The sequence below is a fragment of the Arachis ipaensis genome, chromosome B8, assembly GCF_059453495.1.
Source record: "Arachis ipaensis isolate K30076 ecotype BB chromosome B8, ASM5945349v1, whole genome shotgun sequence".
Taxonomy (NCBI): domain Eukaryota; kingdom Viridiplantae; phylum Streptophyta; class Magnoliopsida; order Fabales; family Fabaceae; genus Arachis; species Arachis ipaensis.
Window position 1 is genome coordinate 132,741,779 of NC_142443.1, and position 61,565 is coordinate 132,803,343.

The 61,565-nt window shown below is 34.8% G+C and overlaps 7 protein-coding genes and 1 pseudogene across 14 annotated transcripts in view; 4 read left to right on the forward strand and 4 right to left on the reverse strand.

Annotated features, from left to right (window-relative positions):
- Positions 1-4,133, reverse strand: part of LOC107611969 (cytochrome P450 71A1-like) — a 6,159-nt gene extending 2,026 nt beyond the window's left edge. Inside the window, exons 1-2 of the mRNA XM_088496332.1 lie at positions 3,593-4,133; positions 909-1,364 (exon numbers count right to left, since the gene is read on the reverse strand). Coding sequence (XP_088352458.1) covers positions 909-1,364; positions 3,593-4,090 — 954 coding nt within the window. The 5' untranslated portion in view covers positions 4,091-4,133. The remainder of the gene's footprint in view (positions 1-908; positions 1,365-3,592) is intronic.
- Positions 4,134-28,729: 24,596 nt separating this feature from the next.
- LOC148549900 (uncharacterized) lies at positions 28,730-31,330 on the forward strand (annotated as a pseudogene).
- A 1,427-nt stretch (positions 31,331-32,757) lies between these two features.
- On the forward strand, positions 32,758-35,123 carry LOC107611495 (uncharacterized). Its single transcript, XM_088495840.1, has 5 exons — positions 32,758-32,826; positions 32,927-32,984; positions 33,294-34,183; positions 34,311-34,902; positions 34,987-35,123. The coding sequence occupies exons 1-5, from the start codon at positions 32,758-32,760 to the stop codon at positions 35,121-35,123; spliced, it is 1,746 nt and encodes a 581-aa protein (XP_088351966.1).
- Positions 35,124-37,371: 2,248 nt separating this feature from the next.
- LOC107611494 (TMV resistance protein N-like) lies at positions 37,372-43,598 on the reverse strand. Of its 2 annotated transcripts, none has more exons than XM_021109905.2 (5): positions 43,134-43,598; positions 40,815-41,913; positions 40,415-40,690; positions 39,450-40,238; positions 37,372-39,334 (listed from the first exon to the last, which is right to left on the reverse strand). In XM_021109905.2, the coding sequence occupies exons 1-5, from the start codon at positions 43,592-43,594 to the stop codon at positions 37,493-37,495; spliced, it is 4,467 nt and encodes a 1,488-aa protein (XP_020965564.1). In that variant the 5' UTR covers positions 43,595-43,598; the 3' UTR covers positions 37,372-37,492. The 2 variants fall into 2 exon arrangements, with proteins under 2 accessions (XP_020965564.1, XP_020965566.1); XM_021109907.2 differs by lacking the exon at positions 43,134-43,598 and adding an exon at positions 42,148-42,652.
- Positions 43,599-44,646: 1,048 nt separating this feature from the next.
- On the forward strand, positions 44,647-49,067 carry LOC107611493 (TMV resistance protein N-like). 7 transcript variants are annotated; one of them, XM_088496326.1, is made up of 8 exons: positions 44,647-44,779; positions 44,878-45,184; positions 45,364-46,152; positions 46,269-46,806; positions 47,198-47,309; positions 47,420-47,990; positions 48,133-48,504; positions 48,664-49,067. In XM_088496326.1, exons 2-6 carry the CDS (start codon positions 44,933-44,935, stop codon positions 47,448-47,450), a joined length of 1,722 nt encoding a protein of 573 aa, XP_088352452.1. In that variant the 5' UTR covers positions 44,647-44,779; positions 44,878-44,932; the 3' UTR covers positions 47,451-47,990; positions 48,133-48,504; positions 48,664-49,067. The 7 variants fall into 7 exon arrangements, with proteins under 7 accessions (XP_088352452.1, XP_088352453.1, XP_088352454.1 ...); XM_088496327.1 differs by having other exon boundaries at positions 48,144-48,504; XM_088496328.1 differs by having other exon boundaries at positions 47,420-47,714; positions 47,847-48,504.
- Positions 49,068-50,053: 986 nt separating this feature from the next.
- LOC148549901 (uncharacterized) lies at positions 50,054-51,274 on the reverse strand. Its single transcript, XM_088495841.1, has one exon. It carries the CDS (start codon positions 51,272-51,274, stop codon positions 50,054-50,056), a length of 1,221 nt encoding a protein of 406 aa, XP_088351967.1.
- Positions 51,275-55,089: 3,815 nt separating this feature from the next.
- Positions 55,090-57,684, forward strand: LOC148549902 (replication protein A 70 kDa DNA-binding subunit B-like). The gene is made up of 10 exons (XM_088495842.1): positions 55,090-55,266; positions 55,389-55,662; positions 55,773-55,872; positions 55,999-56,208; positions 56,330-56,465; positions 56,557-56,717; positions 56,822-56,936; positions 57,012-57,203; positions 57,291-57,431; positions 57,517-57,684. The coding sequence occupies exons 1-10, from the start codon at positions 55,090-55,092 to the stop codon at positions 57,682-57,684; spliced, it is 1,674 nt and encodes a 557-aa protein (XP_088351968.1).
- Positions 57,685-58,543: 859 nt separating this feature from the next.
- Positions 58,544-60,091, reverse strand: LOC148549903 (uncharacterized). Its single transcript, XM_088496270.1, has 5 exons — positions 60,057-60,091; positions 59,666-59,741; positions 59,111-59,580; positions 58,916-58,979; positions 58,544-58,813 (listed from the first exon to the last, which is right to left on the reverse strand). The coding sequence occupies exons 1-5, from the start codon at positions 60,089-60,091 to the stop codon at positions 58,544-58,546; spliced, it is 915 nt and encodes a 304-aa protein (XP_088352396.1).
- Positions 60,092-61,565: the final 1,474 nt, after the last annotated feature.

The following is a 61,565-nucleotide window of genomic DNA, read 5'->3' on the forward strand; positions in this document are numbered from 1 at the left end:
TTATGGATCTGAGTTCTGGGTTTGATGAGGATGACGATGATGATGTTGATTTTCTGATGGTGATGATGATGATGATCATAATGATGATGATGATGATGATGATGATGATGATGATGATGATGATGATGATGGTGGTGGTAGGTGGTGGGTGGTGGCAGGTGTGGTGGTGGTGGTGGTGGTGGCGGCGGGTGTGGTGGTGGTGGTGGTGGTGGTGGTGGTGGTGCTTATGCTTGTGTTTCTGTTGGTGCTTTGCATGATTTTGGGGAAGAAGGAATAGGGGCATTTTGGTCTGAAGGACGGTTTTAAAACAAACTGAAATTTTGGGGACCATTTTGTAGCAAAAAAAAAGTTAGGGATGATTCCGATTTTCGACCTCTACGTTGGAGACCAAAATCGAACTTAACCCTTATATTTATTATCCTAAAAAATTTTATTAATATTTATTTTTTATTATAAACTAATCTATCAAAAGTATAATTTTTCAGGAATTTATTTGTCATTTTAGTCTATTATGAACTATTAAAATAATAAAAAAAACCTGCATTAGTCTCTTTTCTAATAAATATATTCTTTTTAGAAATTAATGTTTGTTGTACATATTAGCTCTAGAATTACTACTATTATCGTTTTTTAGTGAAACTTACATAGTAGAAAAGCTCATGTAATAATAAAAGGTGGATATTTTAATGAAGATTTTATAATTGTCTTTATGTAAAAAATTTTCTTTTTAACTTTGAGTTATATTTTAATATGTTATAAAAATGTTGTTTTTATATAAAATGTGACCAAATAAATAAATCACATTTTTATACAAAATATTTTTATAAAAAGATATTTTTGACATTTTTTATTTGAATAATTTTCATAATAAAATTATAAAATAAATGGGGAGAGAGAGAAAGAGATACCACTAAGATTGCTTTGAAGTTATCTTGAGAGTCCGCAAACTCAAGCATATTATTCTCTTGAAGTTCAAGAAGTATATCAACAAAGTCTTTCTTCTCAAAATGATCATCACCTTTCTTCTTCTCTTTATTCCTTCTCCTCATGATGTGTTCTTCAATTACATCTTCTAAGAAAGAATCAAATGCTATAGAAGTAGCATTCATTTCTGATATCAAACCTCTAACAGAATCAATCCAACCAAATGAAGGGAAGAAATCTTTCACACTGAAAGACGAAAATTGTCGCATCAATTTTCTTCCAAGCTCTCCAAAATTTTTGTCGTTACAATCTTTTGGAGTATTATACTTTTGTCCAAGAATACATCTTGATACTATGTTGTTTGATGTTGAAATTAGCAACTCACTTAGATTCACACAAGATCCTTTGTTTCTTACACATGATTCACGTATTCCACCCACCTAATATGTTGTATCGAAACATGTAAATGTATTAACTATTAAATTAAATACGGTAAAATACTACACATAAAAATGTTGGATACAAGCTAACTATGGTAATATATATATATATATATATATATATATATATATATATATATATATATATATATATATATATATATATATATATATATTACAGAATTAACATAATTTATTATTTTTTATCAATAATTAACTAATAATATTTAAAAGTATTGACTTAAAGTATAGTATTAGATTGTCCGGTTAAAAGTATTGGACTACTAAAAATATTGACCAATATAATTTAAAATTGTTAGTTCTCAATTTTTTTTTCTAAAAATAAATATATACATATAAAATTTAATTTTTATTTTAATTATTCAAACAACAAAAATTCACTAAAAACAGCCTTTTAGAGGTATATAAATATATAAATATAATCACTGGTGACAGAAATATGTTAATTATATTATAGTTGAATTCAGTGGCGGACCCAGAAAATTTTAGGAGTGGGGGCAAAAAAAAAAAAAAAAAATATATATATATATATATATATATATATATATATATATTAAATAAATTTTATTAAATATTATTAATTATATGGAGATATAAAAATTAAAAAGAGTTAGCGAACACTTTTATTCTTAAAATACTATTTATTATATATAATTTATAAAAAATATTTTTTTATTTCTAAAATTTAAAATTAAAATATTTTAATTAAATTATAGATAACTTATTATCCTAACTAATCTTTTTATACACATTTAATAATAAAAGACTGAATTAACTGGCATATTAGCGCATAATAATACATTAGTATTTATAATTTGAAATTAGAATTATATATAAATACTAAAAAAATTAAATTTTTATATGAAAAGTATGTTTATATAAAATAATAAAAACATAATTTTTATAATTTTTTTATTTTTTAAAATAATTAAATTTGTTATATATTTTTTAATTTAATTTTGATATAATATTAGATAAAATATTTTATGTATCTGTTTAATTATATATTATAATTAAAATATTTTTTATCATTATTTTTAAAAATAAAAAATATATTCTAAATTAGTAAATTAATCAGTTCATTTTAAAATTTTATATGCAACATAGGTACATATAATAGAACAAAAGATAAAAAATAAATAATAAGGATGAATAAATCGAAAATAAAATAAAATATATAAAGTCACGAAAAAAATAAAATATTAGATTGATACCTAAACTATAATTGTTTGAATTAAAAATTACAATTGAAAATATCAAAAAGAAAAATAATGAAATTGAAAGATACATAGAGTCATGGAGAGCTATATAAAAAAATTGGAGAATTTAAAATTTACTTTTTGATGAAGAGAAGATGACCATTAGACAAAGAATAGAAAAAGAAGGTTGAAAATATAAAAATAAGAAGAGGATTTAAGAGAATAAAGAATTGACGGTACAATAATTAAATTTGATTAGGTTAAATAATAGTCAAAATAATAAAAAAAATAAAAAAATAAATTTAAAACTTTAACTAATTGAATTTATTTTATTTGTAGTGGGATCATTTAAAATTTGAAGTGGGGGCATATTATATATAATTATATCTTTTAAAACAAAAATTAAAAAATCATGGGGTAAGTGCCCCCTCATTTGTATGCTTGGGTCCGTCCCTGGTTGAATTTATTAATAGTTTAATTACTCTGTAATTTCGCAAAATTTTTTAAATTAGGTTCTTATACTTTTTTCTTTTTAATTGAGTCCTTGTACCAATTTTTTTTTCTTTTTATTTGAGTCCCTGCACCAATATTTTTTTTAGTTGGGTCCTTATACAATTAAGCAAATTACTACCAAGAGGGACCTAATTGAAAAAAAAAATTTTGGTGCAGGGATCTAATTAAAAGAAAAAAAAAAGTATAAGAACCTAATTAAAAATTTTACAAAACTATAGGGACCAATAGAATAACTAAATCTTTATTAATTTACAAAATAAAAAATTCTACTAATGATGACCAACATGAATATGAGTATAAAATCATAAAATAATAAGCATTTATATAATTTATTTATGATATGGTGTTAAAATTTTTATAATTAAAAAAAATGATCTTTATTAATCTAAACATAAAACAAACTAAAAAAATATCTATGCAAAAATGACGTTTAATGCTAAAATGATAATTTTACACGAAGAAACATGTTAAAAATATGATTATTAGTCTACCAACCAGTTCGACAACTTCTTGTTCGCGAACAGAACCGAAAGAACGAACTCTTTTGATGCTTAAAAGCTCAAGAACACAAATCTTTTTTTTTTGTCTCCACTCTTCACCATACTGTGTAAAAGCCACGTCCTTGCATCCATAGGTAAAGATATTTGCAGCCGTAGTTTGGGGCCTATCGGAGAAAACAACGTCATGATTCTTGATGATTTCTCTGGCCACGTCCGCGGACGAAACCACCAAAGTTGGGACTTGTCCCAACTCCAACAACATTAGAGGGCCATGCTTTTTGGAGAGCTCATGGAAGGAACGGTGTGGAAGTGTTCCTAATTGATGAAGATTTCCAATGAAGGGTAGCTTTGGTGGGCATGGAGGAAGGTTATTGTTTTTTTTTCTTGTGAAATTAAGAAACAAGAAGATGGTGACGATAATGACTAATATTGATACGTAAAGAGTTGAGTTTTCCTCATTTGACAATTGCTTTAGAACTGAGACAAGTTCCATTATTTCTCAACTTCGTGTGGCAATTATTATGGTGCAACGAGGTAATATATATACATAATAAAAATACTATTTATATTTTAAAAGATGGAAACTCAGGTGCAGTCGACTTTACGAAGTTGATAGTTGAGAATCGTTAGATGAAAATTTAGTCAAATCAGTCGGAAAAGTATAGGTTACCAACATATTATCGGCCAACTTCTGCCAATTTTTATTTATAATTGTGTTTTATGGAAGTATATTCGTAGATGTGTCTAATAATTAATATATTTTAAATACATATATAAAGAGACACATCCAAAAAATATATCTATAAAGATACTTCTATTAAACACAGCTATAAAAAAGATATTTTTATTAGACACATCCACGAACACACTTCTATGAAACACAATTATAAATAAGAGTTGGCAGAAGTTGGTAGATATGCTGTTGGTAACGTAGTGGAACCGAATCAGTCAAATCATCTAACGGCTCTCCGCAATCAACTTCACGTGAAGTCGACTGCACCTGAGTTTTCACCATTTTAAAATTAGTCACATTATGTATTTGTATATAAATATATATTTTTTAATTTATTTTTAATATATATTTTATATTTTAATATATATTTTATACTAATAACTAATTTTAGTGACTAATTTTAGTATATGTACACGTAAACATGTGTAACTTCTAGATGTCTTTGTATGATTACGGCGTTTATGGTGTTTATGAATAATTTTACCTACACTTCAAAAGTATAGCTAAATTATAATAAATAATTTTAGAGAAAATTTTACTTCCTTCTCCTGCTAGATGCTAAAATGACGTTCTCCTCTCCTCTATTTTATAAATATACATTTTCATTCCTTCTAACTTTTAAAAAACCTCCTCTTTAATCCATTTTAAATTTTTTATGTTAACTAATGTTAACTTTATCCATTTTTTAAGAAAAAATAAATTATTTTTTGAAAAAATAGCCATTAAAAAAATTTTATTTTTTATCATTAAATTTTGCTTACCAAAATACTCTTTAATAAATTATTCTTTTATTGATTAAATTGTATTTTTATCAAAATATTTTTAAGAAAAATTAATAATTAAATTATTTTTTTCTAAGATACCTACCCTTCAATAATTTTTAAATTATTAAATTATAATTTTACTAAAATTTTTGTTAATAATTATTTTTATATTTATTATTAATTTTTCGATATCAATATATATTATTTTAATATTAAATAAAAAATTTTACCAGTGTTAACATGTATAACAATTAATATATATTGATATTGAAAAATAATCTTACTAAAATTTTTTATTTAATGTTAAAATAATATATATAGATATCGAAAAATTACTAGTAAAATATAAAAAAAAAAATTGTTAACAAAAACTTTGGTAAAATTATAATTTAATAATTAAAAAATTATTGAAGGGTATTTTAGAAAAAAAGTAATATAATTATTAAATTTTTTTTAAAAATACAATTTAATCAATAAAAGAATAATTTATTAAATAATATTTTAATAAGCAAAATTTAATGATAAAAATTAAAATTTTTGTTAATGGATATTTTTTAAAAATTAATTTATTTTTTTTTAAAAATGATAAAGTTAACATTAGTTAACACACAAAATTTAAAATAGATTAAAGAACAGGCTTTTTAAAAGTTAGAAGGGAGAGGAATGTACATTTATAAAATAGAGGAAAAAGAAGTGTTATTTTAGCATTTCGCAGAAGAAGGGAGTAGAATTTTCTCATAATTTTATGAATTTATTGATAAAAAATTATAATTTTAACCAATATCAATTCTAATGATAAATTTTTTTAAAATTATTAATACAAAATAATTTTATTTAATAAATTCAAAATCCTAAGGTATTTTCTCAAAGCACTTTAGAAAATTGTCATCAAGTAGTAATTTCTCACATTTTGATTATGAAAAGGTATAAAAATAATTATAGTGTTATGTTAAGTATGGGACGTGATGCCCATTTCCTCTATGAGGATTACATACTCAAGAGAGAATGATATTAATGAAGGTTGAAAATATTCCTTCTATATGCCTATAAAAGGAGGTTAAGCCTCGTTGATATTACACAACAATAAAAAGCATTCCTCTCCTCTTTTATTATAATATTCTTCTTCTACACTTCTAATACTTCTTTCTCCTTTAATATATAGATACATCAATTATTTCTATTATAGTGAGATTATTATTGGCTAATATTAATACTTGTGTTTTCTACTTTCACTTTTATTTTATATTTATATCTTCTTTATTTATTTTACAACACGTTATCAGCACGAGACTCTGATCAAATTTTAGGAAGACTTCAGGTAACAAATTTTTATTATGTCGAAACTCTTTCATCTTGAATATAATGCTTTTGATATATCTGAAAATAATTATTTATCATGGATATAGATGTTGAAATCCATCTTGATTCAATGGATCTTGAAGATACCATTGAGGCTGAAAATAATGCATCCCAGAAGGATAAAGCTAAAACCATGATTTTTCTTCGTCGTCATCTTGAAGGATTGAAAAATGAATATCTCACATTAAAAGATCCTGCAGATCTTTGGAAAGACCTTGAAGAAAGGTATAATCATAAAAAAACGGTAATACTTCCTCAAGCCCGATATGAATGGACGCACTTGCGTCTGCAGAATTTTAAATCTATAAATGAATATAATTCTGCAATGTTTCGAATCACCTCACGAATGAAATTATGTGGGAAAAAGATAACTAATCATGATATGTTGGAGAAAACTTTCTCAATCTTCCATGCCTCGAATGTGCTCCTGCAGCAGCAGTATCGAGAAAAATGATTTAAAAAATATTCTGAGTTAATTTCTTGCCTTCTTGTTGCTGAACGCAACAATGAGTTGCTCTTAAAAAATCATGAAGTGCACCCAGCTGGCGCCGCCCCATTTTTTGAAGTAAATGCGGCAAATCATTACCCCAGAAGAGGTAAATGGCAAGGTTTTAACAACAAGAAAAATTATGGAAGGAAAAGGAATTATATTCAAAAGAGAGGATCTCACCAGAAGTGGGATAAAGAAAGAAATATCGGGCAAAATAAATCAACAGAGGATAAGTGTTTCCGTTGTGGTGGAAAGGGCCATTGGTCACGTACCTGTCGTACCCAAGGCACCTAGTTGATCTTTACCAGGCATCTTTGAAAAAGGATGACAAAGGAAAAGAAACAAATTTTGTTTCAAATGATGCTGAAAATTCCACCACTCATTATGATGTATCTGATTTCTTTGAGGATTCTGAAGGGAATATTGGTCATCTGATCAATGATGGAATAGTTTAATATGTGGGATTGTGAAGTATCTATGTAAATAAATAATGTAAAGAACTTATTGTTAAGTTTTATTTCCTATGTATTTAAGTTTCAAATATGATGTATATAAATAATAAAATATTAATATTTATGAATTTTGAAATCATTAAATATGTCATGTTTTAAAATAAAATTTTAGTATATGACATTATTTTTATGTACAGTATTTTTTAGAAAAATAATTCCAATCAAGTATTCAATTTAACTATGCATACTACTCATGTTATTATTATTTGTCTTTGAAGAAAATAGTAAGGATATATAATGAAGATGTATGCCTTGTGGATAGTGCAAGTTCGCACACCATTCTCAAAAGTGATATATATTTTACCCATCTTGTGCCAAAAGAGGAATATGTTAATACTATCATTGGCTCAGGCAATGTGATAGAAGGTTCCGAAAGAGCTATAATTTTGTTTCCTGGAGGAACAAAATTTATAATAAATAATGCACTATTATCTACCAAGTCCCTAAGGAACTTGTTAAGTTTCAAAGATATTCGCCGAAATGGATATCATGTTGAGACAATGAATGAGGGAAATCATGAGTATTTATGTATCACAACTCATGATTCAAATAAGAAAGTTATATTAGAAAAATTATCCTAACTTTCATCTAGGTTGTATTATACCAAGATTAGTGCAATTGAATCACATGCCATTGTAAACCAGAAGTTTACTAGTCAAAATGAATTCATAACTTGGCATGATAGATTGGGTCATCCGAGAACAACCATGATGAGGAGAATTATTGAAAACTCTCATGGACATTCACTAAAGAACCAGAAGATTCTTAAAACTAGTGAATTTTGTTGTGCTGCATGTTCTCAAGGGAAGTTAATCTTAAGGCCATCACCAGTAAAGATTGGATTTGAGTCCCTTGAATTCCTAGAAAGGATTCAAGGTGATATATGTGGACCTATTCATCCACCATGTGGATCTTTTAGATATTTTATAGTCCTGATAGACGCATCTTTGAGATGGTCACATGTGTGCTTATTATCTTCACGCAACCTGCCGTTTGCGAGATTACTGGCTCAAATTATTCGATTAAAAGCACAATTTTCAGAAAATCCAATCAAAGCAATTCATCTTGATAATGCTGGTGAATTTACTTCCCAAGCTTTTGATGCTTATTGTATGGCTAATGGAATAAGTGTTGAACATCCAGTAGCTTATGTTCACACACAAAATGGGTTAGCAGAATCACTTATTAAGCGCTGATGAGCGGATAATTTATACGCTTTTTGGCATTGTTTTTAGTATGTTTTTTAGTATATTTTAGTTAGTTTTTATTATGTTTTTATTAGTTTTTAAATAAAAATCATATTTCTAGACTTTACTATGAGTTTGTGTGTTTTTCTGTGATTTCAGGTATTTTCTGGCTGAAATTGAGGGACCTGAGCAAAAATCTGATTTAGAGGCTGAAAAAGGACTGCAGATGCTGTTGGATTCTGACCTCCCTGCACTTGAAGTGGATTTCTGGAGCTACAGAAGCCCAATTGGCATGCTCTCAATTACGTTGGAAATTAGACATCCTGAGCTTTCCAACAATATATAATAGTCCATACTTTGCCCAAGATTTGATGGTCCAAAATGGCGTTCCAAGTCAGCTTAAGAATTCTGGCGTCAAAACGTCAGAACTGGCACAAAAGCTGGAGTTAAACGCCTAAACTGGCACAAAAGCTGGCGTTTAACTCCAAGAAAAGTCTCTACACATGGAAGCTTCAATGCTCAGCCCAAGCACACACCAAGTGGGCCCGGAAGAAGATTTCTGCATTAATTACTTATTTATGTAAACCCTAGGCTATTAGTTCTCTATAAATAGGACATTTTACTATTGTATTTTCATCTTTGATAAGTCTTATGCTATCTTAGACGCTTTTGGAGGCTGGCCTCACGGCCATGCCTAGACCTTGTTGTTATGTATTTTCAACGGTGGAGTTTCTACACACCATAGATTAAGGTGTGGAGCTCTGCTGTTCTTCATGAATTAATGCAAAGTACTGTTGTTTTTCTATTCAACTCAAGTCTATTTCTTCTCCAAGATATTCATTCGCACCCAAGAACATGATGAATGTGATGATTATGTGACACTCATCACCATTCTCACCTATGAACGCGTGCCTGACAACCACTTTCGTTCTACATGCAAACAAGCTTGAATATGTATCTCTTGGGTTTCTAATCTAAGATTAGAACCTTCGTGGTATAGGCTAGAATTATTGGCGGCCATTCCTGAGATTCGGAACATCTAAACCTTGTCTGTGGTATTCTGAGTAGGATCTGGGAAGAGATGACTGTGACGAGCTTCAAACTCGCGAGTGTTGGGCGTGTGACAGACGCAAAAGGATCAATGGATCCTATTCCAACATGATCGAGAACCGACAGATGATTAGTCGTGCGGTGACAGCGTGCGTAGAACATTTTCACTGAGAGGACGACAAGTAGCCATTGGCAACGGTGATGCCCAACATAAAGCTTGCCATGGAAGGGAGTATGAATGATTGGAAGAAGGCAATGGGAAAGCAGAGGTTCAGGAGGAACAAAGCATCTTCATACGCTTATCTGAAATTCTCACCAATGAATTACATAAGTATCTCTATCTTTATTTTATGTTTTATTTATCTTTTAATTATCAATCCTCCATAACCATTTGAATCCGCCTGACTAACATTTACAAGATGACCATAGCTTGCTTCAAGCCGACAATCTCCGTGGGATCGACCCTTACTCGCGTAAGGTTTATTACTTGGACGACCCAATGCACTTGCTGGTTAGTTGTGCGGAATTGTGACAAAGTGTGATTCACGTTTGAGAGCTCCAAGTCTTTGGCACCATTGTTGATGATCACAATTTCGTGCACCAAGTTTTTGGCGCCGTTGCCGGGGATTGTTCGAGTTTGGACAACTGACGGTTCATCTTGTTGCTTAGATTAGGTAATTTTACTTTTTATTTTCAAAAATTTTTTTAATACAAAATTTTTTTTTTCTATTTTGTTCTTCAGAGTTTTTAAGAATGAATTCTAGAGTTTCTTGATGATCTGTTGAAGTCTGCTGGCTGTGAAGCCATGTCTAATCTTATTGGACCGAGGTTTCAACTTATCATCACAAGAGCTTGTTGATTTCTATCAATTTTGCTGTTGTTAGCAATGATCTGCTAAAGCTTGGCTGGCCATTGGCCATGTCTAGTGTTTTGGACCGGAGCTTTCATTGAAAGCTTGGCTGGCTAGTAAGCCATGTCTAATTCCTGGACCGGAGTCTTAGACTAGCATTGCAATGATTCCTGGAACTCTTATTAAAAATTCTGAACCCCTTTATTTTCTTTTCCACTCAATTTTCGAAAAATCAAAAAAAAAATTTATAAAACCATAAAAATAAAAAATATTTTATGTTTCTTGTTTGAGTCTAATATCAATTTTTAAGTTTGGTGTCAATTGCATGTCTTTATTCTTCTTGCATTTTTTGAATATATGCATTATGTTCTTCATTGATCTTCAAGTTGTTCTTGATGATTTCAGTGCTCTTATCTTTAATTTCTCTTATTCTGTGTCTTTTGTTGTTTCTTACATGCATTTTCAAATTGTTATAGTCCTTAGTATACAAACTTCTAAGTTTGGTGTCTTGCATGCATTGTTTATTTGATCTTAGTTGTATTTCTATTATTTCTCATCATTAAAAATTCAAAAAAAAATTCAAAATTGTGTCTTTTCAAGTCAATAACCCAGAAAATTGAAGATTCAGAACATTTAGCAGAGGAATTACACAGAAAAAGCTGGGCGTTCAAAACGCCCAGTGAAGAAGGAAAACTGGCGTTCAAACGCCAGTCAGGGTACCTGGCTGGGCGTTTAACGCCCAAAAAGGTAGGATTTTGGGCGTTAAACGCCATAATGGATACCATTCTGGGCGTTTAACGCCAGGATGACACTAGAGGGAAGATTTTGTTTTTAATTCAAATCTTTTTCAAATTTTCATAATTTTTCAAAATCAAATCTTTTTCAAATCATATCTTTTCAATCATATCTTTTCAAAATCAATTTCTTTTCAATTTTATTTATTTATTACTATTTTCGAAAATCCTTGCTACAATTAATAATTTAATTCAAAATTTTCTAGTTGTTACTTGCCTATTAAGAAAGGATCAAAAGTTTTAATTCTAGAAACATATCTTCTAATTTCTTGTTAGTCAAGTAATCAACTTTAATTTTAAAACTTTCTCTTTTTAATTTGATTTTCAATCATATCTTCTCAATCATATCTTTTCAATCACATCTTTTTCAAAATTAATTTTCAATCATATCTTTTTTATTTCTAATTTCAAAATTTTTTTCAAAATCACTTAATTTCTTTCCGAATCTTAATTTTAGAAAATCTCAATCAAATTTTCAAAATTTCTTGTAATTATTTCAAAATCTTTTACTTTAATTTCGAAAATTCTTCCCCTCTTCTCACATCCTTCTATTTAAGGACTAACACTCTTCCACTATCAATAATTCGAACTCTATCCTTCTTGATAAGTTCGAATTCTCTTCTATCTACCTTCTCCTTCTATTCTTCTTTTCCTCTGACACCTCAAGGAATTTCTATACTGTAACATAGAGGATTCCATACTTTCTTGTTCTCTTCTCTTTCATATGAGCAAGAGCAAAGACAAAGGCATCCTTGTTAAAGCTGATCCTGAACCTGAAAGGACCTTGAAGAGAAAGCTAAGAGAAGCTAAAGCACAACTCTCTCTAGAGGGCCTAACAGAGCTCTTCAAGGAGGAAGAAGTCATGGCAGCCGAAAACAACAATGCCAACAATGCAAGGAAGGTGCTTGGTGACTTTACTGCACCTACTCCCAACTTCTATGGGAGAAGCATCTCAATCCCTGCCATTGGAACAAACAACTTTGAGCTTAAACCTCAATTAGTTTCTCTAATGCAACAGAATTGCAAGTTTCATGGACTTCCATTGGAAGATCCTCATCAGTTCTTAGCTGAATTCTTGCAAATCTGTGACACTGTCAAGACCAATGGGGTTGATTCTGAAGTCTACAGACTTATGCTCTTTCCTTTTGCTGTAAGAGACAGAGCTAGGACATGGTTGGACTCACAACCTAAAGAAAGCCTGAACTCTTGGGAAAAGCTAGTTAATGCCTTCTTGGCAAAGTTCTTTCCACTTCAAAAATTGAGTAAGCTTAGAGTGGAAGTCCAAACCTTCAGGCAGAAGGAAGGTGAATCCCTCTATGAAGCTTGGGAAAGATACAAGCAATTGATCAGAAGGTGTCCCTCTGACATGCTTTTAGAATGGAGCATCATAGGTATCTTCTATGATGGTATGTCTGAACTGTCCAAGATGTCATTGGACAGCTCTGCTGGAGGATCTCTTCATCTAAAGAAGACGCCTGCAGAAGCTCAGGAACTCATTGAAATGGTTGCAAATAACCAATTCATGTACACCTCTGAAAGGAATCCTGTGAATAATGGGACAAATCAGAAGAAAGAAATTCTTGAGATTGATACTCTGAATGCCATACTGGCTCAGAACAAAATATTGACTCAACAAGTTAATATGATTTCTCAGAGTCTGTCTGGAATGCAAGCAGCAACAGGCAGTACCAAAGAAGCTTCATTTGAAGAAGAAGCTTATGATTCTGAGAACCCAGCAATGGAAGAGGTGAATTACATAGGAGATTCCTATGGAAACACTTACAATCCTTCATGGAGAAATTATCCAAATCTCTCATGGAAGGACCAACAGAGGCCTCAACAAGGCTTCAATAACAATAATGGTGGAAGAAACAGGTTTAGCAATAGCAAGCCTTTTTCATCATCTTCTCAGCAACAGACAGAGAATTCTAAGTAGAGTCACTCTGACTTAGCAACTGTAGTCTCTGATCTAATTAAAACCACTCAAAGTTTTATGACTGAAACAAGGTCCTCCATTAGAAATTTGGAGGCACAAGTAGGTCAGCTGAGTAAGAAAGTTACTGAACTCCCTCCTAGTACTCTTTCAAGCAATACAGAAGAGAATCCAAAAGGAGAGTGCAAGGCCATCAACATGACCCACACGGCCGAACCTGGAGAGGAGGAAGAGGCAGTGATCTCCACTGAGAAAGACCTCATTGGACGTCCACTGGCCTCCAAGGAGTTCCCTCATGAGGAACCATGGGAATTTGAGGCTCACACTGAAACCATAGAGATTTCATTGAATTTACTCCTGCCATTCATGAGCTCTGATGAGTACTCTTCCTCTGAAAATGATGAAGATGTTACTGAAGAGCAAGTTGCTAAGTACCTTGGAGCAATCATGAAGCTAAACGCCAAGTTATTTGGTAATGAGACTTGGGAGAATGAACCTCCATTGCTCACTAAAGAACTGGATGACTTGACTAGGCAGAAATTACCTCTGAAGAGACAAGATCCTGGGAAATTCTCAATACCTTGTACCATAGGCACCATGACCTTTGAGAAGGCTCTGTGTGACCTAGGGTCAAGTATAAACCTCATGCCTCTCTCTATAATGGAGAAGCTAGGGATCATTGAGGTACAAGTTGCAAGAATCTCACTAGAGATGGCAGATAATTCAAGGAAACAAGCTTATGGACTTATAGAGGATGTCTTGGAAAAGGTTGAAGACCACTACATCCCTGCTGATTTCATAATCCTAGACACTGGAAAGTGTATAGATGAATCCATCATCCTTGATAGACCCTTCCTAGTCACAGCAAAAGCTGTGATTGATGTAGACAGAGGAGAATTAGTCCTTCAAGTGAATGAGGACTTCCTTGTGTTTAAGACTCAAGGATCTCCCTCTGTAACCATGGAGAGAAAGTATGAAAAGCTTCTCTCAATACAGAGTCAAACAAAATCCCCACATTCAAACTCTAAGTTTGGTGTTGGGAGGCCACAACCAAACTCTAAGTTTGGTGTTGAGAGGCCATCATCATGCTCTGAGTATCTGTGAGGCTCCATGAGAGCCCACTGTCAAGCTACTGACATTAAAGAAGCGCTTGTTGGGAGGCAACCCAATTTTATTTATTCTCCATTGTTATTTTATGTTTTCTGTAGGTTGATGATCATGTGAAGTCACAAAAACAATTGAAAAAGCAAAAACAGAAGGAAAAATAGTATTAAAAATAGAACATCCTGGAGGAGAAACTTACTGGCGTTTAAACGCCAGTAAGGGTAGCAGAATGGGCGTTAAACGCCCAGTCTGGCACCATTCTGGGCGTTTAATGCCAGAAATGGGCACCAAACTGGTGTTTAACGCTAGGAATGGGCAAGAAGCTGGCGTTAAATGCCAGAAATGGGCAGCAGCCTGGCGTTTAACGCCAGGATTGGCAGAAAGGGGCATTTTTGCACGCCACTTGGTGCAGGGATGAGATATCCTTGACACCTCAGGATCTGTGGACCCCACAGGATCCCCACCTATCTCATCTCTCTCTCTCTCTTCTTCATCCATTCACCAATCACCTCAATACCTCTTCCCCAAAAAAACCCATCACCTATCAAATCCCACCATTCTCTTCACCACTCACATCCATCCTTCATAAAATTCCACCTACCTCGCCATTCAAATTCAAACCACTTTCCCACCCAAACCTACCCATAATGGCCGAATCACTCCCACTTCTCCAACTCTTCCATTTTTCTCTTCTTCTCCGTCCTTCTTTCTTCTTTTGCTCGAGGACGAGCAAACCTTCTAAGTTTGGTGTGGTAAAAGCGTTGTTTTTTATTTTTCCATAACCATTTATGGCACCTAAGGCCGGAGAAACCTCTAGAAAGAGGAAAGGGAAGGCAAAAGTTTCCACCTCCGAGTCATGGGAGATGGAGAGATTCATCTCAAGGGTGCACCAAGACCACTTCTATGAAGTTGTGGCCAAGAAGAAGGTGATCCCCGAGGTCCCTTTCAAACTCAAAAAGGGTGAATATCCGGAGATCCGACATGAGATTCGAAGAAGAGGTTGGGAAGTTCTCACCAACCCCATTCAACAAGTCAGAATCTTAATGGTTCAAGAGTTCTATGCCAATGCATGGATCACCAAGAACCATGATCAAAGTGTGAACCCGGACCCAAAGAATTGGCTTACAATGGTTCGAGGGAAATGCTTAGATTTTAGTCTGGAGAATGTAAGGTTGGCATTCAACTTGCCCATGATGCAAGGAGATACACACCCCTACACTAGAAGAGTCAACTTTGATCAAAGGTTGGACCAAGTCCTCATAGACATTTGTGAAGAGGGTGCTCAATGGAAGAGAGATTCAAGAGGGAAGCCGATTCAACTAAGAAGGCATAACCTCAAGCCCGTGGCTAGGGGATGGTTGGAGTTTATCCAACTCTCAATCATTCCCACTAGCAACCGGTCTGAAGTTACTATAGATCGAGCCATCATGATTCATAGCATCATGACTAGAGAGGAAGTAGAAGTTCATGAAGTTATCTCCCAAGAACTCTACAAGGTGGCGGACAAGCCCTCTACCTTGGCAAGGTTAGCCTTCCCTCACCTCATTTGTCACCTCTGCAATTCAGCTGGAATTGACATAGAGGAAGACATCCTCATTGATGAGGATAAGCCCATCACTAAGAAAAGGATGGAGCAAATAAGAGAACATCACCATGAGCATGAGGAAATTCCTCATCATGAAATCCCTGAGATGCCTCAAGGGATGTATTTTTCTCCACAAAACTATTGGGAGCAAATCAACACCTCCCTAGGAGAATTAAGTTCCAACATGGGACAACTAAGGGTGGAGCACCAAGAGCATTCCATCCTCCTCCATGAAATTAGAGAAGAACAAAGAGTCATGAGAGAGGAGCAACAAAGGCAAGGAAGAGACATTGAGGAGCTCAAGCACTCCATTAGATCTTCAAGAGGAAGAACAAGCCGCCATTACTAAGGTGGACCCGTTCTTTAATCTCCTTGTTCTTTATTTTCTGTTTTCGAATTTTTATGCTTTATGTTTATTTATGTTTGTGTCTTTATTACATGATCACTAGTGTCTAAGTGTCTATGCCTCAAAGATATGAAAATGAATCCATCACCTTTCTTAAAATGAAAAATGTTTTAATTGAAAAAGAATAAGAAATACATGAATTTCGAATTTTAAAGCAGTTTAATTATTTTGATGTGGTGGTAATACTTTTTGTTATCTGAATGAATGCTTGAACAGTGCATATGTCTTTTGAATTTGATTGTTTATAAATGTCAAAAATGTTGGCTCTTGAAAGAATGATGGAAAAGGAGAAATGTTATTTGATAATCTGAAAAATCATAAAATTGATTCTTGAAGCAAGAAAAAGCAGTGAATACAAAAAAAAAAAAAAAAGAGAGAGAAAAAGAAAAAGCAAGCAGAAAAAGCCAATAACTCTTTAAACCAAAAGGCAAGGGTAAAATAAAAAGGATCCAAGGCTTTGAGCATCAGTGGATAGGAGGGCCCACAGGAATAAAATCCTGGCCTAAGCGGCTAAACCAAGCTGTCCCTAACCATGTGTTTGTGGCGTGAAGGTGTCAAGTGAAAACTTGAGACTGAGCGGTTAAAGTCGTGGTCCAAAGCAAAAAGAGTGTGCTTAAGAGCGCTGGACACCTCTCACTGGAGACTTTAGCAAAGCTGAGTCACAATCTAAAAAGGTTCACCCAGTCATGTGTCTGTGGCATTTATGTATCCGGTGGTAATACTGGAAAACAAAATGCTTAGGGTCACGGCCAAGACTCATAAAGTAGCTGTGTTCAAGAATCAACATACTTAACTAGGAGAATCAATAACACTATCTCGATTCTGAGTTCCTATAGATGCCAATCATTCTGAACTTCAAGGGATAAAGTGAGATGCCAAAACTGTTCAGAAGCAAAAAGCTAAAAGCCCCATTCATCTAATTAATACTGATCTTCATAGATGTTTTTGGAATTCATTGTACATTCTATTCTTTTTATCCTATATGATTTTCAGTTTCTTGGGGACAAGTAACAATTTAAGTTTGGTGTTGTGATGAGCGGATAATTTATACGCTTTTTGGCATTATTTTTAGTATGTTTTAGTTAGTTTTTATTATGTTTTTATTAGTTTTTATTTAAAAATTACATTTTTGGACTTTACTATGAGTTTGTGTGTTTTTCTGTGATTTCAGATATTTTCTGGCTGAAATTGAGGGACCTGAGCAAAAATCTGATTCAGAGGCTGAAAAAGGACTGCAGATGCTGTTGGATTCTGACCTTCCTGCATTCGAAGTAGATTTTCTGGAGCTACAGAAGCCCAATTGGCACGCTCTTAATTGTGTTGGAAAGTAGACATCTTGGGCTTTCCAGCAATATATAATAGTCCATACTTTGCCCAAGATTTGATGGCCCAAACCGGCGTTCCAAGTCAGCTTAAGAATTCTGGCGTCAAAACGCCAGAACTGGCACAAAAGCTGGAGTTAAACGCCCAAACTGGCACAAAAGCTAGCGTTTAACTCCAAGAAAAGTCTCTACATATGAAAGCTTCAATGCTCAGTCCAAGCACACATCAAGTGGGCCCAGAAGAAGATTTCTGCATTAATTACTTATTTCTGTAAACCCTAGGCTACTAGTTCTCTATAAATAGGACCTTTTACTATTGTATTTTCATCTTGGTTCTTCGGGTTCCCTCTCTGGGGCCGAAGCCAATGACCACCATTATCACTTTTGTAATTTCAACGATGGAATTTCTACACACCATAGATTAAGGTGTGGAGCTCTGCTGTTCTTCATGAAATAATGCAAAGTACTACTGTTTTTCTATTCAATTCACGCCTACTTCTTCTCTAAGATATTCATTCGCACACAAGAACATGATGAATGTGATGATTATGTGACACTCATCACCATTCTCACCTATGAACGTGTGCCTGACAACCACTGCTGTTCTACATGCAAACAAGCTTGAATGTGTATCTCTTGGGTTTCTAATCTAAGATTAGAACCTTCGTGGTATAGGTTAGAATTATTGGCGGCCATTCCTAAGATCCGGAACGTCTAAACCTTGTCTGTGGTATTCTGAGTAAGATCTGGAAAGGGATGACTGTGACGAGCTTCAAACTCGCGAGTGTTGGGCGTGTGACAGACGCAAAAGGATCAATGGATCCGATTCCAACATGATCGAGAACCGATAGATGATTAGCCGTGCGGTGACAGCGTGCGTAGAACATTTTCACTGAGAGGACGGGAAGTAGCCATTGACAACGGTGATGCCCAACATAAATCTTGCCATAGAAGCGAGTATGAATGATTGGAAGAAGGCAATGGGAAAGCAGAGGTTCAGGAGGAACAAAGCATCTTCATACGCTTATCTGAAATTCTCACCAATGAATTACATAAGTATCTCTGTCTTTATCTTATGTTTTATTCATCTTTTAATTATCAATCCTCCATAACCATTTGAATCCGCCTGACTGAGATTTACAAGATGACCATAGCTTGCTTCAAGCCAACAATCTCCGTGGGATCGACCCTTACTCGCGTAAGGTTTATTACTTGGACGACCCAGTGCACTTGCTGGTTAGTTGTGCGGAATTGTGACAAAGTGTGATTCACATTTGAGAGCTCCAAGTCTTTGGCGCCATTGTTGATGATCACAATTTCGTGCACCAAGCGCCTCCAATTAATTGCTAGACCCTTGCTTATGAGAACAAATCTCCCAACCTCGGTTTGGGGGCATGCTATTTTACATGCCGCAGCACTTATTCGTTTGAGGCCAACAAGTTACCATCAGTTCTCTCCTATGCAATTAGCTTTTGGCCAGCAGCCAAATGTTTCCCATTTAAGAATATTTAGGTGTGCGATATATGTTCCCATTGCACCATCTAATCGCACCAAAATGGGACCCCAAAGAAAATTGGGGATATATGTTGGATATGATTCTCCCTCTATAGTGAGGTATCTTGAGATACAAACTGGAGATGTATTTAAAGCCCGGTTTGCGGATTGTCATTTTGATGAATCAAAATTTCCAATATTAGGGGGAGAGAATAAGCCTCCTAAAAAGGAACTTAATTGGAATGCATTATCGTTGATGCATTTAGATCCTCGATCAGGGCAATGTGAACTAGAAGCTCAAAAGATTATACATTTGCAAAGAATAGCAAATGAATTGTCTGATGCATTTTCCGATACAAAGAGGATAACCAAATCTTATATACCAGCGGAAAATGTCCCAATCCGAATTGATGTCCCAGTAGGACAAGTAGCCACCGAAGCAAATACACGCCAGAAGCGTGGCAGGCCTGTCGGTTCCAAAGACAAAAATTCTCGAAAAAGAAAAGAGATAAATACGATTCCTGTTGAAAAAGACATAGTAAAGACACCTGCAGTTGTCCAAAATTCTGATATAACACCAAAAGACGTTCAGGTACCTGAAAATTGTGAAAATAACGAGATCTCGATAAATTATGTCTTTACAGGAGAGAAATGGGACCGAAATAAGACAATTGTCAATGAAGTATTTGCATATAATGTGGCATTAAATATCATGCATGAAAGTAAGGATCTTGAGCCAAGATCAGTCGAAGAATGTTGACAAAGGAATGATTGGCCAAAATGGGAAGAAGCCATGAAGGCTGAATTAGACTCACTTGCAAAGCGTGAAGTCTTTGGACCTGTAGTCCGTACACCTGAAGATGTAAAACCTGTTGGATACCGATGGGTATTTGTGAGAAAACGAAATGAGAAAAATGAAGTTGTGCGCTACAAAGCCCGACTTGTGGCACAAGGTTTTTCACAAAGGCCCGGTATAGATTATGAAGAAACGTATTTCCCTGTAGTGGATGCGATAACATTGCGTTATTTGGTCAGTTTATCTTCATATCATAAACTGCATATGCATTTAATGGATGTGGTAACAGCTATTTATATGGCTCATTAGATCGGGATATCTATATGAAAGTCCCTGAAGGACTAAAGATATCTAAACCATCCAATGAATATTCACAAGGGTTATACTCAGTTAAATTGCAAAGATCTTTATATAGTCTAAAGCAATCTGGACGAATGTGGTATAATCGTCTTACTGAGTATCTGGCCAAAAACGGATTCAAAAATGATGATATATGTCCGTGTGTTTTCATAAAGAAATCTGCATCTGGATTCATTATAATTGCTGTGTACGTTGATGATTTAAATATCATTGGGACTCCTGAAGATATTCCAACAATTATAAAAACTCTAAAAGAAGAGTTTGAGATGAAAGATCTTGGAAGGACTAAATTTTGTCTCGGCCTGCAGATCGAGCATATAAAAAATGGGATCTTTATTCATCAAACAACATACACAGAAAAGATCTTGAAACGATTTTATATGAATAAGTCACATCCTTTGAATACCCCAATGATCGTAAGGTCTTTGGATGTGGAAAAGGATCAATTCCGTCCTAAAGAAGAAAATGAAGATATCATTGGTCCTGAAGTACCATATCTTAGTGCCATTGGAGCGCTAATGTATCTTGCTAATAATACACGACCTGATATATCATTCGCGGTGAATTTACTAGCGAGGTATAGTTCCTCTCCAACCAGAAGACATTGGAGTGGAATCAAGCAAATCTTTCGATATCTTCATGGAACGGTTGATATGGGATTGTTTTATCCCTATGGATCCAAGTCACAACTAGTTGGCTATGCAGATGCTGGCTACTTGTCTGATCCACATAAAGGGAGATCTCAAACAGGATACCTATTTACATATGGTGGAACTGCTATATCATGGAGGTCCACGAAACAGACGATTGCTGCAACATCTTCTAATCATGCCGAAATACTGGCGATTCAAGAGGCTAGTCGCGAATGTTTTTGGCTCAGAAATCTGATCCAATATATTTTATCATCATGTGGACTGATTGATCATAAGATAGCTCCAACTGTCCTGTTTGAAGATAATACAGCATGTATTGCTCAGCTTAAAGGCGGATACATAAAAGGTGACAGAACAAAGCATATTTCTCCCAAATTCTTCTTCACTCATAATCTTCAAAATCAAGGGACAATTGATGTCCAACAGATCCGCTCAAGTGACAATCTGGCAGATTTATTCACAAAGTCACTCCCAAATGATGTTGACAAGAGGGGGAGACTGTACTCTTTTTTCCTTGGTCAGGTTTTTTTCCATTGGGTTTTTCTTGACAAGGTTTTTAATGAGGCAGTTCCCATCACAAAGGATATTGTACTCTTTTTCCTTCACTAAGGTTTTTTTCCACTGGGTTTTTCTTTAGTAAGGTTTTAATGAGGCATAATCCTAAATGGTCATTCAAGGGGGAGTGTTATGATAAGTATGGGACGTGGATGCCCATTTCCTATATGAGGATTACATTCTCAAGAGAGAATAATATTAATGAAGGTTGAAAATATTCCTTCTATATGCCTATAAAAGGAGGTTAAGCCTCGTTGATATTATACAGCAATAAAAAGTATTCCTCTCCTCTTTTATTATAATATTCTTCTTCTACACTGCTAATACTTCTTTCTCCTTTAATATATAGATACATCAATTATTTCTATTATAGTGAGATTATTATTGGCTAATATTAATACTTGTATTTTCTACTTTCACTTTTATTTTATATTTATATCTTCTTTATTTATTTTACAACATATAGTTGGTTTTCTTGAAAATGTATAAAAATTTATTTTAAATTTGGAATGTATCATAAAATTTTTAATAATGTATATTAAGTATGATAACCCCGATACTTTAGTCTTCATAAGTTATTTTCGGACTACGAGTCTAAAATGGCAGTTGGATATGACTGGACTTCAATAATAGATATTATTCGATTATGTTACCTATACAGGGTAAAGTATCGTTTTTGTCCTTAACGTTTGGGGTAAGTTTTAAAGTTGTCTCTAACATTTCAATCATCCTATTTAAGTCCCTAATGTTTTAAAACTGATTCAATGTTGTCCTGCCATTAGGGATCCGTTAAGAGAAATAACGGTAGAACAAAATTGAGATGATTTTGAAACGTTAGGGACTTAAATAGGACGAAAACGTTGGAGACAAAAATGATACATAGAAATAAATTTTAATTTTATCCTTCAATAATATTAATTTTTTACTATACATAATATTCAATTATTTTTTAATCACATCTAAATAAATTACACTTAATCATATTACTTTCATTTTAAATAAATTAATTTTTTTTTAATTTTACTCTTAAAGATTTTTAATTATCATGAAATATTTGTAGAATGACTAGTATATAAACTTACATAAAAGAAAAAAAATAATATATATATACAATAAAATATAAATTATACTTTTTGTCTCTAATATATCAAAATTCTTCAAATTATAAAAAAAATAAATTTATTTAAAATAAAAGTAATGTGATTAAGTGTAATTTATTTAGATGTAATTAAAAAATAATTGAATACTATGTACAGTAAAAAAAATATTATTGAAAGATAAAATTAAATTAAAATTTATTTTATGTGTCATTTTTATCCCTAACGTTTTCGTCTTATTTAAGTCGCTAGCATTTTAAAATTGTCTCAATTTTGTCCCGCTATTAATTCTGTTAACGGATCTTTAACGACAGGATAATATTGAGTCAATTTTAAAACGTTAGAAACTTGAATAAGAAGATTGAAACGTTAGGGACAACTTTGAGACTTATCCAAATATTGAGGATAAAAATAATATTTTACTTTACGTATATATTAAAATCAACTACTGATATACAAATATATTAATAACTAATTTTAATATACAAATAACAATTTTATATTAATTTGGCTACTAGTCTGTTGGAATTATTATTGATAAAGGCCTGCTTGCTTCAGAGATTCACAAAGTCAAACTTGCTTTTACATCTCTTGGAAGGAGCAGGAGATATTAGTGCTTTAATCAAAATCTCTAGGAGTAAATAGTCATTTCTGACCATGAAAGATTCAAACGTTGACAAAACTGATCATGAAAAATTAAAATTAAAGTTATATCCATATAAGATAAGTTTTGTTCGACAAAAATAACCAATTATTAAATTTTTGTTCATAATTCTATAAACACCCCTAACCTTTCATCTTTCATCTTTTTTTTATCTCTAAACCAATCTCTAACCTTATCAATCTAACCACACTCCCTCCTCCTATGTGTTTATTCTCCAACCTCACCATCCCCTTCCACCACCACCATCCCTTCTATCCCTCTTACCTTCCGTTTTCCGTCGACCATCACCAACTCTAACACTACTACCGCTTATTTCCTTCCCCACCTCTCCCCTCTAACCACTTCTTTCACTGCCATTGAAGACCCTCCTCAACTCCTTCAGAAAGAAAAAATTTTTTAAATTAGAAACCCAGTGTCGATGATGCTTCCGGATTCATCGATGTAGTAGTTAGTGAAGTTTTGGTCGTCTTCATAGCCAGTGAAGCTTTGTCTCTTGTCTCGCTTGGAGAGATTGGGCTTGAAGTCCGGGAAGCAAAGAAGGTGCGTGGCGGAACAGAACTCAGAGAAGCGCGTGGTGAGGGCGTTGTGGTAGCGAGTTTTAGCGGCTTGGATGGCTCTTTCTCACTTTTGAATTTCGATCAAATAATGTGTTAGACTGAAAATTAATATAGAAATTTTAATTCTAGCTACTTGTACTTAAAAATTTTGTAACAGGATTCCAATTTGTAGGCGAAATAATTATTGATGATTGATGATGGATAATACATATATAGTAGGTACAACGGAGTTTTCAATTTGAAAAGCTTTTCTTCTCTGAGGAGGATCTTCAATGGCGGTGGAAGAAGTGGTTGGAGGAAAGGGGTGGGGAAGGAAATGAAGCGGTGGTGATGTTGGAGTTAGTGATGGTTAACAGAGAAGGGATGGTGAGGGAATGGTGGCGGTGGGAGGGGATTGTGACCACAGGGAAGGTTGGAGGATAGAGGCAGAGGCAGAGGAAGAGGAAGTGGGATAGGGTTAAGGATTAGACTTAGAGATAAAGAAAGATGAAAGGTTAGGGGTGTTTATGGAATTATAAACAAAAATTTAATAATGGGTTATTTTTGTCGAACAAAACTTATCTTATATGGGTATAAGTTTAATTTTAATTTTTCATGGTCAGTTTTGTTGGCGTCCAAATCTTTCATGGTCAAAAATGGCTATTTACTCAAATCTCTAGTATGTTGTGAAAGGGACAGTGCTTTAATCAAAATATCTGTAGTTTTTTTTTAAAATATGTACTCAACAAAAAAAAGTCTCTTGTTTGCTGGATTATGTATTTACTTGGATTGTGATCAATTTTGATGACAATGTCGAAAAAATTGTTTCACAAATTAAAACTCTTTTTTTTTAAGTTGGGTTGAGTAAATAATAATATTAAAAAAAAAATGAGATTTTATTCTAATAAAAGTTGAAATTTAGATACAGTCAATTTCACATAAAATTGATAGTTGAGAGTTGTTAAATAATTTAATTAATTTGACTAAATTTTTATCCGACGATTTTTAACTATCAATTTCACGTGAAGTCGACTGCACAGCTGTAAGTGAGTTTTCACCCATAATAAAATAAAGGAAAGTGAAATTACTCTTCTTCCCCCTACTAACACATAAAATCTTGTGTTTAATCATTACAATTCACACTTAATCACAACTTTAAGTAATGTCATGTGTCGTCTTTCTATTCACCGGTCAAAATTTAACTATTTTTAGTCACCTAAAATAAAATATAATTATCAGAGATGTAGCCTTATAATAATGCACAAAGAATTCAAGCATGCTTATCGGGATTAAACTATTTAAATAAATATTTTAAATTCAGATAATACTATCTTTGTCTAAACACAATTTTCATTATATTCTATTAGACCCAATTTTACACGTAATATTGCCACCTTAACTTCGATAGTTGCCTTTCCATTCCAACCTAAGAGATCAATATGTCAGGCCAATATATAATGCAATATATTAGGCTGCGTTTGTAAAATTCGCTAAAACCGTGTAATTAAATAATAAATTAAATAAAAGTGAATATAGTTAAAAAATTTAGCAATTAAAATTTGATAATTTAAATATGATATTTGGACTCAGTGAATTTTTTTGAGTCAAAAAATAAACTTTTTTTAAACAAAAATGCGGACTAAAAATTTGACCGGCAGTACTGGCTGAGATCTGTCCGGTACTGTAGTTGAGAAAATTAATTAGAATTAAATAATTTTAAGAAATAAGAATTTATAATTTGAAAAGATAAAAATATTTAAAATATGATTTAAAACTCTAATCTTAGAGGTTTTGGCCCAACTAAACTAAGTGAATCGGGTCCAAATGGATCCAAGACCCAGCATATATAAACATTAGTTATGAGCATTTCAGCTCATTTACCCTAAAGGAAGAGGGTAAGGGCGCTCAAATGGAGAAGAGAGGAAGAAGAGACAAAATTCTAACTTCATCAAACTTCAAATCATTATAACTTTCTCTCCAGAACTCCGGTTGACGAGCCGTTTGCGGCCACGCGTCGCTCTTTTCATCCTCTACAATTCTATCAAAGTTTTGTGGTGAGTATTCTACTGTCCTCTACCCAGTTTTTGTTTTTCTCTCTAAATATGAATTTGGTTTGGGTTTTGAGGAAATCTTGTGATTTTGGTTGTTTAGGAGTGCTCTAGTATGAGCCAGTGGTGAGTTCCATCAACTAATTTCGTGAGTTAAGGTAAGAAACCCTCTAACCCTTGTGATTTATCAATTTCATGAACCCTACGTTGATTATAAGTGTGAAAATTGATCATGTTAGAGTATTGGGTGATTTTAGTGCACAATTGGAAGATTGATATTGCTTGTGGGGCCTTGGTGAAGCTTAGAGCTAAGGATTGGTGGAGACTTCCAAGAAGAAGCTCAATTATTTTTACTACAAGAGGTACGGTTTAAGTTTCATTTAAGTACCGTGTGGTGAGATGAGAATTCCTATGCTAGATGCCCCTAGGATTAAGTTTGGATTGTGTAAATGGTTGGTACTAATATGCATAGTTGATATGTAATGTAAATTAATGATTGGGTTGAGAGTTGTGTGAATTTGTATGTTTGGTGTGTTGAGGATTTGATGAATTGGATAATGAATATTGGTTTGTGGAATATGTATTTAAATTGTGAATTTGGGTCGGAGACCGTGAATCTTGGGCCGGAGGCCAGAAAGAGGTAAGAAGGTAAGTTGATGTGTGTATTGTGTGATAATATAAGAGATTGGATAGATTTTAGATATTGAATGTGTGAATAATTGGTTTGATTATTGAATAATAAGGTTTGAGGAATTGAGGTGTGGAATTTGATAATTTTGGGTGAAATTGTGTAGATGAGGTAGGTTTAGTTTTGGTTGAGTGTAATTATGTGAATGTGGTTGGGTTGTGGCCATTTGGATGAGCAAAAATGAATTTGGCTTGTGAGTATTGGAAAAATTGGTAATTTCTGTCTTTGGGTAAAAACTGATTTTGACCAAATTCGGCGGTTCGTAACTCAGTCCTCGGAGTTAGGAATTCTTCAAAACTGAATTTTTATGAAAGTTCATTCAACGATCTTTCCAACAGTCTAGAAATGGTTGAAAAAGGAATTTTGTAGAACAAGTTATGTGTGTCGGAAGTTTGGGGTTTTAAAATGTAATCCTGCAGCTTTTAACTTAGTAAAATTTTGGTACAAAACGCACCCACGCGTATGCATGACCGACGCGCACGCGTCACTTGATCTCTCTGCTTTCCATGCGTGCGCATAGACGACGCTAACGTGTCACTTCCTTTTTCTGCTTTCCACGCGTGCGCATGGGTGACGTGCACGCGTGACCCTGTTTTCAGCAAAAGTTGATTTTGAGTTTTTAAAGCCGAATTCTAAACTTTTAAGCCTCTATTCTCACCCTTTAAGTCTTAAAGCCCTATAGTAGGCCTAGAAATGAGAAGGGACTAGGAAGGGTGGTAGCTTGAGGGGGAGAGTTAATGATGAATTAGGATTAATGATGATTGTATGAGTTGTTGAGGATGATGATGGAAGTGCAGTGTATGCCATGAGCCGAAGAGCTGTATTTAATAATGATTATTGGCTGGTTATGGGTTATGTTATGAGCCGGATGGCTATGGTAAATATTGATTTATGGCTGGAACTGAAAATATGACTTTGAATGATTGTTTTATCTTGAGCTCTCTTTCTTGAAAGTGCGACCCCAGAGAGATGAAGGAAGGTGAGGATCCCCTTCCTTGTTCCTCCTGGTATTATAAAATCGCCCCCAACGAGATGTGGAAGGTTAGGATCCCCTCCTTAGTTCCTCCTGTGCATATGAGAACGTACCTCCTGGGTAGATGCAAGGGTTGTGGTTGCGCCCCACTTGCTCCAGGTTGGTTAGTATAGAGGCTCTCCGGGTGGACGCAAGGGTTGTGGTTTCGCCCCACTTGCTCCGAGATATGGTGAGATATACCTGCTTGGGTAGATGCAGTGGCATTGATCCACTTGCTCCGGGATGTGGTGAGATATACCTGCCTGGGTAGATGCAGTGGCATTGATCCACTTGCTTCGAGATGTGGTGAGATATACCTGTCTGGGTAGATGCAGTGGCATGGATTCCACTTGCTCCGGGTTTGGTTTGCAACTCTTGCGGTAGATGCAGTGGTTAACCCCCACTTGCTCCCAGTCGAGATTGATTTGAGATTTGTGAAATTATCTGAATTTCAGATTTCCTTGGGTAGATGCAATGGGTCAGCTCCACTTGCTCCAGGTTGAGATCCGAAATTCTGTTGACCCTATGTCGTAAGTGTGGCCGGACACTGTGAAAGTTCCGGATGAGTTTGCCCTCGTGGATAAACACCAGTGTGGGTGTTGTGTGATTATGATTACGATTGTGAATAACTCGAGTTGGGGATGCACGACAGAGGGACAGTCCAATGGTTAGCTACCAGGACTTGTCAGGTTGGCTTTATAACTGACAGATGAGACTCATCAGTCATAGGACAGGTATACATTATCTGCATATGTTTGAATTGTTTGGGTTTGCCTATTTGTTTTGGACTGCTATATCATATATGCTATGTTACCTGATTATGTGCTACTTGTCCTACTTGTACTTTAATTGTGTATTACTTGCCTGTATTGCTTGTGTTTGTACAATTGAGAGGTCCCTCATGCTGCTGTCGGTGGACGTTGAGGGTTGTTCTTGACGAGATGAGTTGATGATGTAATTGAATAATGATGATGATTATTGAATGAGGTAATTGAGCTCCATGGGTAGACGCAGTGAAGTGATTTCACTTGCTCCAAGTAGAGAGTGAGATAATTTGAGCTCCCTGGGTAGATGCAGTGAAGTGATTTCACTTGCTCCAGGTGAGGATATGAGGTAACGATATAGAATTGCTGAGATAGAATGGTTGGGGATGGTTTCGTTTATAATTCTGATTGTGAATCGTCGGAGAGTTAGAAAGTTGGGAAGCATGAGGAATATGAATCAAATTTAGCATTCCCTTATGACAGTTGCCTATTTTTGGATTAGCGAGAATATAAGATGAATATTTGGTGAAAGGAAGTTTAGGATGTTTAGTGAGTTTTTATTACAATGCATTGTATTTATTTGGCACTTTTACCGTACTGGGAACCCATGGGTTGGGGGTTCTCATTCCGTATATATCTCTTATTTTTTTCAGATACAGGTCTAGGTGCTCAGAAGTGAGCTGTGGTTCATCTGAGAGATGGCAAAGATTTTTATATTCTCTACTTTATATTTGCTTAGAATCTCTCCACCTTTATTTTGAAATGCTTTATTATGTATTGAACTCTTCTAAACTTACCTATAGAGGCTCCTATGTTTCTTTTGGGAGAGATTAGGAGATACTGTTATCAACTACTTTCATACTGTACCCCAGCCGGCCTAAACTTCGCGGGTCGCGACTAGTGGCTATTTACTTATGTTATATATATCTCTATGCTGTCCTTCTCTTATTCTCCTTAATGTCTTTATCTGTATATCGCTTTCGACTTCACGCTTGAACTTTTAGTTGTTGATACGTGAGTGATACGGCTTCGCGATTTTGTTTCTACTCTTTTCAGGCTTCTTGATTAATACTCTTTTCAATTTTACTTATAATTATGTAATAAAAATCCACCTTGAGAGTCGTACCACCTTGTTATCATTGACTTATGACTCGAGCATAAGGATTTGGATATTAGGGTGTTACAGCGTTTATTTACAGGATATATTGAGACAGAAAATTATGTTTGATAGATGAGACATAAACAAAAATATTATGTCTAAAATATTAAATTAATATATTTTAAGTCTATTCTAACAGAAAGAATACAGATATAGTAATGAAAAATATAATTTATTTTTTTATTATTTTTTAAATTTTTATAATTATATTTTGAGTAAAGGACATTTTCGTCCCTGACTTTTTTTTCTGCGGACATTTTCGTCCTCAAAGAATGAAAAATACATTAAAGCCCTTGATCCTTGAAAAACGTGGACATTTATGTCCTTCCGTTGAATTCAGCTGTTTGCACTGAATGGAAAAGGATGAGCTGGCAGAGGTGGCGCTAAGGTGGCCGTAACGGAGACCAAGTGGCATGGAGCATTTCGTAACAGGACATATAAGTCCCTGAAGATGAAAACGACGCTGTTTTTGTAACTTCCCCCAATCCTGTTTCGAATTTCTCTGCCTTTTCTTCTTCTTCGTCCTTTTTCCCTTCCATTCTTCTTCTTTAGCCTGCCTCAATCACCGTCGCACAGCGGCGCCTCCGTCAGCCACCATCAACACCGGCAACCTCCTCCTTCCTCTCTTTTCGCGTCTTCTTCCCTTTCTCACTCCCTTACTCCCATTAGTCTCTCTCTCTTCTCACCCTCCTTCCACCCACCGTTCGTCCGCGACAACCTTCTCGACGACCCACTGCTGCCGCGCCGCCGCCCTTCTGCAAAAATTAGTCTCAAATCTCGAGGGGTTAGGCTTTTCCTCCACACCAACAACATTGAACGGTGCCGGATCGAGATCCTCGAACCTCTGCATAAATGACACTCTCACTGACGACGAGCTTCGTTCGATTCTGGCGAAGCTGGAGAGCGAGAAGGACAAGGAGATCTTCGGGTTGGTGTGTAAGAGGTGGCTCCGATTGCAGAGCACTGAAAGGAAGAAGCTTGCGGCGCGTGCAGGTCCACACATGCTTCGCATAATGGCTGATAGGTTCACGCGCTTGCTCGAATTGGACCTTGCCCAGTCCGTTTCGCGGTCGTTCTATCCCGGCATCACCGATTCCGACCTCGACGTCATCGCCAATTTTTTCTTCACGTTTTCTTTTTTCAAATATTGAGCTTTAAATTTCAGTTCCCCCCCCCCTAAGATGCTGGATTTGTTTACTGCTATTGCTTTTTCTTGATTTTTGCTTTTGAAACTGGTTATATGAAGTAGTTTTGAACTCATCACTTGGAATGATTGTGCTTCTGAGTTCTGTTGTTGTTTCTATTATGCAATTTGAAAATGAAAAATTTTGAATGCTGTTATCATGATAGTCAAATTGAGTGATGATTTAAGGTTATCTACCACCTTTGGGATGTTGCTTTTCTTCTGATGGGGAGTGAAACTTTCAATAAGATTGACATGGAATTTTTTGTTTGGTTTAATGTGCACAGGAATTTCAGATGTTGGAATGAAAGCCATTGGCGAAGGTCTTTCCTTGTTGCAGTCATTGGATGTATCCTACTGCAGAAAGCTGACTGACAAGGGACTATCTGCTGTCGCTAAAGGCTGTAGCGACTTACGGGTATTGCATCTCGCTGGTTGCAGATTCGTTATGGATGGTATATTAGAAGCTCTCTCCAAAAACTGTCATAATCTGGAAAAACTGGGATTGCAAAGGTGCACAAATATTACCAACTATGGATCTTGCAAGTGGTTGTCAACAGATCAAGTATTTGGACATCAACAAGTGGTTGTCAAAAGAGAAGAAGGAGGAGGTCGCCGGCGTTGATGGTGGCTGACGGAGGCGCGACTGTGCGGTGGTGATGGAGGCAGGGGCCGAGGAAGAAGAATAGAAGGGAAAAATGACGAAGGAAGAAGAAAAGGGTAGAGAAATTTAAAAGATTGGGGGAGGTTACAAAAACGGCGTCGTTTTTGTCTCCACGGACTTATATGTCCTGTTTCAAAATGCTCCCTGCCATGTGGCCTCCGTAACGGCCATGTCAGTGCTACCTCTATCAGGTCAGACTTTTCCGTCCCATCCAAACGCCTGAATTCGACGGAAGGATTGAAATGTCCACGTTTTTCGGAGGCGAGGGACTTGAATGTATTTTCCGTTTCTTGAGGACGAAAATGTCCACGAAAAAAAGATCAGAAACAAAAATGTCTTTTACTCTTATATTTTTTTCTCAAATTTTTTAAATAAAAAAATAAATTAAATTTTTATAATTTATTTTATTTTATCACTAAATAGAATATAAAACATAAAAATATTAAATTTTGTATTTCTGTCGTTTATAAAACATAAAAATATTAAATGTTGCGTCAAACTGTCAGTCTCAAAAATATCTTCTGTTTTGGGACACAAATATTAAGAAAGAGTCCAAAATTACACAACAAAGCTAGAATAGTCCAAAGGGTCAAGTAAAATATTGATCTTTCATGACAAATTGACATTGGGGTCTTATTGGGCTGATTCCGATTCTATCGAACTTTTCATAAATGGGCTTTTCTTGGGCCGGTTTTGATTCCATCCAAAAATGAGGTTGGATATTTATAGATAATGCGCTTTTAAGTTTTAATTGCCCGTCCAAAAAAAAAGTTTTAATTGTTTCGGAAAACTTTTTTATTTTATTTCAGAATGGTATTCCTATTTTACAAGTAGTGCAAAAACTTTACTTGATTGTTTAGAATAAAATAATAATCTAGATACACTATCAATTGTTTTGAATTAGTGTTTAGATGAGGTGTATAAACTGTAATCTAACTGTATTATTTGTTGCTTTTTGCATTATGTGCGAATTGAACTTTTTCTCTAGAGATCGAGAACCTAACCAATTATGAATTATCAGAAAAAAAGGACTATAAAATCCAAAAATAAGAGAAAGGGGATGGATCTCGCTAGAACCCACTAGCTAACGAATCCACGCTGCAGAATATATTTTAAGTTTCCGTCACGAGTTAATAGTCAATTTCGTCTTTAAAAGTGTCTTCGATCTTCATTTTCGTCTACGAAAGTTAAAATTAATAAAAAACGTTCTCGAAAAATATCTGTGTTGATCACGTTCGTCCTTCCGTCTTCTCGGTTGATGAGATGGCAAACGGCCGCTTACGTGGCCCGTTAACTGCCAAGGTGGCAGTGAAGCAGGATGACGTCGTTTTGGTTGAGTGAGCCAATAGCGTTGAAACGTCGCCGTTTTATCTTTTGAAGAGGTTTTGAAACGTTGCGATGCCTTACCCCTGTCTCATATCAACCATCGCTCTGTCTTTCGCTCCAAAACGTGTCGTCTCCGACAAGGTATGCCCTAAGCGTTTGACCGAAGCTCTGCACCACTGCGACAAGGATCGTTAGTGCTGCTAGACGATTACAATGGAAAGGCTTTGGCCGTTGAATGCAGAGTAGATGTTATACTGGAGCAGCATTGCTAGTAAAAGAAGGCATTGAGACGTTGAGAGGTAAGGATTGAACTCATAATATGATTTCTGACTTATTCTGTGATGTGGTGTATTGTTACTGTGGTGGTATTAATGTTCGTCTGATTTAGGGTTTGGGGTGACGAAGGGTGTATTAGTGTTGTTTTAGCATTTTCATGTATGAGATTGTGTTACTTTGTATGGCTCTATGACAGTAGTCAGTGATGTTTGAATTTAGTGATGGCTCTGTTGCATGTTTTTTTTTGTTAAAGGTTGATTGGTACCAACTGGGTGTACTAGGTGGTGATTGATACAGAGCAGTTGTTGCTGGATTGCTATTATTTTAATCAGAGGATTCTGGCAAGGAGTTAGACTCTGATGAGGAGACACCTACTGTTTATCCCCAATATAATGAAAAAACCAAATTTGAAAACCTGAAGTTTGAGGTTAGTATGACATTCAAATCAAAAGCTGAATTTATACAAGCCACTAGGGATTACACTATCCAGTGGGGCAGAAATATATTATTTACCAAGAATGATAGAGTTAGGGTTAGAGTTGTTTGTAAGTCAGACGATTGTCCATGGGTGGTTTATTGTGCTTGTAACAGTAAAGACTTGTCTTGGCAAATTAAAATGCTAGTTGATAATCACATCTACCCTAGTAAGAGAAAAAATAGGGCTGCAACCCAAACCTGGACACTTAGCAAGGTAGTACCTAAGGTTAGAAAGCACCCAACTATGAAGCATCGAGAGGTTTATGATTGGTTTGTCCGAAAGTGTAATGTGTACCTCAATAGCACATGCATCACCAGGGCACTAAAAGCTGCTAGAAAAATTGTAGAGGGTGATGAGATAGCCCAGTATGGTTTGGTGTGGGATTATGCAAACGAGTTACTCACTAGCAATCCAGGATCCAGAGTGCAAGTTGGTGTGATCCTTATGCCTGAGAGTCCTCCACTATTTGATCGGTTCTATGTGTGTCTTGATGCTTGCGAGCGGGGGTTTAAGGCGGGTTATAGACCTCTAATTGGACTAGATGGAGCGTTTCTGAAGACACTACACGGAGGACAAATTCTTACTGCTTGCGGACAAGATGCTAACAATCACATCTTTGTGATTGTCTATGCAATTGTCAGTGTGGAAAACAAGGATAACTGGCAATGGTTTCTTGAACTGCTTCACAGTGATCTAGGTGACTACAGAGAGCACAAATGGTGCTTCATCTCATATATGCAGAAGGTAATGAATTCTGTAAGGACTAATTTGATTTACTGAATATTCTTTGAAGGACTAGTTTGATTTAATGATTTCAATGTTGAGGACTGAAATGATTTAATATCTTTTCGTGTTTGGTCTTTTGTTGCAGGGTTTAATCCCTGCTGTTCAGGAAGTTTTTCCAAGAGTTCACCATCGCTTCTGCGTGTGGCATTTGTGGCGCAATTTCTCGAAACAGTGGGGTAGTTGTGAGTTAAAAGATCTTGTGTGGAAATGTGCAAGGTCAAGGACAACAGTTGAATTTGATAGAAACATGAAGAGAGTTAAGTTGATCAACGAGAAAGCTTGGCAGTATCTTGATAAATGGCCAAAAGAGGCATGGACGAAGGCGCATTTCAGTGAGGTTCCGAAAGTGGATAACATATGCAACAGTGCCTGTGAGTCATTCAATGCAAAGATCAAACACGAAAGGAGTAAGCCTATCCTGACCCTGGCTGAGAAAGTTAGGAGAATCATCATGAAGAGTATGGTTGATAACAGAAAGAAGTTGCAGAACTACCAAGGAATTCTCCCTCATGTTCAGCAAAGTAGGTTGGAAGCTATGACAGTGCTGTCCCACCATTGGGCTCCTCAGTGGTCTGGTGATGAAAAAGATGAGTTGTACGAAGTGCATGGCTGGCCGACGAATATGGTGGTTGACCTGAGCAAGCACACATGCACCTGTAGGTTTTGGCAACTTACAGGTAACAACTTTCTTCCCTTACTTAATTAACAATGTCTTCATTCATGATAGTATGTTTACTGTATCAATTTGTTTGGCTTGAAAGGAATGCCGTGTATGCATGCAATATCGGCAATACAAGATAAGAATGACAAGAGACCTGAAGAATATTGCCATGAGTGGTTAAAGATGGAAGCGTATAAGCGTACCTACTATTTTAATGTCAATCCGGTTAAGGGGTAGGGTCTATGGAAAAAAACGCCACATCCAGCACCAGTCCCACCCCCAGTGAAGCCTAAACCTGGGAGGCTAACAAAGAAGAAAAGAAGGGACAAAGAAGAACAACCGAGTGGGTCAAAGACAAAAATGAAAAGAAAATACAACCCAATCCAGTGCATGTACTGTGGTGAGGTTGGACACAACAAAAGAAGATGCGCAAAGAAAAAGGTTGTGGATGCTGAGGAACATGCCAAGCAGATGCAGCTACAATTGGCAGTTGTTATCCCAGCTCCAGAAGGTGCTGAACCCGAAGTAAATGCTGCCCCTACTGATACTGATATTGGTACAGAAGCTGAGGCACCTATGCCTTCACTTCCATCACCCACTCAGGCTGACTCAGAGAGTGACAGCAGTGAATCGGAATGCATCCCACCAACCCAAGAGCCCCTACAGGTAGTATCATCACTCCTAACTCCTAAAAAAATTTGAACGTAGCCTAATCATGTAACAAACTCATTTGGTACTGGATCATACAGGATCAATTGATTGGTAGGCCACCTAAGTTGCAAGTGATAAAAAGAAAAGCAAGGTTAACGTCCTCCCCTAAGCATATTGCAACTGGATCTGTGGCTGTTTCTGCTGAGACCATTAAGGGGACAAGTTCTGGAACTGCTAAGCGGCTGGAAAAATTCATGACCTTTGTGCCTACTCCAGGCTTCAAGGCTCCAAGGAAGACTGATGACAAAGTTTGATTTGTTAGGAATGTGTAGTTGTTGATTCATTTTGTGTATGACACAACATTCTGTTTGTTGCTTTTGTGTGTGGTAATTTAGTCTATGGACAATGTATCTGTCAGTTAAGAACCTTATGACTTTGTTCTGCTATTTCTCTATTAAGACAATGTGACAATTAGCCGTCAATGACAAGTTACTATTAAGATTACTTACTGTCTTCATTTTGTTTATGCCTCAACATAATTCATGCAAACACAGAATTAATTGCCAAATTTTATAAAATTATCTACATTTGATAGGGAATTGCTTCCAACTTCAAATAACTACTCCCATTCAAATCAACAATTTCAATACATCATTACATGTTCATAGAGGATAACTGGGTTCATTTAGAAGTACATAAGAAACAACAAAGTATCACAACTACTACAAACAGCAAAATCATTAGCAGTTTCAAAGCTCTAACTTCAGCTTCTAAAGTGCCCAGCTTCCATGCCACCTTCACCCTCCATTCATCATACTCACCTTCAACCTCCATATCAGCTTCTGCATCTTTCTTTGTACCACACACACCCACTGCTTCAAATTCATCATCATCAACCCACTTAAAATAATTGCAGTGACTGCCCTTCTACAATTTCAGATGGGAGTAAACAAAAAAATCAGAGAACACCCAACAGCATATAACAACATGAAAAAGCTTTAACTTCGTTTACCATCACTCACCCGGTACCTTGGACATGCATGGAATAATCTATTCGGATTCTCCGCTGTTCCAGATTTCTTAATCACAGTCTTCAGCCCACAGAAACATGATCTATCATGAGCATTCACCCTCCTCTTTCGCATCAAAACACTGGATCCATGACTGTCCTGCGATGCATTTGACAAACCGCCACCACAACCACCATCTCCTCTCTCCATCCACGCAGCCAGCCAGAGATTACGCCTCCTACTTACTTCTACTGCCACCGAAAGTGATCACCTCGATGTATTTATCGTTCGATTTGGGACTAGGGTTTATAAACTCGAAGGACTAATTTGATGTCTTATACAAAACTTATCTTGTCAGCAACAACATGCTACAACCACGTAAGCGGCCGTTTGCCATCTCATCAACCGAGAAGACGGAAGGACGAACGTGATCAACACAGGTATCTTTCGAGGACGTTTTTGATTAATTTTGACTTTCGAAAACGAAAATGGAGATCGATAAAACTTTCGGAGACGAAATTGACTATTAACTCGATAAATTACACTCACAACGGAGATTTAATTTATCAAAATTATACTGATTACTCCTCTATTTGACCAATATATACTCAAATTTCTCTTATTCTGTCATTAAATTGAAAGGGGATTAAAAAGAAGTTATACAAAGTCAGTTTTAATCTTACAATTTGATCTCTATGTATAGATAACTCATAGATATAGAATAATGATCATAAAGCTCTTTTTCTTTTAATTAACATTGTTATAAATGGCATTTTGTCATTTTAGTTAAATCAAACGAAATAAGAAAAAAAAACATTAATATACAGATGATAAAACATATATATGTATATACAATAATTTGTAAGTTAAATTAACACCAAGATGTCTAAGTGTATTGTGTTAGACAAATGTAATGCAGGGTAAACGAAAAATACACCAACTTACTTAGACCATCCCAAGTACCACAGACCAAATTTCCAAAAAGAGGTACCTTAGACAATAGAAAATAAAATATAAAACAAGACAGAGCAAAATTAAATGAAAATGCATAAAAAAAACCATGATAATAAAAGTAAACAAAAAAACAAAAACAAACATAAAAGACCGTAAAAGAACCAAAAGAACCAAAAGAGTAAAACAAAAAGTGAAAGACAAAGCCCGTACAAAAAACAAAAAACCAGAATAAAGAAACCGTAAAAGAAAATAAAAAAATAAAAAAAAGGACCTTCTAAAGTACCTTGGAATCTGGATCCGCCACAGCTTATTATGCTGCATTCGATTATTATCATGAGTGTCTTGATCTTCGAGTGCCACTCTAATTGTCCCATAAGAGGTCTTCTTAGTACTAGCTCCAGGAATCATGAGCCCCTTTCTCCAACCAAACAATGATCTTCGCATTCTTGATCTGAACATGTCACATAATGCCAATTCTAACCTTCCCCATTCTGACATGACTTCATTTTCCATATTTTCATGTGCTCTGAGATACGTTGCTTCTAGCAAATATTCATCAGAAACTGCTAGTAGTTCATTAGTATAAGTAATAGATGCCTTCAATTTACCATATGATTTATTACAGTCCATAGCATCTTTCTCTATCTTGCTCAATAATTCTTCCAACACAGGATCATCACCGTATTCTTCCTTCTGCGATGATTCTCCCCATATGGATGGAATCTCGCATTTCAATAGAAGAATGGGAATCATCCTTCTATTGTGTGCTTTGGCGCGTTCTTCAATTCTCCATGATTCTTGGAATGCCCTCCTCATCACTGCTTTGAATGTTGGATCATCTGCATGTTTTAAATCTATTCTTCCCCAATAACGACGAGTTGGAGGTCCAAAAATATGGTATTCCTCTAAAGCAATCATCATACCAATATTCAACATGTCGCAGTCTTTCTCCATCATAAATTGTGCACGTGCCTTAAAAAACTCTTCTGCGAATTCTTGTACAGCTTGTATTTGACCAGGGTTTGAATCAGCAATATCTTTTGGCACATTCTCCTTCATCAACTCTATTAACCGCAACACGTCCCAATTAGATTCTTCTGATTCTTTCTTCAAACTTGCCCCATAGTTAGAAGACGAAGAAGCTTCGTTAGCCTTGGCCATCTTGTACGACCTCACCAATGCCTTTGTAAAGCTCATTCTATCTTCTTCTAGATCAACAAGAGACAAATGCTCATTGTCAAATGTTTCTGTTGGATTCAAATTATCTATCACTTGTCCAATTCTTTGCCGAGTTTGTTGCGGACTTCTTTCTAGAACTAACTCGCTTGACAATTTGTGGTTGGGAAGATGCTTGAAATAAATATCATCCATGTTTGTCTCTCCCTTGTAAACATAAACTCCCCAATGATTCAGAGTTAAGGTTGATTCACATACAACATGAATGGCTTTCCAATCATCTCCAATATATGAATCAAGATCATGCCACTCTTTGTCACTGAACAAAGTTCGAAGATCAAAAAGTAACACATGATCTTCCCCAACATTGAAATATTTGGACTTCTCCGGAAATATTTGTTGGCCTTCTATAAACAAGTTGAGACCAACAGTGTAGGATTTGGATGAAGCAATTTGAGGCCAGAAGTCTAGAGCCTTCATCAATGTCTCATCAATATCACTGCCAGTGGCTCTCCCAAACATGAATGCTAAAGCAACAACAGGAAACTTTCGCCGAGCCCAAAACAGAGGAATATCTTTGCTGCAATTGTAGTCAAGCCAATTGGGAATCTCCTTTTTTGGCATCACAACTTCAATTCTTTTAGTCTCTTGTAAAATCTGCCAATCAGATAAAATTAATTGTAAAATGAATTCCAGCTATCAAAAGGGAAAAGAAAAAGAATTCTATTGACTCCTCTAGTCATCAAATCTTCCATATATGCACGTATGATACCTTGGACAATGGCATGGTTGAGGACTGTGGAGTTAAGGATAGGCAATATCTTGCATCTACTTTTTGAATGCTTGATGGAAGTTCTGGAATTATCATAAGATTATTACAATAACTCACGTCAAGAATTTTCAAGTGCAAAAATCCTTCAATGCATTTTGGGAGGGATGAAAAACAATTATTTGATACATTGATGCCTTCCAACTTCTGATGAATATGAAGAATTGGATGAAGATCTTCATCTGAAAGATTAGCACCACTGAAACTCAGTCTCCTTATATTTGGACTGCTGTGTCCTTTGAACCTTTTAAATGATCTTCCAAGCAGAGAACATCCATCTATTGTCAATGTGAAAAGTTTTGGCAACATCAAGAAGCTACCTGGTAGGTACTGGAGTCTTTTGGATTTAGAGATGTCTATATGCTCGAGCCCTGTAAGATTACCAATGGAATTTGGGAACTCCTCGATTGCAGAATTTACCAAGTTAATCTTTAATGGTTTGTCCATCTCTTGCATGATTTCTGGGAAGCTTTGGAGGCTTTTACAAAAGTAAAATGAAAGCACTTCGAGAGACGGCAAATACATTTCTGGTACAAAATGTTTGAGCTTACTGCATTCCGAAGCACTCAAATACACAAGGTTTGGCATAAATCCAATGGATTCATCAAATCCTACCAGTTTATTGCATTTGTCAAGTGTGAGGACTCTCAGGCTTTTAGCTCCAGACATATCCGGGACGTGTGTAACGGATTGACATTGGGAGAGGTTGATAAATGTCAAATCCTCAAATACCTGCAAAACGGAGATGCATAAATTGTTCATCACCATGTTCAATTAATGTATTATTAAGTTTTATAAATACAATTTGAAGCCATTAAAAATTAATATAAGATATTGTGAAAGTTTATTTACTTAGTGTACCCTTAAATGACTAATTCAGAAATAGAGGGAAGGAGAGAAGTGTGCACCTGAAATAGCCTTTCCAATTTAAGAGCACTGTGAGGTAGCTTGAGATCAACAATTCTGTGGGGATGAAAATCTAGTGGGAATGACTCTGATGGATACCCTTTCCACTCTAGTAGTCGTAAACTATTTGGAAGATGACTTGGTGCTGTTGAAAATACTGTATTCCGAACAATTAGAATTCTGAGTTTCTCCATCTTGTCAAAGGCAGTATTAATCCAATAATTTACTTCTTCAAGTGTAGAAGGGTGAAGCATTATTCCTTCAATTGAGCTACTTCCCTATAACACACAAGCAAAGGATCAAGACTTAGTACTAGATTGCCACAGTTAAAACATAACAAATTAAGTCTTTTAAAGTAAACTTATTTCTCTAAAAAAATACAGTAGTGATGAAACTTCTTACTGTGTCATCTTTGAGTACTTGAAGAATGTCTTTATGAGACCATAATCTGCTGCGTTCACCCGGGTTTGTTGGCGACTCATTCATTACAATCTCTTTGCCCATGTCTTGTACTAGATCATGCATATCCAAGCAACCACTCTGATTTACAGTGATTAAACATTTACTAATGAACACTCGAACAATTGGATAGAAGTCACAAGCTTTCAGTACCCTTTTAACATAATCCCATTTCTCTCCTTTGAAGAAACAAGCAATGTCCAAGAAAGTTTTCTGATCAAGTTCATACAAGCTATTGTAGCTTATTTCAAGTACTCCTTGAATACTTGGATCAATTCTATACTTGTGCAGTTCCTCTTCCCAGCTATCCACACTTGTAAAACCCCCTAAGTGGGAGCCTATTACTTCTAAAGCCAGCGGAAAGCCCTTTGCATAACTTATTGCATTCCTTGAAACATTTTTAAAGTTCTCTGCAGGCTCCTTCCTGTTGAAAGCATGCCAAGAAAAGAGTTCCAAGGAATCATCATCATTTAGCTCCTCCATCTTGTATTTCTTGGTGACAACATCACCCATCACATGCTTGTCTACCACATCAGTATCCCTTGTTGTTATAATGATTCTGCTGCCTGAACCAAACCAATCATGCCCTCCAGCCAGTGATTCCAATTGTGTTATTGAATTAACATCATCAAGAACTAGAAGTACTCTTTTGTGGCGAAGCCTCCGTTTGATTTCATATCCTCCCTTAAATTCACTGCCAAGGTCAGTTATTGTCTCCTCACCCATGTCATATAAAACTGTCTTTTGCAGACTTTCCAAGCTTCCGCGACTTTCAGATTTTTCTCTGACATTACCGAGAAAACATGAAGCTTCAAACTGCCGCTTGATCTTGTCGAATAGACATCTGGCCAATGTGGTTTTGCCTATTCCACCAGGTCCATAAATTCCCAACATGCAAATATTTTCATTAGACTCAATATTTAGTACTGATTTTACTTGTTCACAGCAAGTATCGAGTCCAACTACATGCTGGGTTGGTTCAGGCAACGGTAATCTGTCAGCGGTGTCTCTAACAATATTCTTGATAAACTCCGGTTCATACCTGCACAAACATGATGTTTTTCTTACTTTAATTACGAATGTTATATGAACCAACTTTATATATAGCATACACTTTTCTATTAAAAAATTAACATCAGTTTCTTCATGTTCAGGGAGGGTTCCATCAAAGAATTGCAGTTTATTCTTTGACCTAAGGGCCTCATTGTTTTGGCCCAACAATGATAATTGGAAGGGTTCGAAGTTACATTTACTATCGAAACTTCAGGATTCTCACCTGGATGCAGGTAATGGGATTATTTGCGTCTAAATTCACAGTAAGATTGCCTGCAGAAGATTGATTCATCCTATTCTGTAAGTTCAGAAAATTCGAGAGCTGGTTCAAAAGTTTCGCAAGATTCTCGATGTCAATTGGAGTAAAGATGTTCTCTATGTGATCCTGGATCCTACAATTGTTCCTCATTCGCCATAGTTGGGCTGAACTGGGAACCTTCAGCAACAATCTATTCTTTCTACTTAGCCCACTCAGATTCTCATTACTGATACAATTTCCACTCTCATCGCACCATGTGAAAACCTCGGGCTTTGAGGAGGTTGCAAAGAAGATGCAGACAGAGATTGTATGAGACGAGAGACAGAAAAATAGCTCATGTGATTGAAGATTACTTGCTGAAGAATAAAGGAGAATCTCAAACTGATACTCATTACAGATTACAATAGTTATACATGAGCTGAAAATTACTCTTAACCCTGATTAACTCTAACTACTTCCTAACTCATCATTAACAACTTTCTAACTATATTAAGTTAACGGTTATCCAACTAAACTACTCTAACATGTGTCTTCAACTCTTAATTATAGAACTACTTTTATAACAAGATAACTCATACATCTTTATAACTAATGAAAAAGTTCTGAGTAAGAAATTCATCTACAGTAAAATTAAAAGTACAAAAATGTTAATTTTCATATATATACTGTTTTATAGAACTATTTTACACTAAATATATCCAATCATATACTAATGTACAGAAAAAAATAGTTAAATAATAAAAATACTATTATTATCTATATGCAACAACCTCAAGTTAGATGTCAGTATAAAAGAATTGACAACACATTTAAACTAGAATCCAATCTACTTACTTGAAACATATATGATTCTGTTGAAAAATTAAAATTAGGTAGAACAAGTATATCAACAGTGCGTGGTTCTGTAAAAGAAAACAAAAGAAGGCAAGAAATGAATGTAATCGACTTACGTGATCTCCGTGCAATGCAGCCATTTTATTAGCTTTAGCGTGTCTACTTTGGACAAAGCTAATCGCCATGCTTTGACCTTCTCAGAGTCTTTTCCATATCTATCCTCATGTTTAGCCATGGCTGTTTCATAGGAACCCTTCTGTTCCCACACATCTGAAGGTTTCATTCTGTAAATAATTGGCAGAACCTGCTTCCCTTGCTTTTCGTGACAGTCAACGATCTTGACCAACTCATCAAGGCACCACGTCGAAGATGCGTAGTTCTCGCACAGCACCACTATTGCCATTTTGCAATTCTCGATTGCGTTCATAAGAACAGGTCTCAGTTCATCCCCTACCCTCAGATTCTCGTTATCTCTGAACGTGTCGATTCCATTTCGCCGCAAAGCATGATAGAGATGATCCGTGAATCGGTAGCGTGTTCCTCCTCTAAAACTCAGAAATACATCATCATTTGCCATCACAAATTCACAGTAGTTTGGTACTGAGTTTGAGGAAGAAAATGTTATTAGGTTTTGCAATTGCAAATGTTTGCTTATTATTATTTGGTATTGGAATGTATCTGAGGCAATGAGCCAAATCAAAGGAGCTAAATTGGATTCACACCAACAAATTATTTAAAATGTTGACTTAACTGGGAAAGTAACGAACTTTTTTTTTTAAAATATTGGATTTGTAGTCTCACCAAGATGAGACAGCGAACGAGTTTAACGCCGTTAAGGGAGTGGTTACTGACGGCAGGAAAACGGCGTCGCCGTTTTGTCGTGCATGGACGACACATGGCAGTCCCCCCCAAGAGTGAACCTACCGAACCCATCTTCCTCATTTCTTCTTCTTCCGATTCTGATCTCCTAGAATTAGTGTATTACATTTACACTCAACCACTCCACTAAATACACAGGTGAGTATTTTATTTGTGGTTTATTGTTATTATTTAATTTTTGAGTAATTACCCAAATCAGTTTCCAAAAATTTTAAAAAAACACAACTGAATCACTGGCTGGAGGGATGATTGGTTTGGTTCAGGCAGCAGAATCATTATAACAAGAAGGGATACTGATGTGGTAGACAAGCATGTGATGGGTGATGTTGTCACCAAGAAATACAAGATGGAGGAGCTAAATGATGATGATTCCTTGGAACTCTTTTGTTGGCATGCTTTCAACAGCAAGGAGCCTGCAGAGAACTTTGAAAATGTTTCAAGAAATGCAATAAGTTATGCAAAGGGCTTTCCACTTGCTTTAGAAGTAATAGGCTCCCATTTAGGGGGTTTTACAAGTGTGGATAGTTGGGAAGAGGAACTGGAAGTATAGAATTGATCCAAGTATTCAAGGAGCACTTGAAAGAAGTTACGTTAGCTTGTATGAACTTGACCAGAAACTTACTTGGACATTGCTTGTTTCTTCAAAGGAGAGAAATGGGAGTATGTTAAAAGGGTATTGAAAGCTTGCGACTTCTATCCAGTTCTTCGAGTGTTCATTAGTAAATGTCTTGTCACTGTAAATCAAAATGGCTGCTTGGAAATGCATGATCTAGTGCAAGACATGGGCAAGGAGATTGTAATGAGCGAGTCGCCAACAAACCCGGGTGAACGTAGCAGATTATGGTCTCCCAAGGACATTCTTCAAGTACTCAAAGATGACACAGTAAGAAGTCTCCTCTCAATTACTCTAATTTTTTTAGAGAAATAAATTTACCTTAAAAGACTTAATTTGTTGTTATCTTTTTAACAATGGCAATCTAGGAAGTGTTGATCCTGTGCTTGTGTTTTATCGGGAAGTAGCTCAATTGAAGGAATAATGCTTCACCCTTCTACCCTTGAAGAAGTAAAATATTGGAAGAATACTGCTTTTAACAAGATGGAGAACCTCAGAATTCTAATTGTTCAGAATACAGAATTTTCAACAGGACCAAGTCATCTTCCAAATAGTTTACGAGTACTAGAGTGGAAAGGGTATCCATCAGAGTCATTCCCACTAGATTTTCAACCCCACAGAATTGTTGACCTCAAGCTACCACATAGTGCTCTTAAATTGGAAAGGCCATTTCAGGTGCACACTTCTCTCCTTCCCTCTTTATTTCTGAATTAGTCATTTAAGGGTATACTTAAGTAAATAAACTTTCACAATATCTTATATTAATTTTTAATGGCTTCAAATTGTATTTATAAAACTTAACAATAATATAATTGAACATGCTGATGAACAATTTATACATCTCCGTTTTGCAGGTATTTGAGGATTTGACATTTATCAATCTCTCTCAAAGTCAATCCGTTACTCAAGTTCCCAACATGTCTGGAGCTAAAAGCCTAAGAGTCCTCACACTTGACAAATGCAATAATCTGGTAGGATTTGATGAATCCATTGGATTTATGCCAAACCTTGTGTATTTGAGTGCTTCTGAATGCAGTAAGCTCAAACATTTCGTACCAGAAATGTATTTGCCTTCTCTCGAAGTGCTTTCGTTTTACTTTTGTAAAAGCCTCCAAAGCTTCCCAGAAATCATGCAAGAGATGGACAAACCATTAAAGATTAACTTGGCAAATTCTTCAATCGAGGAGTTCCCAAATTCCATTGGTAATCTTACAGGGCTTGAGCATATAGATATCTCTAGATCCAAAAGACTACAGTATCTACCAAGTAGCTTCTTGATGTTGCCAAAACTTTTCACATTGACAATAGACGGATGTTCTCTGCTTGGAAAATCATTTAAAAGGTTTAAAGGACACAGCAGTCCAAATATAAGGAGATTGAATTTCAGTGGTGCTAATCTATCAGATGAAGATCTTCATCCAATTCTTCAAGTTCTCCAAAAGTTGGAAGGCATCAATGTATCAAACAATTGTCTTTTTTCCCTCCTAAAATGCATTGAAGGATATTTGCACTTAAAAAGTCTTGATGTGAGTTATTGCAAGAATCTTATGCTAATTCCAGAACTTCCATCAAGCATTCAAAAAGTAGATGCAAGATATTGCCTATCCTTAACTCCACAGTCCTCAACCGTGCCGTGGTCCAAGGTATCTTACAACCATATATGGAAGATTCAATGACTAGAGGAGTCAATAGAATTCTTTTTCTTTTTTCCTTTTAATAGCTGAAATTCATTTTACAATTAATTTTATCTGATTGGCAGATTTTACAAGAGACTAAAAGAATTGAAGTTGTGATGCCAAAAAAGGAGATTCCCAATTGGCTTGACTACAATTGCAGCGAAGATATTCCAATCTTTTGGGCTAGGCGAAAGTTCCCTGTTGTTGCTTTAGCATTCATTTTTGGAGGAGCCACTGGCAGTGATATTGATGAGACATTGACCAAGTATCTAGAATTCTGGCCTCAATTTGCTTCGTCCAAATCCTACACTGTTGGTCTCAACCTGTTTATAGTAGGCCAACAAATATTTCCAAAAGAGTCCAAATATTTCAATGTTGGGGAAGATCATGTGTTACTTTTCGATCTTCGAACTTTGTTCAGCGACGAAGAGTGGCATGATCTTGATGCATATATTGGAGATGATTGGAAAGCCATTCATGTTGTATGTGAATCAACCTTAACATTGAATCATTGGGGAGTTTATATTTACAAGGGAGAGACAAACATGGATGATATTTATTTCAAGCATTGTCCCGACCTCAATTCTAATAATAATGCGATTATTATTAAGGCAAAGAAGGGTGGGTACTAATGGCATTGTGGATGTGATTTGCGATGTTAAATACATAACATACATGCATGATGTATGTGTTGATTAGGTCGCTATCAGCCATAGATCTTGGTTCTCAATTTATTTGTATGGAACAACACGAAATGAAAATTTGATAGATTTGGTTAGGAATAGTTGGGTGTCTAGTATTCTTCTTAAGCTGCTAACATAGAAAAGTATTATGCAACTATTGGTTAGTGCTGACTTGATCTTATAGTTACAGTGTTAAACACTTAAACACTTATACTAACACTTTTTTTTTTAAATTGAATTTTTTTAATCAAAAAATTAATTTTTTTTCTTAGATAATTGAAGAGCAATATATAATTATTTGAATACTTTCCCAACCTGTTCTGATGCAGACAGGCAACCATTTTTGAACACTACCAAGTGGGTTGAGGAGGTTCGCCAAGAACGCGGCACTGATGTTATTATTGTCTTGGTTGGAAACAAAACTGATCTTGTTGATAAGAGGTGAGCAATGAGTTGTTAAATTTGGTGTTTTGATTTTTATTAAAAAAAAAAAAACTATGTGATTTTTCCGTAAGAAATCTTATAAGGCAATTTTGATACTTAACCTGCAGGCAAGTTTCTATAGAGGAAGGAGAGAGTTAGAAGTGATGTTTATAGAAAGCAGTGCAAAAGCAGGCTTCAACATGAAGGTGAAAATTAATGAGTCCTGCTAGTTATCCCCATATTTCCTGGCATTATTCTTTCTTGCTCTTACATAGAATACAGAATATATCTCATCAATTCACAGGCAGATCAGCATGCTAGAAAGGTTATTTACTTGATGACTACTTTAATGGAAAAATGTTGGTCGAGGAAACCTTCCGTTCACTTGATGAGGGGCACAATTGCTACAATTAGTCCCTCGATGTAAGAATACAGATAATAAACAAGGCCTTTCCTTAGTACAGTGATATGCGTGTGATTAAATTCACAACTTATAAATGTTTTTTGAGATAAAATTTCCTACTGTGAGTTGTATTAAAATTTTAAGAACAACAGTGTTTATTGAGATAATCAATCGAAGCAGCATGATACCATGTTCCACCAACCTGCAAGACATAAAGTGGAGTGTTTCATTTCATTTCAATTGCCTAACAAGAAGACACGCGCACATGTCCTTCTCAATCTCATCTTAGAAGAAGGGTAGGTTTTGATTGCACTAAGAAAGCTATCATGCATTTTACTATTAATATTTTTCCTTTTCGAATTTTGGTTTGACAAGATTAAAAGCTACATTTCCAATTGCTGTTTCTCTTTGCCTGTGCATTATGATTTTGATTTGAAGATCATACACAGTTTGTGTTGCACCTCTTGAGAGGCTTAAGCTGGAGTACAATTGCGGCTTCTCAAGGGCTGAAAGGTTTTTGGAAAGGAAACTTTGTAAATATTCTTCGGACAGCACCCTTTAAGGCTATAAATTTTTATGCCTATGAACGCTTTGGAACAACTTGAATTGAGTACTATTATAACTTTGTTGTATGGTGCTATTGCTGGATGTTGTTCCGAAGCTGCTACATACCCCTTTGAAGTTGTGAGGAGACAGCTTCAAATGCAAGTTCGGGAAACAAGGTTGAAGCTGATGGCAACTTGTGTCAAGATTGTTGAACAAGGAGGTGTTCCTGCACTTTATGCTGGATTAATTCCCAGCTTATTGCAGGTATAATCTCTTATGGTGCACATTAAATTTAATTGAATTAGTAATTAGGAAAATTGAATTGTTAACCTTGGTCTTGAAAGTTGAGTTTTGAATCTTAGCCCATGTGTGTCAAGCTTTTTTCATTCTTGTCTTTTGATATTCATTGTTTATGAGTTTCAGGTGTTACCATCAGCTGCTATTAGTTATCTTGTTTACGACCCATAAAGCTAACTAGCTTTTCAAATTCTACAAAGCTCCATCAAGTTAGGCAGCAAATGAAAAGCTCTATACAAGTGGCTTTCAGTGGAGAGCAGCCAAGCCAAATGCAGAGAAGAACCCAAAGTGGAAACCAGAGATGGTTCATCATGAAACCTGAATGAAGGGCCCCAGTCATAGATTCAGCAATTCCAGAGAAAAAAGCCATATTGAATTTCAGCTTCTGGATAATGAGAAACCTGTATAGAACAAAAGTTGACAAGTTTTGCCATAAGAATCATAATGTGACACTTGTGTTAATGCTGACAAATTGGAAAAGAGAACATTTGTTTCATGAAAAAGATGAAAGCATCAACTAAACCAATGGAGCTAGAATTGTGTTTATATACATATATTTAATCAATTTAAGTTTTTCACTACAGCGTGGGAACTGAAATTTGCATGCTATAACTTTTTAAACTAGAGATGAGAAATTCTACTGCAATTACCCATCTAAAATGGATGAAGTGTGTGCTGTTCCAAGCACTCACAAGGTGCTTGAAACCACTACATCTTTGCACTAGGTTTCATTGAATGCTTGCATTACCATATCTATGAATTCTTGCAATATTAAACTCTGCGTTTCAGACAGAGAAGAGTATATTAGATGGAGACAAGGAAAAAGTAGGAGGCATTATAGAAAATTTCAAATAATAAATAACGTCAACACAAAAAACTTTGATTATACCAAAACCTTTTGCCTCCTTCACTTTTCCAGGATCAAATTGGAAATCCAATGAAGCAGGAAAAAAGAAAAAAGAAAGAAAGAAAAGAAGAAAGGTACTCTTGCGGTAGGAGTTAGGAGCATAACGTATCTTTAGATTGTATTGAATCTAATTGAACAAAAATGGCACATTAAAAATGAAATAGCACAGAATTATGGTTATATCAAATTTTGCAACATTTTCTATATATATATAAATCGTATTCGCCTATCCTTTACAGCGTGTAACATAGAAAAGTATTATGCAACTATTTAGTGCTGACTTGATCTTACAGTTAAAGTTTTAAACACTATACTAACACTTGCTTCTCAAAAGTTTCGTTATAATAATTTAATTTACTGATGCAAGCATACTTGAGAAAGAGATGTTAATCAAGCAATTGGAATAGTAAAACTATTTGTAAAAAATTCTCATGGAGAAAATTATATAATAAGAGAAAATTATTATTATTATAAAAATTAAAATTGTTAATCATACAATGGGACTAAATTCAACCACAGCAAACAAAAAAAATTCAGAATCTAAATATATTTGATATTAAATAAAATTCAGAGTCTTATTCATCCTCTAATTACGTAAACTTAATTAAGTCATTTAACGGGTCTAATTCTAACTTTTTCGGCTTGGTCATGTTTCCTTAATTGAAGATAAGGACGCAAACTTTTGGCACCAATTCCACATGGACAAAGAGTATCTGAATAAGGAACAAAACGAACAAATCTAGATTCACACCCATGGTCACAAATTTCCGAGAGCACCATATATTTCTCACTAGTTAAACCATATGTGTAGACCTTCTTTTCCGTAGCAAAAACAAGATCACCATTCAAAACGGTAAAGCCTGTGATCAAAGGGTTCTGTTCCACTAAACCCATTCCTTTCACTCTCACCTTCATGATCCTTCTCCACGAACTCGATTCATAGTTTGTTAGAATCCAAACCGTAAACACACGCTTTCTCAATCTAACTAAGCAAATAGTTTGATCGCCAGCAACTTCTCCCCATTTGAAAATATTCATATGGCAACTGTTATCATGAGAACCCCTTCTTGCTTCTTTAGGAACCCTTAAAAACTTGGTTTCAATGCTTTCATCTTCATCATCGCCGTTCTTGATTTCATAAGACATGATATAAGGCCTAAAATAAGTGCTATCTTCAGTAAGATAACGGAAGCAATCCGAGATGAAGTGAATGGCGCCATTGCAAATCACAGGCTTATCAAATTTCAAATTCCTAGATCCAGCAAAGAAACGGTTCTTCCTTAACCTCCAAGCACCTTGTTTATGACTATAAACATGGCAATCAAAATGTGAACTCCACTCTTCACTGTCAAAAAGAATCAACATGTAATCATTAGAGTCGCATTCCAGTGTCATGGAGACACTAGGAAGATTCCTTCGCTGCTGCAAGTGGTTGGGGAGGGAAATGTCTAAAAGGGAACAAGTTGCTGGATTGATGATAAATAATTCTGTTCCATGAAAACAGAGGAGTAAACCGTTGCTTGAGCTTAGAATCTTGAGCCGCGAGCGCGCGATGAATCCTAGCATGTTTTCAGGGACGCTGGAGGAAAGTTCCTCTCCCGGCAAAGGATGCAACTCGACGTGCTCGTTGTGATTCAGAATGTCATCTTTTTTAATGAAGAAGCATGAAGGACGATCTTTCTTCAATGAGTTTTCTGTTTGTTTTGCTATAAAGTATGGAGTTTCTGGAAGCTCTGAAAAGAGTTTTGAAGAAGATTTGAGTTTGTGGATTGCTTTTGCAGGTAACCAAGACAATATCTCTAATAACTCATCATTAGACATTGTAGTCATTGTGATCAAGATCAACGATGACTTACTTGTTTGAAAGCCAAGAATGAAAATATTCAAGAAGGGAAAGAGGAGTGGAACTTTATTTAAGGGAAGCGAACTACCGATTTAATTATGTTCTGATTGATTTAAATTTAATCATATCATATCATATCTAATTGAAATTTGATTTAAATTAATTAGAATCAAGTCTATAATGATATCTTTAATTATGTTCTGAGTGATTTAAAATCCAATGATATCATATCATATCTAATTGAAATTTGATTTAAATTAATTAGAATCAAGTCTATAATGATATCTTTAGTTGAATTTTAAATTTTATAATTTTATCTTGAAAAGATTTGACCAAACTGATCACATAAGAATTTGTTAGAGAAAGATATATAAAAAAAAATCAGAAAATAAGAATTTGTTTGGAAAACATAAATCTTTCGTCTAATTGTTCTTTTAATTAGGATTGGCACCTTTTTTTCATTTAATTGTTCTATTAAGATGAAATTTGATTTAAATTAATTAAGAACAAGTCATAATGATATCTTTACTTGAATTTTAAATTTTATAATTTTATCTTAAAAAGATTTGACCAAAATTGATCATGTAGAAATCAGTTAGAGAAAGATATATAAAAAAATAAAAAAATAAAAAACTTAAAAGAAAGATGTTATGTTTAAAAAGGAAAATGAAAAACTGAAAAGTGTTCTAATTATCTAGAACACCATAGTTAATCAGATTGTTTATAAACAATGTTAATTATACAATATTGATATAATCAACAGTGATAATAGGTAACTCAAAAGAATTATTTTACAAAAGTCTGATATTTTTTTTCTTTACTGTATACTTGTATAAGGATTTTGGTCTACATTTAAGATCCTCTAAAGAATTGATAAACAAAAAATATTTTTAAATTAGATATTTGAATCTTAAATTAATTTTATATTTTTGAAAAATCTTTTAAATAATCGCTCAATTAATTATTCTGATCTTTAGAGTACACAGGAATAAGTCGTATTTTATTTTTGGTAAATAGTTTTTTTTTAATTTATAATTTATAATTAAAAATTTTTTTGTTAAATATAGCTTATTTTGGTGTATCTATGTATTTTTTGAGACGATAATAATAGTTACCATCAAATCCAAAAAACTATAATAATGAGGGCAAAAATAATTATTTTTTGATAAGGAGAATTATAGTTGTTTTATGTAAATTTTTTTTGTCTCTCACACAATTTTGGTAAAAATTTAAAATTAGTTAATTCGAGTTATATTTATTATAGATTCTTTAATTATTGGACTATAATTTTCTGTTGTATTATATAAAAAAATCAATAAGAATGCTAATTAATTTAAAAAAAAAATACCAAAAAATAAAAAGAGAAAAAAAATACTAGTCTTTAAGAATGAAAATGAAACCATCTGACAATTCAAATCTAGTTAATGGCCCTGAATTTGATTCCCCATCCCTCACTAGCCACAGATTCAAATTTTGTATTAAAAAAAAAAACAAAACCCCACAAAGTAATCAATGTTATGATGAAGATCAAAGAAAAAAGAATTAATTGCAAACAAACCTGGTCTCCTGCAAAGTCAATGATAGCAGCCATTCTGGGCTGAAGCAATTGTTTTCCTTTTACTTTGAGAAACAATATGCCTCCATTATAAAGACTTGACAAAATTGCAATAGCCAGCAAATATCTGAGCCATTGTTGAGTTCCAATAATCAATGTTGAGAATTAAGAGACATAATAAAAGCATTTTCTTTAGATAATTTCCTAATAAGTGAACTTTCAGTTATAAACTGCCCTTAACAAATTGGAATTCACATACACAATCAATCAATTGAATTTGGCAAATCTATATTGTTTTGGTGAATTCAATCGATGAGTAACAAAATCAATCGATTGAATTGTGAGACCTCAGGTTGTTTTCAAGCATTCAATAGATTGGAGAGTATAAACAATCGATTGAATTACAAAAATTCACTATTTATTCATCGTTTAATCGATTGGGTCATATGACCAATCCATTGATTTATGCGAAAATCATGCTGCCTTGCAATTTTCAATCGATTATTTTGTGATAAACTGTAATCCAATCGATTGAGTTATAATTCAATCGATTGTTTTGATAATCCAATCGATTGGTTTTCAAGGAAACACGATTTTATGGTTCATCACGAACGTCACAGATCAAATATAAACTTTTAATCCATTCGAATGGCCAAAAGTTTTATTACGATCCATGGAAGATCTAATTCGTTATTGTTTTTGTTTTTTATTATTAACAAATAACAAACATAATAGATGATTGATAAAATAATAATTTATAAAATAAAAAATAGTTTTTATAATTAAATAAAATATATTGGGTTAATTTGTAATTAAAATTAGTTAAAGGACTATATAGCAATTGTTAAAAAAACTTTTAAAACATGTTTTGTTATGGGACCATTTAATGGTCCAAATGTTCTGGGACCATCGAATCGGGTGCCCTGCTTCATATATACAACGATAGTCTCAACCAAGATAATATATTACTTAATACTTATTGGTCTCTTTTTAACTCATTCTCCCATGATTTGGTCTCTAGCACTGAACGAGCGTGATTTTATTTAGAACTTGGAAAACAATCGTACACATTTGTAGTACAATATATTAGTATAGATGTATTATTATATCAGCACTCTGGACTTTGGAAATTTTTTCCATAATAACGAGACACTGAAACTGATGACAAACTCGATTTTTTTTTATCTAATAATATAAATTACTGATAATAATATTGACACTTCTTGATGATGATGATAATAATAATAATTTTTCAAATATACCAAATTATATAATAATATTCTTCCAAAATAACATCAAGGAGACTGAGACTTAGAGTTATTATTTTAAAAAAGATGAGTGATACATAAAGTATTAGTATACCAAAAATGTCGAGTAAAAATAATTTAAAAACAAATATATTGTTACTATATCTAAAATTGTATACTAAGAATGTTATGAGATGTATTCATACAAAGCATGTAATTAAAAATGTTAGCAAATATGAGATAATAGATTAAAGAAGCACACAAACACTATGTAATCTTTATAATATTAAAAGTAGAATAGCAAAACAGTGTAACAAACCCTTCCTTGCTAACACATTGACACGTGTACTCCCTATTTATACATTGCTAACACATTGCTACCAAATAAAGCTTAATAACCAATCTCATTAGAAATTTGTAGCATTTGGTTAGTTCTCAAGTTTCTCCTTCTCAGTTTGGTTTCAAGTTTGCAGCATTTGGTTACTTCTCAAGTTTCTCCTTCTCAGTTTGGTTTCTCCTTCTCTTTATAATATTAAAAGTAGAATAGCAAAACAGTGTAACAAACCCTTCCTTGCTAACACATTGACACGTGTACTCCCTATTTATACATTGCTAACACATTGCTACCAAATAAAGCTTAATAACCAATCTCATTAGAAATTTGTAGCATTTGGTTAGTTCTCAAGTTTCTCCTTCTCAGTTTGGTTTCAAGTTTGCAGCATTTGGTTACTTCTCAAGTTTCTCCTTCTCAGTTTGGTTTCGGCAATCCCAAGGTCATGCAATAAAATGAAGTTCCTGTTTTCTCATTGGTTGATAAGTGATTTGGAGGATCACCATGTTGGATTAGACATGCATAAAGTATGTTAAACTTTCCCGCTCTTTTAACACATTTCAATAGCAACTTTTTATTACAATTTCTTGGTCTGCCTTTCGAGCAGCTGGTAGTGTATATATACATGTTTGTTGCACAAGATTGTGTAGAAGGTGTACACACTTTTAGATGGCCACGCTTAGTATTTCAAATAGTGCAACCCATGGAGTTGATCGTGTGGCAGACATCAACCCGTCTAAACTAGAATGGTCCGTGGTGGTGGGCGTTGTTCGACTGTACGAGGTTCCGAGTCAGTGGAATCCGGATGAAGCTTTTAGCATCGAGATGATCCTTCAGGATGAACGGGTAAGTGTATCATGTATTGAAATCGTTATTATTTTAGTGTGCCCAGGCCTGTGGGTTTATTAATGTAATTTATTATATTAAATCTTTCTTTGTTTTTATGTGGTTGGCTTTTGTTCATATAGGGTGATCGGATCCATTGTAGTGTACCGAGGAACAGCATTGTGATATTTAGGAGTGTTATCCGCGAGCATGAAATCTATTCCATGAAGAACTTCATTGTGCAAGGCTATGGAAAGTCAGTGAGGACTACACCTCACAAATATAAACTAAGTTTTTATATGAAAACGTCTGTGTCTAGACTCACCCCTGACACATTTGTTTTCAACCCGTTTCGATTCACAAAGTATGAAGAAATTGAGGCAATGGCTTCAGTTGTCGCTCAAAACCACTTGATCGGTTAGTATTCGGTCTTTCATTCTAGGCTGTTATGGTTTCTTTAATTCTTGGTCACTTTGAACCGGAGTGAATAGTAAGTGATCAGAGTATGTTTTCCATGTCTTATGTAGATTGCATTGGTCATGTGGTAGCTAAAGAAGATGCAAGAGATTTGGTTACCAAAACTGGGCAACACACTAAACGCATGGTGGTTTACTTGGAGGATTTAGAGTTTGTTTTCTTGATTCTCCTTTTGTTGTTGAATGAATTTTGACGTGGTTATAATCTTTTTTATATTAGCTGTTTTTGTGTCACTTTGGTGGTGTTCTTATTGATGCATTCTGCCTGTGTTTTTAGGGGACATAAGATGAAGTGTACTCTATTTGGCACCTTTGTTGATGAAGTGGTTACATTCTTGCATAGGCCAGATTGTGAGCCATTAGTTATGGTTGCCCAGCTTTTTAAACCATATGTATATTTGAATGATGTTAACATCCAAAGTAGCTTTGACCCTTCTCGAGTATATTGTAATGCTGACTTCCCTGCTGTTATTAGTTTCAAGAAGAGGTATGCAAAAAATGAAAAAAAGGGAAGGTCAATTCCTTTAGTTTTTTCTCCATATATGCATAATTTTTTTTAACAATAAAAACTGTGCTGTGTTATGTTCAATATTTTTTGTGTTATGTAGTTTACTTGAGCAAGGTGATCTAGCTTCTCAGAGAATCAATCTTATCGAGAGTCATGGCCAACCTTCCGTCTCTGATGAAATATCTCGAGGAACAATTCCAATCAAGTCAATGGAAGAAGTTCTCAACTTGGACCATGTGAGCTTTTTGGTTGAGTGTTTGGGTTTAAACATTCCTTTATTTTATGTTCTGTTGATGGAAAGACGTTATGTTTTTTTTAAATGGTTAGGAGACATCATGTTGGGTTGTTGGTACCATAGTTTCTGTCGATGTGGGTTTGAAGGATTGGTTCTACGTATCGTGCAACACATGTCCCAGAAAAGTGCAGCCAAATAAGGACCGCTATTGGTGTGATCATTGTAGAAAGGTTGGGTTTAATGGTGCTCTGAGGTAATTAGATGACAATAAGGATGTATTCATGTGCATTTATTTAGCATGTGTCACGATACAAGTTGGTCTTCCTAATTGCCATTACAATTGTGTTGTGTTTATAGATATCGTCTTGCTGTCATCCTTACTGATGGTACCGGTTGTATTAAGGTGACCTTATGGAATTCAGAAGCCAAGACTATTGTTGGCAAATCAGCCAGTGAAATACGTGATCCGACTGTAAGTCTTTGTGATTAATAATATTTTCAATTATCGGCAAGACCTGTTTCTAAGTTGTTAATTGCCAAAACATAGGATACATACCCGGGAAGTTCGTATCCGAAAGCTTTCGATGCGATTGTTGAAAGGAAGTATTTGTTTAAATTGTCTGTGACGTATCGGAATATCAGGTCGGTTGACCAGCCTTACAATGTAGTTAAGATAAGTGATGATGAGTCGCTGATAGGCCTTTATTCGACGGAATCTTCGACTTCCGTTAATATTGGGGTATGCTGGCATCCGGTTTAACATGTTTTGTTCGTTAATAGACTACCTACTTTTGTTGCTTACAAGTAGTGTGTTTTGGTGGTTTAGGCAAGGGTTCACAGTTTTACAACCAGTTTGGGTGGTGGTTCTCATGAAGGGGATCAAAGTTTTAGTGCCACTTTGGATGGTTCTTGCCAATTGGAAACTGAATCAGAAGCAAATGCGTTGGGTTTTATATCTGCATTGAAGGTTAGAAGGCAATTAAAGATAATCCAAAAAGTTAATTTATATTATGTTATGTTTTAGAAGGCCTTACATTTTTTTGTGCACGCAGGACTCCCCAACTGAAAGCAAATGTGAAAGCGTCCATGCCAGTCCCGTTAAGTCGGTGGTCGGTGAGGTTGTTGACAATGCTATCACGGTAGGGATATGTACTCCAGATGGTCAAGGTTCCAGCAACAAGACATTTAAAAGAAACACTGGAAAGAGGAAGCTAGAGTAATCTTAGTTTGAGTTGTTTTGCATAAGGGTGAATTGAGGAATTAATGTTGTAAAACTAATGTTAAATATGTTATATTACATGTTGTTGCTTTAGTAGTGTAATGTCAAGTACATGGGAATTAAGTTCAAGGTGTTGTAAGTTCTAATTAGTTAGGGGTTGAATGATGAAGGTAGGTGTAAGTGGGTGCAAGGTGCATGTATGTATATTTAGCTATATATATATATAAAAGATTAGTATGAAATTTGGTTGCTGCTCATTTTAGTAGTTCATTTGTTCGAAAATTCATTAGTCAATATATATATATATATGGTTATATGAGAAAATAAAGTCAGAAATTTCAACAAGCTTTTTCATCATCTAAATTGTTCGCTGATGTTGAAATACCTTTAAAGAACAGTGTAGCAAGTGTATACAACTTGAAGTATTAGTACAATGGTTGTTTCTCTTGCTACAAAGTATTCAGACAAGAAAATTACTAATTTAAAATGAAGAATGAAGTGCAGAGGCAAAGAAAACCTAATACAATATCTCATTCAATATCCATCCTGTGGCTTTCATCACAACAGGTTAATATATATATATATATATATATATATATATATATATATATATATATATGTTGGGCAATGTTTAAGAAGTTGTTTCTCTTGCTACAAAGTATTCAGACAAGACAATTACTAATTTAAAATGAAGATTAAACTGCAGAGGCAAGGAAAACCTAATACAATATCTCATTCAATATCTCATTCATCATATTAGATGATGTTTTACATCAGTTGATAACTCTAGCTCAAAAGATACATCATATATCAGGATTCAGCTCATAAAAATGTATCTTCTCACAAGACTTGCGGATGTTCTACTCTCTCGGATACCTTCGAATGTCTACCATCATTCGCAAATTACGTTTGCAGACTATCCTAAAGGCTAGAAGATCTTTTGGTTTCAGCACATGTGCCTTGCAAAAATCCTGCCATCCGAGTCCAAACCTGATATCAAAAGGATTAGTAGGATTTTGATGGCCTTGGAACAGAAAAGTAGACCCCTGTGGCGAAGGGGGACTTATTATTGTCCAAATGGCAGCATCTCCGAATGTTTTCAATATTTCTGCGAAGTCAACTGGCACATACTGTGGGCGTCATTCCAAAACAAAATTATTAATATAATTGCTAACAGGTTAAATTAATTGAACCATACAACATAGACTCATAGTAGTGTTGTGTTATTTTACCAGTCTGCTGGCTCCAATGTCACTTGGCTGGAGTTCTTTGGAGTAAGTGTGAAAAATTATGTCTCTAACATAGATCAACAAATTTGAACACATTGTAATTGTCAGATAATTGATTTCTATGATTATGTTTGTTGAAAGGAATGAAATGGGATGACAAAAGTCACAAAATCAACTATGGAGTAAGAGTCATCTTACCTCATGTGATTGTCGATTTCGACAGGATCAGCCGTGTTAGGGCCTACTACTTCTTCAACATCTGTTGACTGAGGTGAATCACCGCTACTTGAGGTCACTTGAGGTTGTTCATCCTTTTGTACGTACTTTAGATTCAAATTCAGTTCAATTTCATCAAGTTTGTCAGAGGTTAGTTGGTCTCTCACATAGAAATTTGGATTTTGGGTCAAAGCTAACTCAAAGTTCATCTTATCCCACAGGGAAAGATAAAAGAGACCAAAGCCTACATACCAAAGCTTAACTGTTACATCTCTTTCTGCTTGATAAAAGGCTCTAATTGTCTCAAATGTGTCTTCTTCTATAACTCTATTCATATGATTACCGACTAACTGAATCTTCAAGCAGTTGTCACAGTGATCAATTGCAAAACATGTATTACCAAATTCTTTTCCATATCTTGCTAAAAAGTGTTTGGGAAAATGTCTTTTGCCCTAACATCATATGAACATATTTCAGTCGCCGTGGAAATTGAAATTTAATTCTATGTAACTTAAAATTACAACAAAATCAGTTTACCTTTACTTTGACAAGACGAAACTTGATAAGTCTATCATCATCTGAAGGCCAACTATTCATTGTTGCCATAAATCTTCTGTGTTAACGAAAGGGTAAACAATGTTAGATTGTACTATTTTCATTTAGTAAGTAACCTTTTTCACAAAAACTGATTGCATTTTCAGGAACATTCACCCATTCAGTTTTGAAGCGACTACTGTTCGTGGTAAGGGTTACGTCTTTTTTAATTTATACCCATAGATAGATATTCAAAAATAATAAAAAATTTCTCACACAAGTACCCACTTTGAAGTATAAAGCTCTGATTTTTAAGGAAGACACATGCATGTGTCTCATAGTATGCAATGAAAAATATAGAGTCATGAAAGTATGGTGGTTGAAGTTTTTTTACCTGTTAATGTCACTCCTGGAAGCAGAAATAGCCATGCCTACGCTTTGTTTTCTCTTCTGGTACCGGTCTTTTGAGGGTTAACAAGTTGAGAGTTGGTAGGGTTTAGGGTTTCCGAAATGAAGCAAGGAACCAAGTGATGCTTCTATGGCAGCGAGTGGAGTACCGGGTTCACCGTTCACATGGTGTAACATAATCTGCAAAGGATGTAGTTTAGAAGTTTTATTTCCGTTTCCTTCTGGACGAAGTTTTGGGGCCTCGGCTGATAGGCACAACCACGGATTAGACCTGGCACTAAACTCGCTAAATAGGCCTTTGCTTTGCTTAAAACAACATAAAAGTTGAGTTTGGAAATGAGGAAAAAATATGGTTTCGAGGGCGGGGCCTGTTAGGCCATGACTAAAACGAAAGTACTCTCTTTATTTATGTTTATTAAAATGATTTGCTTTAACAATAGAGAATTTATTTTGCAAAAATTGATCTCCCATACATGCCTAATATTAGTAATAAATATTCCTTTAAATCTCTCAGAAGATAAACTAAAATTAGTAATAATTCACTAATCAAGTTCCATTACTACTCATGTCAAATTAAACATTAAGAAAAATAAAATTCATCCAACATTAAACAAAAACATCAATTAAGTATTTAGTACGCTCCTCTCAACCATTTTTCAGTCATCAACTAAAAAATTCAAACAATTAAACAACTTCATAAAATGAAAACTTGAACACAAAATATACTATCAAGTTATTTTTCATGTTTTTTTTTTTCCGATAAGTTCAACTCATCAAAGCCAAAAGACCATGAGCAAGATCAGTTTGACAATGTACATCCCCAAAGATAAACTGATACAGAAAAATAACATAAACTAAAATAACCAACAAAATACTGTTACATCGGACATCTAAACAAACTATCCATACAACAAATAGTCACCTGCCATGACATTAAGACCCTAACTACAAACAATCACAGAGTTGAAGTCTCTAAATTATCTAATCACTACTCACCCACCTCTTACTAGCAAACTTTGTGTCCATTTTCATTATACATTCAAAAGCAAAAAAAGGATTGTGTTTCTTATGTCCCGCTTTTATTTTTTTTTTATCTATCCATCAATATACATATGATTTTGATGTGGTTATTTTTATCCATTTATAATTAATATGTCATTCTATTTTTGTTTTCATTTAAACTTATTATTTTTTTCTTCCCAATTACAAGTTATGGGTTATATAATATTTTTGCTGAATTTAATTTTAACCCAAAAAAAATCATTCAATGTATATTATTACTAAATTACTATTTTTGGAAAAAAAAATAATAAGTACATGGACTAAAATAGTAATTAAATATTTTTATCTTTTCTTTTAATGAGAATATTTATTTAAATACTTAATTTAAATGATATTTAAAACATGCATCAAATCTGTCATTAGTTAAGAAAATGAGAAAACCAAATTTTTTGTTATGTTAAATTCTTTGGTGACAGTGATAAGCACGTTTCCT

What these genes read in the sequence shown, in the direction of transcription:
- LOC107611495 (XM_088495840.1), top strand. Translation starts at nt 32,758, where the DNA reads ATGCCTTACCCCTGTCTCATATCAACCATCGCTCTGTCTTTCGCTCCA. An exon ending in TCATCTCATATATGCAGAAG is followed by an intron (nt 34,184 to 34,310) that starts GTAATGAATTCT and finishes CTTTTGTTGCAG; the next exon opens with GGTTTAATCCCTGCTGTTCA. An exon ending in TAGGTTTTGGCAACTTACAG is followed by an intron (nt 34,903 to 34,986) that starts GTAACAACTTTC and finishes TTGGCTTGAAAG; the next exon opens with GAATGCCGTGTATGCATGCA.
- LOC107611494 (XM_021109905.2), bottom strand. Translation starts at nt 43,594, where the DNA reads ATGGCAAATGATGATGTATTTCTGAGTTTTAGAGGAGGAACACGCTAC. An exon ending in CTGCATTGCACGGAGATCAC is followed by an intron (nt 41,914 to 43,133) that starts GTAAGTCGATTA and finishes ATGTTTGTGCAG; the next exon opens with GTATGAACCGGAGTTTATCA. An exon ending in CAACCATGCCATTGTCCAAG is followed by an intron (nt 39,335 to 39,449) that starts GTATCATACGTG and finishes TCTGATTGGCAG; the next exon opens with ATTTTACAAGAGACTAAAAG.
- LOC107611493 (XM_088496325.1), top strand. Translation starts at nt 44,933, where the DNA reads ATGCTTCACCCTTCTACCCTTGAAGAAGTAAAATATTGGAAGAATACT. An exon ending in CAACCGTGCCGTGGTCCAAG is followed by an intron (nt 46,153 to 46,268) that starts GTATCTTACAAC and finishes TCTGATTGGCAG; the next exon opens with ATTTTACAAGAGACTAAAAG. An exon ending in TATTATTAAGGCAAAGAAGG is followed by an intron (nt 46,807 to 47,197) that starts GTGGGTACTAAT and finishes GTTCTGATGCAG; the next exon opens with ACAGGCAACCATTTTTGAAC.
- LOC148549901 (XM_088495841.1), bottom strand. Translation starts at nt 51,274, where the DNA reads ATGACTACAATGTCTAATGATGAGTTATTAGAGATATTGTCTTGGTTA.
- LOC148549902 (XM_088495842.1), top strand. Translation starts at nt 55,090, where the DNA reads ATGGCCACGCTTAGTATTTCAAATAGTGCAACCCATGGAGTTGATCGT. An exon ending in GTTTACTTGGAGGATTTAGA is followed by an intron (nt 55,873 to 55,998) that starts GTTTGTTTTCTT and finishes CTGTGTTTTTAG; the next exon opens with GGGACATAAGATGAAGTGTA. An exon ending in GTTATTAGTTTCAAGAAGAG is followed by an intron (nt 56,209 to 56,329) that starts GTATGCAAAAAA and finishes TGTGTTATGTAG; the next exon opens with TTTACTTGAGCAAGGTGATC.
- LOC148549903 (XM_088496270.1), bottom strand. Translation starts at nt 60,091, where the DNA reads ATGGCTATTTCTGCTTCCAGGAGTGACATTAACAG. An exon ending in TTCGTCTTGTCAAAGTAAAG is followed by an intron (nt 59,581 to 59,665) that starts GTAAACTGATTT and finishes ATATGATGTTAG; the next exon opens with GGCAAAAGACATTTTCCCAA. An exon ending in GAAATCGACAATCACATGAG is followed by an intron (nt 58,980 to 59,110) that starts GTAAGATGACTC and finishes GATCTATGTTAG; the next exon opens with AGACATAATTTTTCACACTT.